At 35.7% G+C, this 71,346-nt stretch overlaps 6 protein-coding genes across 11 annotated transcripts; 4 read left to right on the top strand and 2 right to left on the bottom strand.

Moving 5' to 3' along the window:
* Window positions 1–12,663: 12,663 nt before the first annotated feature.
* On the top strand, window positions 12,664–18,850 carry LOC125186392 (stomatal closure-related actin-binding protein 1-like). Of its 3 annotated transcripts, none has more exons than XM_048082746.1 (13): window positions 12,664–12,779; window positions 13,853–14,146; window positions 14,333–14,461; window positions 14,598–14,690; window positions 14,776–14,916; window positions 15,444–15,512; window positions 15,850–15,933; window positions 16,796–16,976; window positions 17,269–17,385; window positions 17,466–17,524; window positions 17,897–18,031; window positions 18,276–18,425; window positions 18,489–18,850. In XM_048082746.1, exons 2-13 carry the CDS (start codon window positions 13,865–13,867, stop codon window positions 18,519–18,521), a joined length of 1,473 nt encoding a protein of 490 aa, XP_047938703.1. In that variant the 5' UTR covers window positions 12,664–12,779; window positions 13,853–13,864; the 3' UTR covers window positions 18,522–18,850. The 3 variants fall into 3 exon arrangements, with proteins under 3 accessions (XP_047938703.1, XP_047938702.1, XP_047938701.1); XM_048082745.1 differs by lacking the exon at window positions 12,664–12,779 and adding an exon at window positions 12,866–13,063; XM_048082744.1 differs by lacking the exon at window positions 12,664–12,779 and adding an exon at window positions 12,867–13,067.
* Window positions 18,851–22,852: 4,002 nt separating this feature from the next.
* On the top strand, window positions 22,853–24,679 carry LOC125191351 (probable serine/threonine-protein kinase PBL3). Its single transcript, XM_048088895.1, has 5 exons — window positions 22,853–23,012; window positions 23,127–23,401; window positions 23,627–23,762; window positions 23,852–23,988; window positions 24,072–24,679. Exons 1-5 carry the CDS (start codon window positions 22,949–22,951, stop codon window positions 24,570–24,572), a joined length of 1,113 nt encoding a protein of 370 aa, XP_047944852.1. The 5' UTR covers window positions 22,853–22,948; the 3' UTR covers window positions 24,573–24,679.
* A 160-nt stretch (window positions 24,680–24,839) lies between these two features.
* On the bottom strand, window positions 24,840–30,844 carry LOC125191350 (CBL-interacting serine/threonine-protein kinase 3-like). Of its 3 annotated transcripts, none has more exons than XM_048088893.1 (15): window positions 30,585–30,844; window positions 29,351–29,573; window positions 29,128–29,190; window positions 28,751–28,822; window positions 28,443–28,550; window positions 28,290–28,370; window positions 27,771–27,824; window positions 27,570–27,695; window positions 27,385–27,474; window positions 27,074–27,196; window positions 26,877–26,984; window positions 26,300–26,413; window positions 26,106–26,162; window positions 25,927–26,001; window positions 24,840–25,047 (listed from the first exon to the last, which is right to left on the bottom strand). In XM_048088893.1, exons 2-15 carry the CDS (start codon window positions 29,519–29,521, stop codon window positions 24,973–24,975), a joined length of 1,317 nt encoding a protein of 438 aa, XP_047944850.1. In that variant the 5' UTR covers window positions 29,522–29,573; window positions 30,585–30,844; the 3' UTR covers window positions 24,840–24,972. The 3 variants fall into 3 exon arrangements, with proteins under 3 accessions (XP_047944850.1, XP_047944851.1, XP_047944848.1); XM_048088894.1 differs by lacking the exon at window positions 30,585–30,844 and adding an exon at window positions 30,394–30,504; XM_048088891.1 differs by lacking the exon at window positions 30,585–30,844 and adding an exon at window positions 29,983–30,111.
* Window positions 30,845–40,550: 9,706 nt separating this feature from the next.
* On the top strand, window positions 40,551–44,598 carry LOC125186118 (L-ascorbate oxidase-like). Its single transcript, XM_048082438.1, has 5 exons — window positions 40,551–40,927; window positions 41,084–41,176; window positions 41,442–41,654; window positions 42,530–42,724; window positions 43,479–44,598. Exons 1-5 carry the CDS (start codon window positions 40,667–40,669, stop codon window positions 44,436–44,438), a joined length of 1,722 nt encoding a protein of 573 aa, XP_047938395.1. The 5' UTR covers window positions 40,551–40,666; the 3' UTR covers window positions 44,439–44,598.
* Window positions 44,599–47,331: 2,733 nt separating this feature from the next.
* LOC125189510 lies at window positions 47,332–47,970 on the bottom strand. Its single transcript, XM_048086781.1, has one exon. The coding sequence runs from the start codon at window positions 47,968–47,970 to the stop codon at window positions 47,332–47,334; it is 639 nt and encodes a 212-aa protein (XP_047942738.1).
* A 16,249-nt stretch (window positions 47,971–64,219) lies between these two features.
* On the top strand, window positions 64,220–68,882 carry LOC125186304. 2 transcript variants are annotated; one of them, XM_048082654.1, is made up of 9 exons: window positions 64,220–64,537; window positions 65,646–65,868; window positions 66,008–66,060; window positions 66,140–66,176; window positions 66,522–66,593; window positions 67,222–67,326; window positions 67,497–67,653; window positions 67,754–67,830; window positions 68,525–68,882. In XM_048082654.1, the coding sequence occupies exons 1-9, from the start codon at window positions 64,425–64,427 to the stop codon at window positions 68,588–68,590; spliced, it is 903 nt and encodes a 300-aa protein (XP_047938611.1). In that variant the 5' UTR covers window positions 64,220–64,424; the 3' UTR covers window positions 68,591–68,882. The 2 variants fall into 2 exon arrangements, with proteins under 2 accessions (XP_047938611.1, XP_047938612.1); XM_048082655.1 differs by lacking the exon at window positions 64,220–64,537 and adding an exon at window positions 65,370–65,415 and having other exon boundaries at window positions 65,804–65,868.
* The last annotated feature ends 2,464 nt before the right edge of the window (window positions 68,883–71,346 follow it).

The following is a 71,346-nucleotide window of genomic DNA, read 5'->3' as shown; positions in this document are numbered from 1 at the left end:
CATAATGATGCTGATGAGTGATGGCCATGACAGCTCTGATGTTGGGACTAATCAAGCTCACACTGAGGGTGAAGATCTGAGAAATTATAAGTTGGCCAGAGATAGGGCCAGAAGAGTACCAAAGCCTTCCTCCAAGTTTTTCTTACTATGTGATAGTCTTCTATGCACTTATGGCAACATAGGAGGTGGAGCTTGAGGAGCCATTGACCTACACAGAAGCTATGCAAAGTCATGAAAGTGATTAGTGGCTGCTAGTTATGAATGAGGAGATGAAATCCTTGGTGAAAAACAAAACATGGGTCTTGGTGGATAAGGTGGAGGGCAGGAAGCTGGTTACTTGTAAGTGGATTTTTAAGAAAAAAATTAGAGGCTGATGGCTCAATAAGATATAAGGCCAGGCTGGTTGCGATGGGTTTTAGCCAAGAATATGGGATAGACTACAATGAAGTCTTTTCCCCAGTGGTGAAGCACAACTCCATAAGAATGTTGATGTCTATTGTGGCAAAGGAGAACTGGGAGTCAGAGCAGCTTGATGTGAAACTGCCTTCTTAAATGGTGACTTAGAGGAAACCATATACATGGTAAAACCTGAGGGATTTGTTAGCCCAAGGCAGGAGATGAAAGTCTGCAAGCTAAATAAAAGTCTCTATGGGCTGAAACAGGCTAGTAGGCAGTGGCACAAAAAGTTCAACAGCCACATGATGAGTTGTGGCTTCATCAGATCTAAGTATGACTCATGTGTGTATCTTAAGAAGAGAGGTGGAGTGTCTGTTGCATACTTGTTGTTGTATGTAGATGACATGCTAATTGTTGGTTCTTGTATAAAGGAAGTTAAGCAAGTGAAAGAGGATCTCAGATCAAGGTTTGATATGAAAGATCTTGGGCCTGCAAGGAAAATACTTGGCATGAGCATAGTCAGAGATAGAAAAAATGGATGCATATGGCTCGGGCAAGCTGATTATGTTTAGAGATTCTTGAAGAAGTTTAGGATTGATGGCTTGAAAGAGGTTGGCACACCAATGGCTCAACATTTCAAGTTGTCAGTGGAGCAGAGGCCAAAGACTGAGAAGGAAAGGCAGGAGATGAAACTCATTCCATACGCTAACATCATAGGAAGTGTGATGTATGCTATGATATGCACTAGGCCGAATATTGCTCAAGCTGTTAGCTTAACAAGCAGACTTATGTCTGAACATGGAAAGGAGCATTGGTCAGCATTGAAGTGGCTACTAAGGTACCTAAAAGGGACATCAAAACTGGGTATCTGGTATGGAGGAACAAGCTCCTGGTCTGGTGATGCAATTGTGGGATTTTGTGACTCTGATTTTGCTGGTAATGTGGATAACATAAGATCTCAATCCGGGTATGTATTCACCATGTTTGGTTCAACTGTAAGCTGGAAGTCAAGCCTCCAACATGTTGTAGCTTTAATAGAGGTGGTCAAGGAGAGCTTCTGGCTTAAGGGCTTAGCTGCAGAATTTGGGCTGGAACAGAGGTCTGTATCGATTGGTTGTAATAGTAGCAGTGCATTATGTCTTGCTAAGCATCAAGAATTTCACGAGCGAAGCAAGTATATTGATGTGCGTCTACACTTCATCAGAGAGAAAGTGGAAGAAGGTGAAGTGGAAGTGTTCAAAGTGGCTACTGCAGTCAATCCAGCAGATATGTTAACAAAAGCATTGCCGAGGGAGAAGCTTGAGTTGTGCAGGGAGCTGATCCAACTTCAGCAGATTGTTGGAGCTATTTGAGCAAGGTGGAGATTTGTAGAGATATGCTCACATAGCTCATACACTTAGTGAATTTTTTGGCTAATGTTTTAAATAAGTGTTTAAATCTTAGCCATTGATCTCTTTTAGTTAGATAGATGCATTTGTAGCCCTTAGATCAACTTTTGAGTTGATGCTTTCCTTTTCTCATATATAGCCGAGAAAGGGAGAAATTTGTTTTTTAAATTTTCCCCAAATTCACTCCAGCAAGAAATAAAATCTCTCTCAAGTTTTCTCCCAAATCTTCTTCGCTGATCTTGACATTCAGTTCTAACAGTGTCCCTAAATGCAAATTAGAGACATTTTTTTTAAAAAGCGTCTCTAGAGACATTATTAAGAAGTGTACCCAAATGCAATTTAAGGAATAAAATAAGAGAATAAATCAAAATAAAATACTCAATTAAGATGATCTTCACTAATAATTAATGATCTTCAACCATAACTTCATTTATAAATGCTAATCTGCATGAGTTTCATTACAATAGAGAAAAATAATTTGCAAATGCCAAAGAAGCATTATATATTTACAAAAATCAGTGAGAAATGCAAATAGTTACAGATCTACTATTATACTCCCTCTGTCCACAAAAAATAGATCACTTTCTAAAAATAGAAAGTTTATCTCTCATACTATTCCCACTTTTTCTTCTATCTCTCATACTTTATTCACTTTTTCTCCCTATCTCTCTTACTTTACCTACTTTTTCTCCTCATCTCTCTTACTTTACCAATTCTACATTAAAACCCGTGCCGAACAATAATAGATCTATTGTTTGTGGACGGAGGGAGTATGATATTGGGAGGCTACTACCCATCTCATTGCTACTACCTTATAATATCACTTCATCTTTCTCTATAGACCTGTCTCTCTCACACACACATCCAATTGTAGGGCCAAAACTGAGAATTGAAGGAAAAATAAAGAGCATAAGATAGTAAACCAGGAAAAAAGCAAAAGATGAGAACTCATACCTTGAGCATGTCCATCATCATATCTAGGAATGCAATTTAGGAGTGAAGCATTATCTTGTTGGATAGCCTGATAAATCAAAGAATCACCATATCAGGAGCAAAATTCCAAGACAAATATTATAATAAAGACACAAACAGAAAACGGGAGTTCACAAAATCAAGAAGACAAATCACAAAGGCAATATCTCATATGAACCACCAGGGGAGTTGGGGAGTTAGAAAAGTCTTTATCATTAGTCGGGTAAAGTTACCAGGATATCCTATTAGAACATAAGGAAAATATTGGATCAAGTTAATGGATGATTAGAAGATCCACAACTACAAATATCTCAAGATTATAATGATTAGAAGATCCACGACTACAAATATCTCAAGATTACAATTATAAGCAAAAACACATACACCATTACAATACCCAAACCTAATAGCCGAGAAACAACTGAATAGGTTATAACCTCTACCATATAACTATATTTATGGCTCCAACCCTGACTAACATAATGAACTTATAATTTTCAATGCCTTTGTGATACTTTCAGATTATGAATAATGTATCATGTCTCATGTATCAAGATGGCAGAAAATTTTTAGCAAACCTCGGCTTTTGGAGCCAATCTAGGCATAAGGACAGCTGCAGTGTTGTTCTCCTTGATAAAACTGATGGTGGAGTTGATGGTGTAATGAATGAGGATTCGATGGCTTATTGTGCACGAACAAGAAGTATTATCCTATATTAATCAGTTCAGTTCAAGATTCACATAAAGGTAGAATTCTTAATTCTATAGCATAAATTTTTATTAAAACAGAATTACCAGATTAACTTCTTCTCGAATAAGGCCACACGGTGCTATGGACTTGTCCATTTTCACCAACCAGCAAGATGCTTTGCTGTAAAAATATTCGCACACATCAATCTTGCATTACTTCACACCTCACGGATATTAATAAAGCAACGTGAGAGATGCTTCATTCAATATAATAAGTATTTATAAACCAAACTAACCTCTAAAAGGGTGTTCCAATGGTTAGAGTCGTGAAATGAAACTTCAATATATCATTGTAGAGTTTCTGTTAAATCTGAGAACAAACATTAATACTTATGGATATCATCCAAATGAATAACAACATAATGGAAGATGTAGTTGAATCCTGAATAAGTGTTCTAGTGTTGGGGATGATAAAATCAATATTAACTTTCATAACTAAGCCTAAACATTAGGTTCTTATATGTAACATGGTATTGTACTACATTTTTCATTTACAATAAGTAGTAGTATTCCTAGTAAATCCAGCCAGAAACAATTAGTCTGTTATTCAGTCATATAGCATAGCAGTAGCAGTGACATTATATCTGGTCAATTAAATCATCTTCAAAATTTTCCATCATTCAACTGTTAGAGTTTGTATACTATAAATCACCTTTCGAGTGATTGAATACTGTTAAAACTCTTATTTTATTTTCCAAAGGAATAAACAAATTATTTTTATCATAATGTTGTTATGTTTTACATTTAATGGATGTTTATTACATGTTTAAATGTATAAGTAACTTAACAAAGTCTAAGTCTTTGTTTTAGTAGACCGGTTGTGGGCGTCGTTCACTTTAAGGTAACACGGTCAGTTCTGAACAAACAAAAAAAAAGAATTTCACAACCTAGATAGGCTTAGACTACCTATCGTGAAAGATTGCAATGTCAGTCCGATTATTTTTAAGCCTTACCGAAATAAGATGACGTTGGTGTGGTATAGCACCGAATGGATCTAACAAATGAGACAGTCTTTATGCTATCTACTGAAAGACGAGGTCTTGTAAATTGTTGTTTCTTAATCAATGTACATTAGCATTAAGCATACAATATTGATTATGCACTACTTTGACTTATCAAATAGTGCGGGTTTTTCGCAACCCAATAAGCCTAGTATATTGGGTAGTGGTGATTAATATCTAGCGGTGCTAGGATTGCTAATTTGCTATTATGTTGAATCATGCGCGAGGTGAGTTTCGTTTGATAACATCCTCAAGAGGAGCTTGAAATAAGGTTTTATTATTCGGAACCTAGCTAGTTGGAGTTTGACTACTCTAAGAATAATAAATCAGAATTTCTTGTGAGTCCACTCTTGGACTAAAAAAGATATTAATTAATTAAGTCCTTAGCAGACAATAATTAATTAATGGATGTTTCTATCTTAAGCGCGAGAAATAAATATCAAGCAATGGAAACCCGAAGTACTTATAATTTCGGATTTGGATGAGGAGTGCAATATTACTTCTGTAGTGGCTGCTCGTAATATTCCAATTATAAGCTTATATCAAATTGTGTTTAATTTAATTAGTAAACAGCTAATTGGAGGAGCCCATATCCAAAACCTTCCATAGATCCCTGTCTGGGCCCAATATGTGACTTAATATAAATAGGAGAATAAAGGAGACAGAAAATATACTTAATTTCTAGCAAAATTTTCGTCCCCCTCTCATATACTGTGAGGGACGATTTCTCTCCTTCGCGGGATAGGTTTTCCGTCTTCTTTATTTAAGTCCTAGTATACTGGTGAGATCAGCCCACCCTGATATCGGTTTACAGTCCGAGAACCAGAGACAGAAGATCTGTGGTTTTGTACTAAAGATCTTCACGTGGAGAAGGCGCTAGCTATCTTCGATTCTTTGGAGAATCATCAAGGTATAATAGCTAAACCGTAGAAAAGCATGTTTTAGGTTTTAATTAATTTAAAGCATAAACCCTATCCAATTACCTTACAAATGCATTTGATTTGCGGAAACTACCAGAGGCCGTGAATGGTTGCGAAAACTCTGAATTGAACGAATCTCCGTCTGCAATGGAAAATCGAAGAACAAGAAGGCGTGAAAAGTTGCGAAATTGAACTAATTTCTTTGTACAATTGAAATCGAAGAACAGAAACTCTGAATTGAACCGATTTCAACCTACAATTGAAATCGAAGAATAAGAAGACGACGTGAAGAGTTGTGAAATCGAAACAATTTTTGTCTACAATTGAAATCGAAGAACATAAACTTTAAATTGAACCAATTTTTTTTTCTGCAACGTAGAATCAAAGAGCTATAAAAAGTAGCGTGAAGAGGAGCAGATTTTATTTCTGATTTGCTTTTAAAATTAGAGACGCTTTCCGGTAGTGTCTTAGATGTGTAAACCTTTAACGACACTTTTCTATTTGCGTCTTAAATATGAAAACTTTTAACAACGGTTTTTCTTTGCGTCTTAAAATTTAGTAATTTTTCAAATACTCCAACGCAAATGACTGTGTCCTTAATAGATAGATTTCTTGTAGTGTAATTACATGGGGACAGACATGAATTGGTCATAAACATACAACAATGGAATACACTTTGTTAAGCATACATATATACACGAAATTCAAGCCAACATGCATACTTTTCTTTGTCGATAAAATGTCAGTTTTAAACATTACAATCTACAATCAATCTCAGCTGCACATGCAATCACATCATTAGAGCACAAGATGAAGAGAAATACTTCCCTCCGTCCCACTCAAATGTTCATATTTCCCTTTTAGTTTGTCTCACTCAATATGTCCACTTTCAATTTTTGGAAATAATTTCCTCTACTCTCTCTCCTTATTAAAATATTCAACTACTGAGTGTTTTTTTCTATCTACTTACTCCACCTAACTACTCCTAAAATCTCGTGCCACTCAAGAATGTTGACATCTTAAGTGGGACGGAGATAGTACCTATCACATACCTCGACTTTGATGGGAAATATGAAGTTGGAGGGAGTTTAGTTAAAACTTAAAGAACAAGAACACCACTTTCAACCTAGAGCAAGAAAAGCATGCTCCAATCAAGCTTTTATAAGAGCTATTTTCTTCAAGTGTTGTAGCTGTTTCTTTGTGATTTTTCCAAATATTCCTATCTTTTTGTAATCTCTTGGTTGCTTGTATCGTTTCAATTAAGCCCACGGATGTAGGCATTACTGCCAAACCACGTTAACAAATTGTGTTATTGATTGTTTCTTTTACAAGGGAGGTATCAAAAGTAAGGGATAGAGTTCGAGATGAATGCTCAGACGACACCCGCTATGACAGGTATACGGAAAGATGAATTTGTCTTTGGGGTAATGGTAATGAGATTTTGGCGGACACAAGATTTTGGTACTGGGGTTCCAAATTACTACTCCCTCGGTCCACAAGAAAACAGTCTTATTCTTCCATTTTCATCCGTCCAAAAAAATTTGTCTCATCTTTCCATTTTTGTTCGTTAATCAAAATGGATAGTCACTCCCAAATTATCATTCACTTTTTAAGTAATTATCATTCACATTTTAGCTATGAAAAAATCTAAAAAAACAATAGTTATGAAAATCAATAAATCCACAAAACTCGGCCCACTAAAAAATAGTCTTATTCTTCCATTTTCGTTCGTCCAAAAAAAATAGTCTCATCTTTCCATTTTCATTCGTCTAAAAACATAGTCTAATCTTTCCATTTTTGTTCGTTAACCAAAATGGATAGTCACTCCCAAATTATCATCCACAAAACCAGAGATTGTGGGTTTCAATCCCATATTTTCCTAGTTCCCATTCAACTTGTGTAACCAAGTGAGCTAGCGATTGAATTTGTAATGTATTAGTTGAAACTCAAAATGGTTGGAGTGCAAAGGATACCCCATACCTCAATGTAGCTCCGCCTCTGCGTAAGGGGATCTACGAATTGGATTACCACACACTAGCTCAGACAACGAGTTTTTTAGTTTATAACAAAGTATTGGTTGAACTGTATTCTACTTTTCATTTGTAATGTACTCTCTCCGCCCACTAAAATCGTCTCATTTTTGCCATTTTCGTCCGTCCACCAATAAATGTTTCATTTACTTTTCTACTACTTTTGGTAATGGATCCCACAATCTACTATCTTTATCTCACTCACATTTTATTATAAAACAAATATATGAAAGTATGAACCACCTTCAACTATTTCTTAAATTCTGTATCCAGTCAAACTTAGCATTATAATCATGGATGGAGGAAGTAATTGCTTTGGATTTGTTAAAGACATAGCTAAAATCACATAATATTGCAAGGTGAAATGTGATCCCATTTGTTTAAAATTTAAATTTAATACTACATTGGGAGTCGTTTGAAATTTAAAATCGGGTATTTAGCATCCGACGACTTTGTCTCTTAATATTATCACTGATTTCCAATGTTATCACCCATTTAAGTTTAAATGTGCGAAGCCGTTATTAGCTACGTGTATGTTATTTAAAATTCCATCACAATTAAAATTCAAATCCTGATCGGAGACTCAACCGGACGAATAGAGCAGCAACAATGAATAAAGAGATTTTCCGATCATAACAATGACGAAATCCAACCGTATCAAAATAGATGGAAAATTAGTGCCTTGCATTGAACCTAAACCTCCAGTTTGATTTAACCTTGAATCATCAGATAACAAGTTATACATCGAGTTATGGAGAGGAATTAAGTTACTTAATGAATTTGGTTGCTTTAATTTAAAAGTTTAGTTTGAACTTTGGAGAGAATTTAGGATATTTTACGTGAACTAAAAATTATATAAAGGTCATGTATTCGTATAACAATTGGTTTCACTTACATGAGTAACAAAGTGTCCACCTATTGTTTTGTCATATTCTTTGATGTTCCTGTGGCTCGTCTTGTTTACGATTATTTTAACTGTTATAGGTTGGGTTTACTTGGATGAAAGTAGGTTGTGTTTAACTGGATGAAACCTACCTTGATGACTATACATGACACATTAAGTCGATACAATAGAGTGAGTTTGATCGACATGTTGATGTCGATGTTAAATCTAAAGATAAAGAAGAGAGCAAATTCCGTTTAAGTGTCATTGGAAGGCTGTGTGAAGCAGTCAATGTCAACCAGTGCTATACATTATTTCCTTGCCCGACAGATAGATGGCAAATCTATACTGAAGTGGTTCTCTATTGGTGGGTAGATTGTTAAATACACTAGCATAATAATGGGTTCACACATTATTATGAAGGTATGAACCACATATTTGAAGGGATCTTAAGGATAAGGGGTTTGGAACTGAATCTAACACATATTTTCAAGGTTAAAAACTTGATTATAGTTCACACAGTATTTCTTGGGCTTGGACAAAACGCAATGAGGCCATGGCTGTGGAATTTAATTGAGGATGAAAAGGTACGAGAGAACTTCGCTTGGAGTTCGTTATCTTATTATGTTTTGAGCAAATATATTACCAACTCGAGTACAAAAATTAAGGAAAACCCGATATAACACCTGAAAGGCGCTGTGTAGGCTTTGAAGTTATGGCTCATTGAACTCGTACCAGATTTGGCCGAGTTCTGGGAATTGAAAAACTCTGAAACTGCACTTCAACGCTGTGAGAGGTGGAACGTGATATTAGATAAGAGTCATGACTATACAACTCTACGACAACATAAATGTACATTTAATTTAAATGATTTCAGTTTAACTTTATCGTAATATAGATATTACATGTTTAAAACATTATAATGCAACTAAGGATATTAGATTTAATTCCATCGGATGAAGAAGATCCAGATGATTATATGATGATTATATGAGATCATTAGAGGATTCTGATGCCGATGATAAGGTTTGAGTGATGTGTATTGGTAGTGATCGGACAGGTAAAAGTAAGAAACAAACACGAGTTTGTTGTAAACACGGAGAACCTTGTGAAAAGGGCACCAATGATCTTAACAAAGATAAAAATAGGGGCACCCGTGAGCTCGACATAGATAAATATAAGACGGATGAATGCCCGAACATGATAGTACTGCCCAACCTACGCTTGTCATTGAAAAACGTGGCAGAGTTTTGTTCTAATGAGTGGTTGCCCAATTTTATAAGATCATATTAACTACTACTATATTACTAGTGCGATGAAACATGTTTAAATTGTTATTTTTGACTACTTTCCTCTTTTGCCAATTAAACCCAACCTATAACAGTTAAAATAGGATGAGCCACAGGAACATCAAAAAATATGACAAAACAGTAGGTGGACACTTTGTTACTCATGTGAGTGAAACCAATTGTTACACGAATACATGACCTTTAGATAATTTTAAGTTCACATAAAATATCATAAATTTTCTTCCAAGTTCCAACTAAACAATCAAATTAAAGTAACCAAATTCATTCAGTAACTTAATTCATCTCCATAACTCGATGTATAACTTGTTATTTGATGATTCAAGGTTAAATCGTACCGGAGGTTCAGGTTGAATGCAAGACACTGATTCTCCCTCTGTTTTGCTATGACTGGATTTCGTTATTGTTGTGATCGTAAAATCTCTCTATTCGGGGGGTTGTTGTTGCTCTATTTGTCCAGTTGAGTCTCCGATCAAGTTTTCATGAATTTTAATTGTAATGGAATTTTAAAGAACAGATGCGCGACCAATAACGGCTTCAAATAACATGTTACAAAGCGTAAAAATATCTCTTTAGCTAATAACGGCTTCAAAAACATGTTACAAAAGCGTAAAAAAATTAAAAAATATGACAAAACAGTAGGTGGGCACTTTGTTACTCATGTGAGTGAAACCAATTGTTACACGAATACATGACCTTTAGATAATTTTAAGTTCACATAAAATATAATAAATTTTCTTCCAAGTTCCAACTAAACAATCAAATTAAAGTAACCAAATTCATTCAGTAACTTAATTCATCTCCATAACTCGATGTATAACTTGTTATTTGATGATTCAAGGTTAAATCGTACCGGAGGTTCAGGTTGAATGCAAGACACTGATTCTCCCTCTGTTTTGCTACGACTGGATTTCGTTATTGTTGTGATCGTAAAATCTCTCTATTCGGGGGGTTGTTGTTGCTCTATTTGTCCAGTTGAGTCTCCGATCAAGTTTTCATGAATTTTAATTGTAATGGAATTTTAAAGAACAGATGCGCGACCAATAACGGCTTCAAATAACATGTTACAAAGCGTAAAAATATCTCTTTAGCTAATAACGGCTTCGAAAACATGTTACAAAAGCGTAAAAAAATCTAGAGATAGGAAGTTAATGTGAGGTTAAGTGGATTAGTGTAACAATAAATTCAAGTTATTCGTTGAATAATGCGATACCTATTTGTCGAGCCTACTATTGAGTTACGAATATTAAATGCTCAACCGTGGAATTCCAAATCAACTTTATAAATCACGTTAGTTTTTGGGAAGTAATTCCTCTATTAATGTCGTATGCAACTTATATAGTATTAGTAGGGGTGACAAAATGGGTAGCGGGTAATGGGTAATTCCCATCTCGACCCGCTACCCGACGATAACGAGAAACGGGGCGGGATCGAGTAATGTGTTTTAGAGTTTTGCGGGTAGCGGGTATGCCCACTACCCGCGCGGTATACCCGTTAGTCCCGATAATACCCGTTATTATTAGTATTAGTCATATTCTATCTTTTAATACTCCATCTGTTCCATATTAATAAAGGTGTTTAAATAGTCAAAGTGGAGAAAAAAAGTAAATAGTGAAATAATACTCCTACTTACTTAATAGCCATATATGCACTCATTTTGAAAAATTAAAACTAAATAGTTAGAACGGAAAAAAAATAAAGTTAGAGAGATAATAATGTAGAGAAGAGTATTTCTATTATTATATTTCCAAAATGAGTGAAGAAATTGAAATACCTCTATTAAGGGGAAATAATGGAAGTACTTTATATAATCTAAGAGTCCTTTTAAAACATTTTTATATTCCAACGAACATACAATTGAAAACTCACCGGAATTAGCTATAAAGTGTCCCCTCACTTTTATTCTCAATCTATTCAACATCACCATCGATATTAATAAAGTAAATTAAGGAACGTTGACGGTTATTATGGTTTTCAAATTTTTTATTAGGATTTTGGGTCAGGTACGGGTACCCGCAATGTTGGGTACGGGATACCCGACACGGGTATCGGGTAATCCCGATATACCGCGGGGCGGGTATTAGGACAACAAATTTGGGTAAAATGGGTACGGGTACTCGACTTGTCGGATGCGGATACCTGCGGGTAACCCGTTTCGCCACCCCCAAGTATTACATATTTACATCACACACTTTAATGTTTCATACGTTATTTTTAAAATAATATAAGTACTTGTTTATGTGATTATGCCTGTATGGTTATTTTGTTGATTCTTTTAATACCTCGCAGTATTTGTTTAGCAATTATAGGTTAATATAGCCGCGGTATTTGATTCGCAATTATTTTTCTGATTAAGAATATTAAGCAACGTATTAGATATATTCAAAATCTAACTTAACGAAGCCAATGGCTACAAATTGATTCAGTCCCTCAATTATGATTTGGAATGTGATTATGATTCAATCCCTACATTAGTAGTAGTATTTATATTTCAAAGTCTAGCATATTTTTCATACATCTTTTATAGTATTAAATCTTTCAACGTGCAAAATAAATGAATGTACCCTCCCTAAGGCTCTATATGTCAACTAAATGATTTTATCTTTTATTTGATAAAACTACATGAAATTTTAATACTCCATGCTATCCACTCACCAATATATAATACAATCAAATACAGATATCCAACTATAGTAACAGAATACATAATAATTATAGAGCAAATCATCCCATTTTTTCATCGCTTTTAAAACCTAGTATCTTTCAATTTCAATCTATATTTTGTACACGTACTCTACAAACAAAATATTTACAATAAAATAAGATGCATATATTAAAGTAATCAAAATATTATGCTTGCACGACAAATGAGGGGATTTCAAGCAACCACAAATATCAATCACAAATTCAATAGTAATTTAAATTCTAGTAAAAAGAGAAATAAAAACTCATTTTGTCCCTATCGTATAGTTGACTAACTATAATTTTAATTTATTCTCGTTATCTTTTGGAATCTTGAAACACTCCTAACCAAGAAAAAATTTCAACTTTCCTTCATCAGCATCATCAGTATCACATATGTATACATTTTAGTAGTTGATTATTGAACAAAGATCAAATTTTTGGTTGATGGGTAAGCTTTTCCGGTGGCAGTATATATATGTCAACATATGTTTGTATAATTAGGGCGGCTTTTTCTTTGTTTCAATAGCTTTTAAAAAAGCAAACAAGAAGGCCATTTATTTCAAACTGCCTTTTTCTTTCTTCTCTCAGTTCTCTGCCCCTTCCTTCCTACATTCATACTACTCTTTTTCTATCTACATTCAAAAACTGCTGCTATTTAAACACCAAAGCTGTTGTTTATTTCTACTTTTTGGGGTCAAACATCCTCTCCAGTTTCTTCTACTGACATGATCTGTGGGTAAATTCTAGCATTGTTTTAGTCTACCTTTGCTAATTAGCATCCGTGTTCAGTCTCCTTTTTATTTGCTTATTCAGAATCAACATCATTTTCTTTCTCATGTCCTTCTAGAATTGGACAATTTTTTAATGGTTTCAACGCTCTGCAACGTGAGCTTTATTTGCTGTCTACATTGAACGATTTTGCTCTTTTTTTTTTGTATTTTTGGGGACTGATCATCACATTTGAGTTCTATATCAGCAATTGGATGTAGTTGATGTTATACAGTGAATAGGAGTAGTATATTTCGGTTGTTAGTTTTTCCTTTACCTTAATTTTTTTTTTCTTTTGGGCCTTCTTCTCTATTTTTTGTATGGTTGAATTGAAAATCGTGTCAGAATTCAGATTAATGTTTGCATTCATGTGCTGTAGCCTGTAGGTGTAAAATACTAGGAGTACATAAGATAGAATCAGCCTGGTTAAGAAAAAACACAGCAAAACAAAGAAAAGAATTAATCTTGAAAAGCCTAAATATATGTATATGTGTGTGTGTGTGTGTGTCATTTGAATTGCTTGTAAGACTCTTTGCTTTTCTCATTTTGTGCGGGTTTACATTTTGCTCTCAAGTTTTAGATTGACTGGTTATTGGTTAATGTGTTCGTGTTTGGTTAACCTGAGGTATAAAAGTTCAATATATAATTCTAAATGCATTCCCTACTATTGGGAGCAAGTATCTAGTGAAGTTCCTTTATAATTACCAAGATACTGTATTACTGCTGAAACTGTGTTCTCTTTGCTGCATTTAGGAAAATTCAATCATGACGAGGTTAACCCATGATTATAGCTATGCAACGCAAAAGGATGCAGTCTCTCCAGTTTCTACTGATGTGTTTTTTGCCACAAGTCGCTTTCCACATTATAAAATTGGTGCCAACAATCAAATCGTAGAGGTGAAAGAAGACGCTGAGATGTCCTCTATGAAAGACATGGTTGCACGAGAGACTGCCCTATTGCTGGAGCAGCAGAAACGCCTCTCAGTGCGCGACCTTGCTAGCAAATTTGAGAAGGGTTTGGCTGCTGCTGCAAAGCTATCTGATGAGGTCCCCTCTTGTTTGAACTGGTTTTACTTTGTAATCTATGTTTTGAATTGTCTGCTCTTTAAGCGGCTCTCTGTCAAAGGCATATCATATATCCGTGTTTCATTTTAGTACTTCCAAGTTCAAAACTGTGATTCTGTCTTTAAATTGATGTCAAGTATTGTAAAGTTGGTTGCTTCTGGCTTCCAGGCTAGGCTCAAAGAGGCAGTCACACTAGAGAAACATGTACTTCTAAAGAAACTCAGGGACACACTTGAAGCACTGAGAGGGCGCGTAGCTGGCTCAAACAAAGATGATGTGGAAGAAGCTATAGCTATGGTTGGTTATTCTCAATCTCCAAATGATTGCTTCTATATTGGTCCTTTACTGTCTTCTATCTACCTTACTTAGATGCAATTATATCATACGTGTCTTCCTCAATGGTCCCATTTGTTGATTTTTTTAATTTTTATAGGTTGAAGCTTTAGCAGTTCATTTAACTCAGAGAGAAGGAGAGCTCATTCAAGAGAAGGCAGAAGTAAAAAAGCTTGCAACTTTTTTGAAACAGGTGGAATTGCTGTATATGTTTGTTCTATAATGAACTTGTTTGTTTCCATTACCAAAGGAGAAAAGCTGAAAAGTATCATTTTTAGGCTTCTAACGATGCTAAGAAACTTGTTGATGAAGAGAGAGCTTTTGCACTGGCTGAAATTGAGAATGCTAGAAAAGCAGTCCAGCGAGTAGAAGAGGCTCTTCAGGAACATGAGCGAATGTCACGAGCTTCAGGGAAACAGGTTCCAATAGATATTCTTCGTCCTAGATTTAAAAAAACAGCTATATGTGTGGCTTTGTACTTCTGTTATGGTGCTTTAAATCTTCAATGAGTATTCATTCAACCGAAATGAACTTACAACAAGACTTTTCTATTAGATCTTTCCTAACAGCTAGGTGTCTTATTTATGTTCTTGAACGAATTCTCCAACTTGTGGTTTATATATGCATGTAATAAGAGGTGAAGATGGCTTTTTTCAGTGCATAAGCATAACTTGGGGTATACTGTTATTCATGAATTGTACGACTTCTGTGATAGCCTTTTGCTCACACTTCTGTAAGCATGCATAGTGATAGTGGAGTCCCACTGTTAAGCATTAGATGTTTGTTGAGACTTGAGAAGTAATTTAACGTGTTTGCATATCAAAAAATACGAAAAGCTGACCTGTAGAAGTTCATATCGTTAGCTTTTACAAGATATCATACTCTATTATAAATCCCAAAGTAGCGTCATTGATTTGTGCTGTCTATTTTCTTTTTCCATGACCAGGACTTGGATGAATTGATGAAGGAGGTTCAAGAGGCTAGACGAATAAAAATGCTACATCAACCTAGTAGGGTATTACATCTGTTTCATTTATTCTTGCTATCATGGAGTTTCAGTCAGTAGTCAATACAATACTATAGTTAGCTCAGCACCAATCAAGAAGTATAATTTAAAAAGAATCATGGTGTTATTCCTATAATCTATAGAATTCAAATATTATATCATAATCTATAAGACATTTAATATTATAGCAGTCACATGGTTTAAATACTTAAGCATTTAGCTTTTGGAGTATATTCTTGGGAAGATATACTTTAGATTATGAATCAGTACTTTTTTTTTAAACATAGATATCGTGCGTGTATGTCTGTACTCTGTATCTCACTCAGGAGACATACCTGTTTTTCAGGTCATGGATATGGAACATGAGCTTCAAGCATTGAGGATCCAACTTGCTGAAAAGTCAAAGCATTCGCTACAGCTTCAGAAGGAGGTATTTTTTATAAATCTCACCTTTTTATCTTAGTACATCCTTTTGTATAGTATGTTCTATTTCTAGTTATCAGTTAGGAATTGTTGGTTTTGCCTATTGGTGGGTTTTGTTCATTAATGCAAAAATTTGATGGCTTAAACTCATCTCAATTTGGGTAAAATATATTACTGCTAGAAGGAAGATTTAATGACTATCTGTAGTAGCTAAATTTGGTAAGTTGTGCCAATCATGGGCCTGTAAAAGAAGAAAGTAAAGTACGACTCTAGTGCATATAGGTTGTAATTTGCTTCTATTTCGTTCGTTTTCATGCTTAAGATCCTTGCGAAACAAAAAGCTTGCCTTCCGTGACAAAAAAGGAAAGTCACAGTGATAAAACACAGACAAACTGCAAGTACAATATTCAGCACGGGTAATCACCCTCAAATTGCAAAAGACTTCTTACCTTTTAGGATATAAGGTTTGCTAAGGAGTCCCTTATTAGGAAATGGAGGCATGGAGCCACACAAGCAATTCCAATTCCAAAAGTAAAACTAAGAGTCTTAAGTTTTGGGCTAAGTGAATATATGAGGTGCAATATTTAGTTTGCAGTTACCAGTGCGTATTCTGCATATTAATGAATTATGACATTCTTCTGCCAATCCTCTGTTTGTCAGTATTTTATTCTTTAATGTCTAAAATTTCTAAAGTATCCTTCAAATTTCCTTCTATTTGTTTGATTGGCACCTGAACATAAATTTTAAAGACCGTGCCATGGTGGACTTGAACCCATAACCTTTGTTCCGGGCATCAAGCACTCTACCTCTTTGCCAACCCACGCACACAAATTCCCTTCTTAAATGTTCTTTTGGTTGACTATTTGCAGCTCGCAATAACCAGGAATGGCGGTAAAAACACACCCCATTTGTATGACATAGATGGCACGGAGGCATTAGGTTCAGTTTTGTTTATATATCAATGTTCTGATAGTGCTCCAGAACTTTCGGAATGTGCAATTCAATGGTATCGTTTAATGCCTGAGAGTGGCAAGAAGGAGCTTATATCAGGTATGTGCTCTGCTTAACTGTTTGCTGTCGTCCTTGTTTGCACCTTAATAAATCATTTGTATTAGTGAATCTGCCAATAGGTAAAGATGTCATTGTTGCTGTTATAAGCAAAATTTACTATCTAAATATCTAGATGTTCACCACGGTGTCTTGCTGTTGCACTTGATTTTCTGTTAGCATTTATTCTAATGTACACTTTTCAACTACCACTCTATGCATTGGTGGCTCGAAATTATTATGCTTTGCAATTTTATGATGTTTGTTGATTATAACTGGCTTTTTACGATGATAGGAGCTACCAAATCTGTATATGCTCCCGAGCCTTGTGATGTTGGACGAATGCTTCAAGCTGAAATTTCGGCTAATGATCAAACAACTACAGTCGCAACCTCTGGACCTGTCGATCCTGGTTTGTCAGTATTACCTTTTGTGTTCTTAAAATTTGGCGATTTTCGACTATTGGAAACTTACCTTGTTTTCTGATTACAGCTGCAGGATTGGGAAGCTATGTAGAAGCACTTGTGAGAAGGCATGACACTGAGTTCAATGTATGTAATTCCTGCATTTCCATTGAAAAATTTGGTAGTCAACTGCTGTTTGTTTGTTTGATTTCTGAGGTGGCTGTAGCCTCTCTTTCGGGAACATTTCTACTCTTGAATTTTAATATTTTAGTACTTCAATATACCCGAAAGTTCCAAAAATGATACTTAGTACTCATCCAATTCATTGCTCCCTGGTAGCTCTATAGAAAAACATACTCAAATTATGTAGTCTGTGAATAGCATGTCTTATAAAAAAATATAAATATTGGGCTTTCATATTGTTGATAAGATGGATTGTTCTTTTACTTCAACAGACAACAATGCGCATGCTCTCTCTTTTCCCACAGCTGCTCACGTTTTCCATGAAAAGCCTTGCAGGTAGTCGTCATCCAGATGAATGGGGCAGATCATGACTCGCACGCCATCCATGTACTGCATGTTGGTAAGATGAGAATGAAACTTTGCCGAGCCAAGACAACACTCGTAAAAGAATACTATTCCAATTCAATGCAGGTATTCATCTCGCCCTTGTTTGATTCGTGTTTCTGGCATTTGTCTCAACTCATCGAGAACCAAATATTTTTTCTTAATACTATTTAGTAGTTTAACAAAATGTACAGTCAAAATAATCATATCCTTCAAAGACTAAATGAATCAACCAAATGACTACTGCTTCTTAGTTTGAAGTAGCAATCTGTCTAATCCTCGTTGAAGTTTGATGTAAACAATCTCGACAAAATTTTCTTGGTGTGCTCAGCTATGTGGAGTTAGAGGCGGTGGGAATGCTGCAGCACAGGCCGTATACTGGCAGGCGAAAGCAGGACATTCCTTCGTATTAGCATTTGAATCGGAGAGAGAAAGAAACGCAGCTATCATGCTTGCAAGAAGATTTGCATTTGACTGTAATGTAAGTTTCACCTTCTTGAATTTTCGTCACAAGGAACACATTGTGATGCTCTCGTTTTAACAGATTACGCTAGCTGGGCCGGATGCAGGAGCTTGATCGAGCGAGCTGACGATATTTCAGGGAATGTAACAGTAGAGAGATAGGCTGCCTTGATGGAATATTTGGTGGTGACTTGTTGTGGAATTGGCTCCTTTTTTTTTGGTTTGGTGTCAGTTGCCTTGAGATCTAATTTTCTTGCTATTTTTTTTGTTTTCTTGATTTGTAATTGTCTTTTCATTTGGAAGGAAATGGTGAATGTGTGGTCTGAATAATTTATGTAACAACTCTGCATTGTAAATAAACAGGTTTTGAGTTTTGTATTGTGGTGAAAATTGAGTTCCCAAAATAGTGATGGGAATTTTATATCAAGTGTAGTTTATTTCTCATCTCAATTGCAGCTCACAAAATCGAAAATGTGAGATTATATTCAAAGCATGGATCGTTTATATAATTAATTGAATTTATGATTTTGTATTTATTGATTTATTTAGCACATAACGCTCAAAAAAAAGTAACAAATCTAAAACTATTCACTCAAAATCGTAAAATGTCCATTTGTTGATGAATCCAAAATTGACTTTATGGTAGTATAATATTTGAGGTACTAGTTGGATCAAAATAGTTTTAACCATCAAAACTAATGTGACTGTCACTTTTAGGACCAAAATAGGCCAATTTATTATGTTTAGAATAAAAATTATTAAATATAGTATTTTAGACCAAAATAAAATATCAGTATATGCAATAGACTTCTTAACCAGCTGTAATTGACAATGTATACAATATTATATTCTCACTTATAGCAGTGAATAACTGTGTACCATTCATAGTTACGACTTACATGTACATCAGCCAAAAATTTTATTATCACCTAATCCTATTACACGTTTTAAATATATTTTGTTAAAATAGATGATAAAATATTTATAATATTAAATACCAAATTAAATTCCATTAAGAAAGAAGAAGAAAAAAAAAGAAACTTTGCTATAAAAGATGATTTTGAGAATTGAAGAAAAAAATAAAATGTTAAAAATAGCGATTTTTATGTTAACTTAATAATCATATGTTTAGGAACAATTCCTTTTCAAAAACGATGGTGGGATACACACTGTAAAATTATAAGCATAAAGAAAATGTTAGATTAATTTACTGATTGATTATTTATTAATTCTTAGATAACAGTACAGAAAAGAAGATAAACTTAATTTAGAAAATAACAAAAATACAACAAAATTACAGGTAGATCATTTCAAGCTCGATTGTATGGGCATTTTTCGCATTATAAAGCAAGTGGGACATCTTTAGCGATTATTCTATTTCTATCATTCAAAGAAGGGATGTCTCTAATGGGTCATATCCATTTTAATTCTGATTTAGATTCATCGAATTCATTGAAATGACCATCATAATTTTCTATAAATTCGTTTTCATTGACAGTGACACAATTTTTTAGATTTTCTTTCGTTAATAAAACTAAATTTATGAAATACTAGAACTAAAAAAGTCGTCGTGACTCAGTCCAAATACGGAAAACTTCGCAAATTAAACTTCATTATGATTTAATGTTGACTTATGGCTGCGGATAGCTTTCATATTAATTACTAATGATAAATTTTCATTTCCTGCTAATTGATTGATTTTATATTTTTGTGTTCTGAAAAAAAAGGAGTGGAATTTGATCGTGATACGTAATAGTTAAGGATTTGATATATGTATCGAAGAAATTATTTGAAGAGCGTAGTTTTTTTGAGAAGAAGCTGAAAGGAATCAGTTTCTTCCATGAATGAGAATGATAAAAATATTTTATTTCTTCATTCTTAATTATGATCAATGAGTCATACGGAGTACTATATATTCATAATATGTGAGATAAAAGAAATATCAAGAGAAATAAATAAAATCCAATTAAACTAAATCAAATAAAATCCTAATAACTTATAGATTCATAAAGAAAATTAGTTTAAGTGAAAAGATATTCGTCACATCGTGATAGCTCTTTTCTACAAATTTTCATTAGTTATTTCGAAAGTGCAAATCATTTTCAAATAAATTTATCTTTATGGTTTATGAGCCAAACATGTAAAGCGGAGGGTTACAAATTAATAAACAAAAAATTAAATATGCAAAGTAAAAGATAAACTAAAATTCTAAAAGTACATGTACAGTATAACAACTAATGTGCTCAAGTTAATGATATAGAACAATTTATAATATTGTGCTCATATTCTCATCAAGAATCATTCACATTACAAATAAATATCCAACATTGAGAAATTAAGAAAATTATAGCATGCTTGAACAATGTTTTGTATATCAATTTTATGATTTTAAACAAAATTATTGCACAAGAACAAATGATTACTCAATAAGCAGTTAAGCACCCAACGTAAACTAATCAAACAATTGAGGAACATAAAATATTAATTGGCTAAATATAGCCACATCAGAAAATAATTTTTTGTTTGTCTAGCTACCTATTTATATAAAGCATCCTTTTTGCCTAATTTTCTTGGACATAAATTTTCGAAAAGTATATATATGTCGCAGTGGTATATACTCTCCAAAAGGAAAATGCAACTTCCTCTTAAGCGACAAATGAGTCTATGTCAACCTATAATTAAAGAGATTTTAAGAATATTCAAATTCTTTTGTATACAGCAAACAAGAAATATATTTGAAGCTTCCTTATTCGTAACTGACAACCAAAATGGAGAAACTTCAAAGAGTTGTTATATCACATATTTGACAAATCAATTTTGATTTTGGTCAGCGACATCTATATGTATTTTTTTTAGAGAATAAATTAAGATGGTGCGAATTTAATTATTGATATGTTCTTAACATAGACAATCGTCATCGTTTTGACAATAAAATACAACTGGACTGATTAATTAATACGTTAAATATTTATTTATTTTTAATTTTTTAGTGCATTTATTTATCCTTAATTAATTAACTTTTCATTAAATTAAATTTGTTGAAGTTTGATTAAATTTTTAATTAAAATTGATACCCGTAAATCCGAATTTTTGCCATGTAAAGAGTTTGACGTCCCTCTACTTTTTTTTTTGACCTAAGACAAATTGTTCGAATAGAAAAAACTGAATTTTTATTTTAAAAAATAATTGGAAAAAGTCGTACCACCTCAAATAATTCAGATACATCAATAATTAGGTCAATATTGACGTTCTCTAAAAATAGAAATATCCATTTTACAAAAGGGAATTTAAAAACAAATATACTCTTATGATATCACCGCCTCAGCAACCAAACTGCATATAATAATCAGTATATGCACATGTTATATTTGGAAATTTACATTTATGAAGAACAGTTCAATATAATCAAAGTCGTATATACATTAAATATTTCATTAATTGGTATAGTTGACACTGCTCGAGGGTGAAAAAATTGAGATAGGTCAATTACTATTATTTCTCATGTTTATCTACGAAATAAACTATCCATTCTTTACTTATTTTTTTCTAAATCTCGTTTAAGCTGTTAAATAGTAGAATAAAATGAAATCGTAAGTCCTATAATCAGAGACAATTTAACCCTTGATACATAAAATAGACGGTGAAGAGATAGCACGAAATATATATTGTATTCTTGTATTTTCTATGAATTTTGAAAGTTCAAAGATTTGTCTCAATTTTTTTATAGTAGGTTATTCTTCAAACCCGACAGAGAAATATTGGTACGAAAAATTATAAACTTTGGGTGAATTAAAGTATTTCTCACGATTTTTGAAAGGTGGTGAAAATCACAAATTTTAAAATCTGTGTAAATTTCTCTTGACAGATCATCCTTCAAACCCGACAAATCTACGAGACATACGGTTAGACACATTATTCGCATCAAATTCAAAAATTAGGATGTCAAAATAATATCGTTTAATATAGTACTCCCTCTGTCCCTTTGTAGCTCAGTCGTATTTCTTTTTGGGTTATCCCACTGTAGTTGGGTCATTAACTTTTTTGTAAAATCTTTATCTCTTTCTCCATCTTTCTACTTTTTTCCTTTCTACTTTATTCTTCTTTTACTTAACTCATTTAAAATAATTGTTCTTGAATCCTATACTGAAAAGAAATATTAGCATGAGGATAGAGGGAGTATAATTCAGATTAAGCAACATAAATTTTTGTGCTAGCCACATGAGATCAAAATTTGATTGAAAATTTTATATTTGGATCAGATGGAGAAAATTGCAGACTTAAAAAAAACTTGTATTTTATACTAGTAGTTGATAATTGAGGATAGAGTAGATTGGTCAATGCTTAGAAAAATGAGAATTCCCAGTCAAACAATGTAAATTGCATTAATAAAAAAAAAAGTAGTCCAGGTGGGACCATAGAATGCAGAGACAATGTCACCAATTTTCAAAGTAGATTTTGTTCATCCTTTGACTAAACAACATGTGTTTGTGAATAAGGGTGGAGGATGGCCTCCCTCTCCTTTCCTCCATCTCTTCATTCACTATGGGTCTCTGCCTTGGTAAATCCTCTGCTAAACTTGCGCATGCTTCTTCTGGCCAATTCTCAGGTACTATACCACTTAACACTTAAAACTCAATCAATATTTATACACTTATATGCACTTGTTGTTGTTGTTGTGAATTGTGATTGAATGAAATGAGTCTTGAATTGATGATGACAGGCGGCGGCGCGGAGGAGAAGCAATCAGGAGTGGTATGCAGCAGCAGCATGTTGTTGGGTGAGAAAAGCAACCTCAAATCCTTCGCCTTCTGTGATCTCAAGAATGCCACTCGCAACTTCCGCTCCGACAGCCTCCTCGGCGAGGGCGGCTTCGGCTACGTCTTCAAAGGCTGGATTGACGACCAAACCTTCGCCCCCTGCCGCCCCGGCACCGGCCTCGTCGTTGCCGTCAAGAAGCTCAAGCCCGAGAGCGTTCAAGGCCACCGAGAATGGCTTGTAATATGTCTATTCCTAATCACTATTTTCTTTTTCTTTTATTTTTTTCTTGTAATATCTGGGTCACGGTTTCAGTGCAGATTTATATTCAATACTATGATAGAAATTCATAGGATGAGTGACTCATTAAACTTATACACTGCTTTAAGTTCTCTAGTGTTTTTTTTTTTAAAAAAAAAACTTGCTAACAATTGCGACATTAATAATGAGTGATGATTTTTGCAGGCAGAAGTGAACTATTTGGGGCTACTGCACCATGAGAATCTGGTGAAGTTGATTGGGTATTGCTCGGAGGCAGAGAAGAAGCTTCTAGTGTATGAATACATGCCAAAAGGGAGCTTAGAGAATCACTTGTTTAGAAGTGAGTGATGAGTTTTGTTGGTCAAGAATGCATATATATATGGCTAGTTTAATTTTAAGTACTAATAATAGTAAGTCTTCCATTGACAGAGGGAGTGCAGCTGATGCCGTGGGCTACTCGGATGAGGATCGCGGTGGACGTGGCGAGGGGGCTGGCCTTCCTGCACAGCCTCGACGCCAATGTCATCTACCGAGACCTCAAGGCGTCCAACGTGCTTCTCGACTCGGTGCATCATCTCTTCTTATCTCACTCAATGACTCACTCTTGTGCGTGTGCATTCGACCTAATACGTACTTATGATCAATGCAGGAGTTCAATGCCAAGCTGTCGGATTTCGGCCTCGCGAGGGAGGGGCCCAAGGGGGACAGGACCCACGTTTCGACCCGGGTTGTGGGCACGAGGGGGTACGCTGCGCCCGAGTACGTGGCCACAGGCCACTTGAACCCCAAGAGCGACGTGTACAGTTTTGGAGTGGTGCTGCTGGAGCTTCTATCTGGGAAACGGGCGGCAGGGGACGAGAACGCCGGGGGTGCGGAGGAGACGTTGGTGGACTGGACGAAGCCGTTCCTCACGGACACTAGGAAGGTGTTGAGGATCATGGATTCAAGGCTGGGAGGGCAGTACTCTAAGAAGGGGGCGCAGGCGGCTGCGGCCGTGGCCTTGCGTTGCACTGACACGGATCCCAGGAGCAGGCCAGTCATGACGGAGGTCTTGGCCGCCCTCCTCGAAATCCAAAAATCCACCGCTGCTCCAAGAGCCTCAGCTCGAGCTATGAATCACCAGCTCAGTCCTCATAGGAGATTGAGGTAGCTGTTTTATAAATAATAAACACACAGTAGATGTACTATTTTTTATTGGTGTATCTGGAAATATGTTGGGAGATACTGTGAATACAATGGAGAAACCTGTTACTTTTATATTCCATGTAGTTTCTGATAGTTATGAGTTGTGAATTAAATTTGGCACTAAAAGATGATGTCTCTTTTTTGGAACTTCCATTTTATCAAGAGAGTCCCTAATATACAGTTAAGAGTGGATTTTCCTAATCAAAAGCCACATCTCATCTCATAAGTCTCATAACAGCATCAAAACCACTTCCATTCAAATATCTAGCCGTGCAAAAAATGTCCGGTGAGAGAAATCAAGAATGAAGAAACAACAACACACTTATAAGAGACTTCTGCTGCAGCTTTTCATCGGAGAAACACTGCTACTTTTTGTGTGGGGCGTCATCTTCGGATTTCCATACCACATCTTCAAGGCTGGTGGAGAGGTTCTTGTAGAACTGCATGTATAAATACGACAGAAATGAGCGCATAGAGCATGATACATCTCTTAATTACATTCCATATAGTCACTGGCTCTACTTCTTTTACATGTAAAATGCACACGTATATGTAACGAAGATGACAATGCATGCAAGAATGAAGAGCAATGATGGGCACTAAATAATATTGCCCCAATTCAGGATCCGATTTCACGAGCTTTTATTTAATTTCGACAAACAAGATTTTCCACCCAGTATTGATATTCTTGTTCCAAGTTAAAGGAAAAGTCTAGATGATGTAGTTTCTGCACTACAATTATTGATATATTGCTATGGAATGGACAATCAAGTGATATTTTTGTTCACAGTTACCACATACTAATTTATACTCCCTCCGTCCCACGGTAAGTGGAGCGCCTCTTTTGGGCACATGATTTTAGGTAGTGTTATTCAGTATAGTTGAATAGAGAAAAAAGTAGGAGGGAGAAAAAAGTAAGGGAGAAAAAAGTAGGAGGGAGAAAAAAGTAAGGGAGAAAAAAGTAGTAGAGAGATACAGTGTTGTTTTTTTGGCCAATGAAGGAAATGCATCAAGTTAGTGGGGTCGACCCAAAAAGGAATACGTCTCACCCTGGGACGGAGGGAGTATCAAATAAGTAAACAACGGCCTATTTAAATTTCTCTCCTTAGATCCATGAGATCCCTAGATGGGAGAATTCCATAAAGATTGCATAAGCAGCAATGGCATCACTTAGTTTAGTTAAAATCTCCAACAATGAAAAGACAATGGATGGGGGGTGACTCATGTTAGAAATTAGGATGTGGCTGACAGCAAAAGCCCATATATTCATGTTAGAAATTAAGATGTTTAGACAAAAACATCCAAAGAAGTAGGAGTACCTTGTGGAATTCCAAAGTATCTCCCTTTGCTTTTCTAACCTCAACCATATGCAAAGAAGGGGCCACTTGAAAAACCTGATTAAAGCACCCAATAAAAATTAACTATACCTTGTATTTACAAAAAAGTCTCAAGTACTTGGTTCAAGAGTCACAATTTTTTTATCAGATACTATATATACCTCCGTGGCGATATTGAGATTGCCTTTTCTTCCAGCTTTTGAATTTTCAAGCCTCATCTGAGACAGAGAAAGAGAAGTACTATTACCAAGATGACCAACACGTGAGATCATATGGTGTAGAACAAATCTAACTTTATTACATCATGGGTCCGGACATACAGCAGAAGTGTAATTGCATTGAGGGCTCAATATACCTTGTAATTCTTCTTCTGGACATCAAAACCAAGAGGTTTTGCAGCTTCTTCAATTTTACTAATTATATCCTTTGCCGATGATTTAGATGTAAACCTCGTTTCTCTCTTGAATCCCTGCAATCAGAGTGCCAGGGAAAGCAAAAGTGCATGAGGTAAGAAAATAGTTCCACCATGTAATAAGAGCTTGAACACCCACAATAACTTTTACCACTACTTTCCTAAACAATAATGAGGTCATTAACAGTCATTTTCCAGGGGTTAGCATTTGACATTAGCCACTCCCTTGTGAATTTTAGTTTGTTTTTAATACAGATAAGCTAATAGGATTATTCTATACAGCAATGAAATAACTAAATATGGTTAAACAGTGATTTTTGTAACAAATACAACTAGCTCTCATCGACTATAGGATTTCTGAAGTTATAGCACCTAAGTACATCTAGTTCTCCACTTAGGCCTTCTTAGACCTCTGCTATTTGATAAATTGGCTGGTAAGTTTCCACTCTAATTCTTTTCTCTACTTCTGTAATCAATAACTATAATTCTTGGAAAACGAAGAAGATAAAGGGACTCGTACCTGTTCATCAAATAGATTACCAAGATCCAGACCTTTTGACATTGAAATCAACTCAAAGGCATTCATGGCAGCTGGCTTCACCTCCCTTTTCTCAGTTACATGATATTCCTGTATGCAAAGGAATATGAGACATTTCCAGAACTATATATTTTGGCCTATGGGTTTAAAGAATAATTCCATGTGCTTGCAAGAAATACCTCAGAATCCTTAAATACAGCTTCCACGTCATCCAAATTTGCGTCTTCCTTTTCATCAAAAGATGGTGACTTGTAATCCTTTTTAAACCATTCATCCTCCAAAATATCGGGAATCGTAATGCGCTGCATAAATGTAAAAGTTATAGACCTTACATTTCTACACATACAAAAGTGTACCATTTATTTCAAATTAAGCACACAAATGCAGGATTTCATTGAGAAAAATGTCACAGCACAATAGGTAGTACAATTAAGAAAACAATAATGACAATTCTAACAATTAGTATTCCATCAATTGATAATAGTCTTACTTTCTCCGGATTTGGCTCCAGGATCCGAGTTATCAATTTCATGGCACCAAAGGAAATCCAAGGGGGACAGGTGAATTCAGCTGAACATATCTGGAAGTAATACGATAGAGGTTGAGAACATTAAAAGATTTAATATAAATGAGATATCTGATTAACACTGCACTGGGGAAATCTCAAGTGCTCACTTTTTTATATAGGTTGATAAGATTAGAATCATCAAAAGGCAAGTAACCTGCGAGCAACACAAACAGTATGACTCCACACGACCACAAGTCTGCAGTTGCTCCATTGTAACCTCGATCATTAAGGACCTAAGAAGATCATAATCTCGTCAATCAAATCCTAGAAGAAGAATAAGAAAATGAAGTACATATTCAGTAACCAACCTCAGGAGCAACATAGTTTGGCGTCCCACAAGTAGTATGCAGCAAACCATCATCCTGCCAAAATAATGTTTACAGTTTTTATTTTATCCCAAACTGATTCTGTTTCAACTTAAATATGTAAACTGACAGGTAGCCCATGAACAGAGTTTTAGGAATAGTACTTATTTAAGAGTTCACATACATGTGTATACTTTTTTATTGTGACTTATGTAAACTGTGAGAACTCTTGCACAATATCTTCAAAGTAACTGAAAAAAACAACCAATAAAGTAACTGCACTGGACTCTACCTTCAGCAAATATCGCGAATTACTTACAGGTCCAGCTCAGTTATTCTATAGGTTCGGTGCAAGAGTTCTCACAATAAGAAGTTTTTTTAGTGAACCACTCCATATATCTAGGCAAACAGTTTGAGAAATTTCATTTAAAAATTTATAAATAAATTCAGTCAAACAAGTGAACAAAATAAAGCAAGCCAATTTGGACTAGTGCAAGTTTTTTAAACTAGACCGAGATATACCCTGACTTGTTGAGACAAAGCACTTAATCCAAAATCAGAAACTTTAAGGTTCCCCGCAGCATCCAGCAGTAGGTTTTCTGGCTGCAGCAGTTGCAATGCAAGATAAGCATAATAAAGTAACATCAATAGAAAAGTTTAAAGCAAGTCAAATACCTTGAGATCTCTGTGAAAGACCCCCCTACTATGGCAATAATCAACAGCATTAACAAGCTGCTGAAAATACCTTCTGGCTTCTTCTTCTCGCATCCTTCCATGATTTACCTTCACAGTCACATATCTCAAATTCAAACCACACAATCGACAAACAGTAACTGCCAGTATTCCAACTAAAACATGAGAGTTATGTCATGAGATCTTTGCAAGAAAATGACAGAATCAAAGTTCTAGGAACTGAAGGTTTGATCTCCACTTGGTGCATGTGCATGTGAAGTTCTAGGAGCTGAAGGAAGTTCACATCTTACAATTTTGTCAAAGAGCTCTCCGCCAGTGACAAACTCCAAAACGATAAATATCTTGGTCTTGCTGGCCATCACCTGAAGAAAAAAGGTTGTAAAATATAAGAATATTCAGTAATTGAAAGCTAGTCGCAATCAAGAAACTGAGATGATGTAAGCACAGCTAGAACTAAATCGACAGGTTTCCAGCAAATACTACATTTTGGCAGAATAAGATTAAAAATCTTTTCCGATTGAACAAATGACTGACATGTGTGGATATTTATGGATAGAAATACAATTTTTCTCAAACACAGAACAGAGTCTCCCTGGAAACTTTTTGCAGCTAAACAAGCACTAAACAGAAACCAAATTTTGGAGGAGAGAGAGAGAGAGAGAGAGACCTCATATATGCTAACCACATTGGGATGTTTAATCAATTTCATCGTTGCTATCTCACGCTTAATCTGCCAAATATTTTTAGAAGATATGTTAGAGCAATCCATAGCCAGATGGATGAGGCCATTTCACTGTAAGGAATTACAGTAACAGAGGCATAACTACAAGGTGAATCAGATATACTAGGTAGAAGAACATGACTAATAATGTTATGAAATAAGAAGTAACCTGTTCAGCCATTTTGTGCTTTAGGACGGCATCCTTGTCAAGAATCTTGAGAGCCACAGCATCTCCAGTCTCGGAATTTCTGGCAAATTTAACTTTAGCAAATGTTCCCTCACCAATTGTTCTTCCGACCTCATACTTCCCAATTCTACGCTTAATTTTGGGTTGATTCATTTGCAACCGAGTATCTGGTGGGTTGATATTGCGAGCAGTCCTAGTCAATCTCCTGCATAGAAGCAGTACTGCAATCTTCAGGGATCCCAAATACTAAAATAACTACACCTGTCAACCTTTCAAAAGAATGCTTAAAATATCCAAAGCCTTCATTTTTCTCGATTTTTAGGCTTCAGAAATTAAACTTTGTCTTAATTAGAGACCATAACTTTTATGATAGCTGGATGACACACTCATATGAAAAAGACATACACCTACAGTTAGGAATTGAAAAGATCTATCATTGATGTTATCTTTGAAACATCCAACATCATAAGATGAGACCGCACTTCATTACAACCAAACATTAAGAATTAATAGGATAACAGCAGCTCCAAATCAAATTGAGAATGTACAAGAAGATACAATTCCTTGCATCAGGATTCAGGGTTGGGGGAGGGAGGTTGAGTGGCTTCTCTTACCCCATAATTAGCAGCAACAGAAACAGATCAAATTCAAATACATCAAAATTCTGGTAAGAGATTTGGGAGGAATGTCTCAGTTAGCATATTGTTGAAACAATGATCGCTAATTATAGCAGCAGATTAAGATTAATTATTATCCAAAACGTACTTACTAGACAACTTCTCTTATTTTATTTAATTATTATCGGCTGAACTTGACAGCGTGGCCAAAGAAGAGTAAAATAAGCATCACCTGGATATACTAATCACGACCGCAATCATCCATAATTAAAAAAATTAAGAATAATGGCAATCATGAGAGAGAGAGTTAGATCACAAGCACAAAACCAGCATCTACTGTAAAATATCTTAATCTGAATTTAACGGTCACCTAAAAATCAAAATTAGGGGAAAAGCAGTGGACTTTACCAACCAAATCCCAACAATAATGAAAAAAATCTCCTGCCTACTTGGAGGAAAACTCAATCACGACTCGCAAAATCAACCAAATCGATAAATTCTTCGAACAAGACAAGAGTTGAGCGAAGATAGCAAGTAAGTAGAGCAAAATTGGATCACGTAAAATAAAGTAGGTATATGAGATTGAAACGGAGATATACTTGAAATTGAAATCGGCGTGATGATCAGGTGAAAGAGTCGAACACCACAAACGATATGAAATGGACAAAAGAGGAAGTGAAGGTAATTAAGAGGAGAGTGGGGATTCACCACCCGCTGCTTCAATTGGAGTAACACAGCTTTTAACCGTAGCGAAGACAACAATTTATGGGAAACTTCGGAGAAATGATGGAGTTTTTAACATGAAAGGGACGAAAATTTTGCATTTGAGTTAAGTGACTGTGTTCTTCATTTTTAATAAAATTCTTTTTTAAAACATGTGTCGAATTCAAACGTCTCCAAAAAAATTATGTTTGATTCTTTTTCTAAACATACAAGTTACAAGAGAGACTCTGTGATTTAGTTATTTTATTCGAATATTAAAATAGTAGAATAGTTAAGTTGTTTGAAACAATTTAGTTGGAAGGAAATAAATGAGTAATAGCAATAATTGAATAAATTAATGGAGTAGAATAGTTGTGTGACGGCAGTCTGATACACGTGTTTTACGCGGTGGGATGGGGCGAGGGGCCCTTGACCAACCGATTGAATGCCACCTCATCAACCATTCTCTCCCACTATATTCTTTTTTTCTCTATTACTTCTCTCATGCAGCTTTTGCATTTACGATTTTTCACAACCCGATTGATTTTTTAAAATATTTTTCTATTATATAAACTTCTTACAGAAGAAAGAAACTAGGTGGAGGAGAGAGATTGTGTTGAGAATAATTTTTTTTTTTCAAATAGGATCCATTTGTCCATGTGTACATTTCTAGCAAATGGTATGGATAATCTCTTCCATAAAGAAGCAATGTCATCACATAAATGCCTCATTACATTATAAATATTAAATTAATGAGCTATATAGACAAGACTATTATTATACTCCTAAGTCCTAAATTAATAGTAGTTATATTTTGAACTTTTAATTCGTTTACGATCATCATAATATTATGCGCAAAGACAAATATATCAAGCAATACAACTAAATCATAGAAAGTTCTAAGGTTTATCTTTAGTCACACACGAGGACATTTTTTTATGTAGAATTTTTTTCAATTATATTGTAAATCCAAATCTATTTGTTCGTCTTTCTTTGGAATAGCACCAAATAAGTGTGTGTACAGTAGCTACACAAAAATTTTGTGAGACATATATTAAAAAGTTATGTAAAATTTAAATTTGATACAAATAATTAGAGTAAATTTTTTAATATATATGATATATACTTAAAGTTGAACTTGAATTTAGTGTAAATGGTTAAAGATGACATAATCCATGGGGGGATTCATTTTCATTTTAACAGAATTCCTAATTTTACTGAATAATAATAGAGGGTTAAAGAAGTTGTGCTCGTTCGCAACTTCTTGTCGCCCCAATGGCATGTGATTTTAATATTCTTTTTAGTTATATTTCGTATTTTATTATTAGTGGTGTATGTAAGTATTAACTTACATTATTGGATTATATAATGAAACATAAACAATATTCATGTAATACAAAAATACCTATGAATGAATAGAGGCTTTTTGCATATTTATGAATAAATATTAAAATCATGAATAAAGGTTTTTTCGCATATTGTTTCGTTTGATACTTGAGAACACAAGAAAGACACATTTTTTGTTTTGTTTGATTTTAATGTTGTACGTGTTTAACTGAATTTTGTACTTAATCTCAAGAGGTTACGTACTGTATATAGTTAATTTTTAAAACATATTGTCACTTTTGTTAATTAATTATAAAATGATAACTAGAGTTTATCAATTCAAAAGTACGTATATAATTTTTAAATTCAATTTTTTCAAATAAAAGTAGTATTAAAATAAATATTAGTACTGGTATTAAAATAACCAATTTAAGATTCAGCATAAATAAATTGAACACAAAACCTGAGATGCTAGATCACATCAGAGAAATTGCATGAATTTTATTTCTGTCTTTCTTCTAAACATTTTTTATAAAATTAAGGAACAAATTAAAGGCCATAATACTCCTTTTTCTTCTAAACAATGATCAACACTAATTTAAACAATGTAAGAAGATGTAACGCAATAAATACTATTCTAATCACCATTTTCAATTATTTACACTAAGCTCAAATATATTTTTTGAGTATATATATGTCATTCTAAAATATAATTTTGCTCTAACCTTTTATATTAAACTGTCTACACTATTTTTAAGTATATGTCACAAAAATTTTGCAATAGCTATACTCATATTTGATGTTGTTTCCAAGAAAATGCAAAAAAGAGTTTGAATTTACAGTATAATTAGAGAAGAAAAGTGATGAGATTTGATGTATAATTAGATAAAGTGTCATGTAAATTTAAAGTTGTAATAGTAACTAGCCTAATACTCCTAGCTAGTAATGATCATAGTGACCACCATCATCCATCGAATAGAATATTCTTTCGAATATACAATATTTATATCTTTTCTAATTTATAACGAGTTATATATATAGATCAAGTAATTACCAATAACCGATTGGATGTGGGTCCTGCTTAAGATATATCGTCACATTATTCTAATGAATATTGTGTAAAAAGGTAATCAAATGACCAAAATATAGCTTCACGAAATAATTTTTCATATTAGTCATAGTTTTGTTTGTGTTAGGGATGGACGACCCACACCTTGACTCTACACTAATATGATATTGTCCGTTTTAGATAAATTTCTTAAGTTTTGCTCTTGTAATACTCTTCAAAACATACTAAAGTGGAGGATTACATTTATATATTGCTTGCACCTTCTTAATCTTCCAATGTAAAATGGTTTGAAGCTTGAACTCAACAGTTTCTATATTCCTTTCTCAGAAACTCATACGCCATGTCGCCATCTTTAATTTTCAATTTTTTAATTTAATATTTATAATATATTGCTCATACCAAAATTAATTTCTCCACCTTTGATTTTACATGACCATTTCTGATTGATCGAAGACATATGTAAGAGGATTTAAATTCTCCAAATGTAAATAAAGATATAAATACATGTGTACGTTGTCATTTGAGTGGGCATAAAATTTGATCGTCTCAGAAATATCTTTGCTAAAACTCATTTAAACTCTGTTATAAGTAGGACAAGCTTAAACATATTTTTGATGACTCATTTAATTAGACTCGAAACATAATATATTCAATTAAATCAATTTCTGCCTTTTTTGTTTGCAAAATTAATTAAATAAGGGACTATAGTAAAACACACATTTGATAGCAAGTATACAACATCAAACTAGTTAAAAACTTCAAAGCGTATATATTGCCTATACTTGTAGGGGGTGTTCGGTTGGCAAGACTAAATCTCATGATTAAATATGTATCATGTTTGGTTCATAAGATTAACTCCCTCAACTTAATCCTAGATGGATAGTCTCATGATAATTAGTCATAGCCTCCCCCTCCAACTAAAATAATCCCACAACTTAATCCTAGATGGATAGTCTCATGATTATTAGTCATGACAACCGAACGCCACCGTAAAGTATACGTAATGTGACCGACATCAGCATTTGAATATGATTTTAGAATATGGATTACAATATTTGATTTGTGGTGGTTGCAAATTAGGTTGACGCTGTGAAATGCCAAATATTAAAATAGACGTATTGAATAGTCCTAATTCAGGTTAATTTAGGCAATAATTTGTGTCAATTATTCATATTTATTAATTAGTATGTCTCTGTCGACAGATACTATAGTTTGATTGAGATTAATGATCAATAATAACACTTGTCGCGTCCATGATTTTATTTTTTTATGGAATATTATTTTTGAGTTAAAAATAATAGTAGTAACTATTTTATTTGATTGAAATTATAATACAACATTTTGAGTTAAAAATTTGTTTGATTGAATTATAATAGTACAAAAGAAGTTGTCTTGTTGCATTATAGGTTTGACTAGTTACGGTATTATAGTATCTCCAACATTTTTTAATATACAATAAAGTACTATAACACATGTGAATTTATCACGGTGAATTCGTGTGAGATGATGGATTATATATTCTCGAAAATAATAACTTCATAAGTACTACTCTAATTATATTTACAGCGAGTGTCTAGCTCCAATAATTAGAACATTTTATGTCATAAAATAAGTTGACGAAAATGACAAAAGCTTCTACTCGCGTAAATTATTTTATTGTTTATATGGTGATCTATAATTTAGTTCAAACTTCATTCAAATTATGTATGCGCTTATATATCTTTGGACTGATTTCAACTTATTTATTTGAAGCCCATTGGCGTTAGACATCCGTACATATTTATGATTGGGGCGGTGATGGTGGATTAAATTACAATGTTTTATTAATATATTTATATTCCCCTTTGATATTTTATATTCATAATTAATATTCATCGATTTTGTTCTCTTTACACGGGTACAAATAAAATACATCATGGAACAAGTTCTTTCAAGTTCAAGAATAAGTGAATAGATATACTATATAGTAAAATAAAAATATCAATAAATGAAGTACATAGTAACCCAATGAAATGGAATATATAAAACCATATAGATATAAATATGCTTCGTTCATAGTATTTATACTTTGTTGGAAAATATAAGTAGTATTAAATAAATATTTAGTTTTCATTATATGTCAAAATTATGATAATTGTCCCACTGCATAGATGTAATACTGTTCGTACATATTTAGGTAATATTTTTTATAAGATAGGTTCAACGGATAAGTTCAGTTACGCACACAACCAACAACATATGAAAGAGAAGTTTTGAAGCTTGAAATTATTGAACAAACACAAAAGTGTTTAAAACATGGTGAAAGATGATCAACCTTAATTCGGACATGTTGAATAAACACGGGTCAACCTACACGTCGAGTGCTTAACCTCGTACGTCATAGAAGATTTGGAAAAATCTGTAGTTCAAGGAAAAAGTACGAGAAAGAATAAGCTAGATTGACGTGAGTAGGGACGGATCCAAAAAATGATCATTGCAAGGGCAAAAATACACATGGGGATATTTGAAGTATTTGAGGAGGGGCATTTAAAGAAGAAACTAATATTAATTTTTTTCTATAATAGATTTTATACATAGATATGAAATTTTGAGGGAAGGCATTTGCCCCTCCTGCTTGCACATTAGATCCGTGCCTGCGTTGGAGGGATTTAAAACGATATTGCATATTTTAAACATCATATTTTCTTATGGATAAATGGTTCAAATTACGCCTAGCTACCTAACACACTCTAACCCTATAAGGTTATATATTAAACTTTTTTCTACGAGGCAAGTTGTAACCATCACATTAGCTTTTAATTTAGTGATAAGATGCAACATATTTTCAGTAAGATTCGTAATTGTCTTCATTCTCTAAGATAATATTGGCATTGACTTACTTTTGTTTTGTATAAAATATTTAGGTAATTTCAATTATTTGTAGATTTCAGGTCAATTTTATATGTCAAAGGAACCATGATAAATGATGAATTTATGTATAAGTTGTAATTTGTAAAAGCAAGTAACTGAGTATTTTTAGGATTTTATTCATATTTCAAATGAGCCCATTACCCTTAATATAAAGGGCTTTCTTGTTTAAATTTTATTGGATTGAGGCGCGAATACTATTGGGGACAGACACATCACTATGTGAAAATAATAATACTCTTATTAATTTTAGAGATTGGGCACAAGTGTACCATTGTTAGATACTAATACTCCTACTACTCCTCCGTTTCACAGTAATAGAGTCATTTTTTCATTTTGGACGTTTCATAGTAGTGGAGTCATTTCATTTTTTAGTAAATAGGAGTAGTAGTAAAATATTTTCTCACTCTAGCTACTTTTCATTCTCTCTTACTCTATTATCTTTTTTATTTAATATATTACACGTTTTTTCTTAATCTTTGTGCCGGAAAGAAATGTCTCTTTTATTATGAAACAGAAGAAATAGTATACTAGTAGGTGTTCTAACGTGCGCCTTCCGTTGCAGACAAGATTTCTACCTTCACAGAGAAATTAGTAGAAAATAAATACTACTCTCTTCGTCCCATTAAATATGCAACATTTGAGAATCAACACGTGTTTTTATGTGGTGTTGTTTTGTGAGTTAATAAAGAGAGAGTAAAGTAAGAGAGATGAAAAAGTAGAGATAGAGATGTTTCCTTCTATTTTAGGTAACGTTTCATTTTTAATAGAATAAACTAAAAAGAAAAATATTTTATTTATAATGGACTGAGGAAATACTATATTGATTGAAACAACATATTTTTTTCATAGGAGAAAGATCAGATCTTGCAGCCCATGATGGAAAGAAAAGCAAAGTGGGAAAGAAAAACAAAAGTAGGAAAAAAAGCTATAAACCAATAAGAAAAAGGTGCCATTTCACATTATTTTTGTGGAAATTACTCAAATTTATATAATTAATTAAAGTATGGTGTACAATTTTTTATCTGAAAAAAAATTACATTTACTAATAAATGAAAAAATATAAAATAGTCCATGAACAATACCGTGTAAATTTTATCAGAACGAACCAAATATTTAACGACCAAACATATGTTGCGCCAAACAATTGGAGCTGAAACAATACATAAAATTTCAGGCATTAGATAAATAAGTTTGCAGAAGAAAGTGAAGCATATTCAAATGTCTAAACTTCTCTAACGGCTTGATTATAGCAAACGACAAAATCGAGCCAGCTTTTCATACTATTTTTATTTCTCATTCTAACAAAAATTGGTTCCAGTCAAGTACGAATATACATGATTTATATGCTACACAATTCACAAAATATCTTATTATAAATTTAATTCCATAATATTAATATAAGCCGAACCACCCCTAGCACTGAGAAGTTGTCACATTAAAATGATGTAATAAAGCAGTGGAAACTGATCTTAAAGTTTCATGACTGTGAATACCGCGTTTTGACCGATCAAAGTGTGTGATCAAATAGGTTGATTTAGCTAATTTCGGAAAAATGTCACATATAATTATTTACTTGGCCTTCCTTTTACCATGACACACTCAATATCAGATAATTTTGAACAAATTCAATTTTATACAATATCGAGATAGGTTTGTGTTAAAATGACAACCCCTTTTAAAGTGACACCGTGACACCACTTATACAACAATATTATAAACGCTACACAACAATATTACAAACACTACACAGCAATCTATAGATTGCTGTATAGTATATCGGATATTGCTGGACAAGAAAAATTGTTGGATAAAGAGCAACAAATTGCTGGCCGTCTTTTTCAGATTTTCTTTTTCTTTTTTTTGGCCATGTCGTTATTCGTCCACGTGTACAAATGATTGGTTAGAAATGATGGTATGGTGTTATTTTAAAGGGTGGTGATACCCTAACATGCCTTATCGAGATAAGTTAATTTATACTCCCTTAAAAGTAATTTACTGACAGAATACTATTTTATTTATCTACAGTAGTAGTAGTACTAGACTACTAGGCTAGCAATATCTCTGTGTAGTTAATTGACTTTTTATTCTAATTGTTTTTTCTTTGGAAAATCTGTAAATCATTTTATATCATATAATGAAAGAACAGGTAATTTCGGATTTATGACATGTTAATTAAAGATGAGAAGGAAACTCCAAAAAGTGCATAAGTGAGTCATTTTTATTTAAGAAAAAAAATCATTTCTTACTTTATTTTACACCTACTTTATTACTTTTACTCCTTTATTTTTTTTTTCTCTCTCTCTTTCATACTTTCCTTTCTTCACTTTAACTCTTTAAATACCAATTTCTTAATTCTTGTGCCAAAAGAAGTGATTCGCTTATGGCAGAACGGAGAGAGTACATTTTTACTCGAAAGATTATGCTCGCAGGCAAGGTACAAGAACATTTCAAGAAGTAAATGATGAGATTAATTAAGGTTGAATATGGTACCATTGGAGATTCGCTTGACACGGGTGTTGAAGTGTTGGTTGATACAATGAGTGACTTGTTGGCTCGACCAAAAAGATGGAATAATGAAGAAAAAATCATCAGATAATATTATACTATATGATTGTATGCAATGAATTTCTATTGAATTTAGTGACCATTCTATGGTAGAAAGGAAAAAAATTTGACTTGTTCTAGCAGTAAAAAACTTATTCTGGCAGAGAGAATATTTTATAAGAGATTTTAGTAAAGTTGAAGATAGTCAATGTAGCTAGATGACATGCAAACATGAGACTCTGGATTTAATGATGCATTATCACATATTGTTTGATACGCTTGTGTGAATATCAACATAATTAAAACACAAAACTTAAAGTGCAATTTGACAAATGAAGTTGGTTTTGGTGCACAGTCGTCACATGTCATATTTGGTCAAGTAAATAAGTAACGAGGGATAGCTTTTAAATGTATAAAGTGATGTTGGGAAATTTTTATCATGATCTTTTACCACCTTAGCCAAATGCAGATACTATTTTAGTATATATATATCTCATTAATAGTAAACTGTCACTTTTATTTAAACCTGGTCTGAATTTTTATATGTCATATTTGGTCAAGTAAATAATACTTGTAAGGTGGTAAATGTATAAAGTGATGTTGGGAATTTTTTATCATGATCTTTTACCTGTTACCACTATAGCCAAATGCAGAGACTATATGTATATATCTCATTAATAGTAACATGTGTATTATTTGATTATTAACATTCACATAGTATAAATTTACGCATTGTTAATAATGTGAAAAATAATGTGATATTTCAAGTTTTAGTTTTGGCATAATTTAAAGAATTGCACCACTGGTGATAGAGAGCCACTAAAGAGATTTTCCAATATAATTTTGTTTTGAAATTCTAAAATATACATATAATAAGTAATTAATACAAATAATGATACTCATCAAGTCAAAGTCAATGCGGAATCATAATTACTCCCTCCGTCCCAGATAATTCGTCCCAGTTTTCCATTTCGGTCCGTCCTACATAATTTGTCCCATTTCACTTTTACCATTTTTGGTAGTGGACCCCATATTTCACTAACTCATTTCTACTCATATTTTATTATAAAACTAATATATAAAGGTAGGACCCGCATTCCACTAACTTTTTCAACCCACTTTTCATTATAATTCTTAAAACCCGTGTCCGGTCAAAGTGATCCGAATTATCCGGGATGGAGGGAGTAATTTTTTAAATTATTAAACAACATGATTTGACATTGTAATAGTATTACCAAACTAGATTTGTGATAGAACTGCAATACAATTACTCCAATTTAATTCGGCATAATTCCAATCCCGTATAAACAAATGGGAGCTTTAATCTATTTATTCCAATTAATTTTTAACAAAATAATTGTATATGCGTCTAGAGAAATGATGGTAAAAAATCTGTCAATAGATATCTCATAATTAACTGACTCAGATTTTAAGAAATTGTTTGATTAAGTAAAATTATAGAAAAAGTTATAAGAATATGAATCATATTTTTATATTATATTATTTTTATAATAAAATGAAATAGAGATGAGTTAGAGAAAAGTGATGTCCATTTATAAAAAATACTAGTAAAGTGAAATATGTCATTTATTAGGAAATGGAAAAAAGCGAAAAGTTAAAGACATGTAATAATGAACTGTGAAAGTAATTATTTAGAAAGAAATGATTAGTTTTATATGTCCTCAAGTAGTCCTGTTAATTACTTGCGAAGCATAATTATTGTAAGTAGTACATATATTAGCAACATTATAGATAAGATACATAGATCCTCTACATGTTTTCTACAATACATTAACTCTTCATATTTCCCAAGAAAAATATATATAAAAAAATAAAAAACAGAAATAAAATATCTTAGCCATGATGAAGAAATTTCATGATATTTCAAACTTTTATAAAGGTGTGTAAACACACTCAGAAGAATATTATGACCCAGCTAGCTATACCCACGTACTATTACTGAATATATACTTGTCTAATTTCTAAAAAAAAATATACTACTTGTCTAATTTCTACTCCCCCTCCCCTTTCTCTCTCTCTCTCTCTTCAATATATATGTGACTGACTTAACACCACTATTGCAAGTGGTGCACTATACTATCTTCCCAAACTCACCCACTCTTATAGAAGATGGGTGTGTTTGTTGCTTCATTGTTGGTTTTCATTTTGTTGATAATAAACTCTGCAACGGCTGCTAAAGTCCGGCATTTGAAATGGGAGGTGGAATACATGCACTGGTCTCCAGATGGCCAAGAAGGTGTGGTCATCGCCATCAACGGCCAGTTCCCCGGCCCCACTATACGTGCCCAGGCCGGAGACACCATTCATCTCCACCTCACCAACAAGCTTCACACCGAGGGCGTTGTCATCCATTGGCACGGAATCAGACAGGTTACATGTTCAAACTACTCATTTCAATTCGCATTTATTTACATTTAGAAATATATTAGTCTTTTGAGATGAGTTTTTCTGTTTCCATTTCCATGACACTAATTAATTACATTTGAAAATATATTAGTCTTTTGAGGTGAGTTGTTCTGTCCGCAGATTGGGACGCCGTGGGCCGATGGGACGGCCTCGATCTCGCAGTGTGCCATTAGTCCGGGAGAGGCATTTGTCTATAGGTTTAAAGTCGACCGGGTACGTATAGTAATTAGTATAGCAATTTGATAACATGGATCAAATTAAATTAAAGAGAAGTAGTAGTAATTAATTAGTGGGAAAAATTAACGAGATTTTAAAATTTGACACATACTCCTACTACTAAACAACACTCAATGAGACAGAATGAGTGGTTGGTAGTGGTCCACAACATGAATACCACTTTTTGCAGGAGTAGAAACTTTTTTTTTTCCTTTGTTTTCCATTTATAGAATTAAAAAAAATGTAAGATGATCGGGTGCAGGCGGGGACATACTTTTACCATGGGCACTACGGTATGCAACGGTCAGCCGGGCTGTACGGGTCGTTGATCGTGGACGTGGCGGACGGGGAGAAGGAGAAGTTTGAGTATGATGGAGAGTTCAGTATTCTGCTGAGTGATTGGTGGCATAAGGGCTCTCGTGAACAAGAGGTTGATCTCTCTTCCAAACCCATGCGTTGGATTGGTGAGCCACAGGTAACTTTCTTCACTTTATTATGAGATAATTGGTTAATTAATTTCCAAAATTTACTTCTTTTAACAAAATTGATAAAATAGGATAATTCGTGAAATGGGAATATAAAGGAGGTGAATTCTAATCTTAGCCGCAGACTTCAAAATATTATTGCCTTTTAGAATCACTTTTTTTTTCCCTTCAGAGTCTCCAAATAATGTATAGACTTTAAGAAAGTGCATTGCATTTGCATGGCTTTATGGAGCAATTTTTCTTTGACATATGCCTTTATTTATACTGTGTGCGACTGTATTTCCATCTTTTATTTTTCAGAAAGTGAATATAAATTTAAAGACTATGACTTGATAGAATCAAGCATTAGCCACTAAATCACTATGTTAACACACTCATGTATACACCTTTTTTCAAGTAAATTAATATCATATCATATCATTCATTCAACAAATGTACTCATTTTTACAGCTTAGAGAACTTTTATTTCATTTTTCGGTGCTCCACTTACCATTTTTGTATTTTTTTCATTTAAAGCTTTAATTTAGTAATTTATATTTATTAAATTGGTTGATAATGCTCAATTATTAATGTCTCTCGGTGCCTAAAAAATGTTGACAACCGACAAATTGATAAATAAACTACGTAAAATGCCAAGTTCAAGGTATGAGTATTTTACAGATTTTGGCAGAAAAAGTGGAATATGTTTGTGCCGATATGTATGGCTACTTGTTAATATAATTTCAAATTATTAGTTATTAATTCGAAATATCTTATCTCATTCTTGAAAAATGTTTCACATCTTGGTAAAGGGTAATTGTAATACTTAAATCATTTCATATATTTTTCAATGTTATTTTTTAATTAATCATGGTGCCGTTTGCAGACCTTGTTAATCAATGGGAGAGGGCAGTTCAATTGCTCACTAGCGGCGCATTTTAGCAACTCCACCGCAGCCCCGTGCAAGTTAAGAGGCAATGAACAGTACGCGCCTTATATCCTTAAAGTCCACCCCAACAAGACCTACCGGCTCAGGATAGCCAGCTCCACTGCACTGGCTGCACTCAACTTGGCTATTGGGGTAACGTTACTAACATACGCTTCTACTTTTTTTTATTTTCTTAAAATTAATTCTCGATCCAATCCGATTTGAAGTATGGGAAAAAGGAAAAGTTATCAATATGGGAAATAAATACTAAAATATTGCTTTCAACTAAAAAATGATTCATCTCTCTGCATCTGAAATATTGCAAAAATGTGTTATGCATAACATTCTTGGTAAAACAAAAGGATAGACTTGAGTTCAGTTTACTATTTTAGCATGTCTTTCCACTTTCGATCAGATATTACAACAGTGGTAGACTGGTAGCAAAATGGGGGGTTTGTAAATATAGATTTGAAGATGTTTTCATATCTTAGAATAATATTTTCTGAGTGTGACATGGCTCTAAATAAAACCAAGTGGGCCTAACCAAAGTGCTGGTCAATTCCGCTTCCAAATCTTTTAAATTTCAACCCATATGTTTGGACACAGATTAACACGTGTCATTTCGTTTCAATGCATACCTCTCAACATCACTTTTTTCTTTATACCACGCCTAACTATAACGTTCTCATATAAGTATAACATCATCATGACACAATGTTTAACTCAAATTTTCATTTACAATATGTGGCTTTTAAATTTTCCCATAAGAAGTATTACTCCCTCCCCTAGTGTCAGGGTGTCAGGTTACTCGCACTTTTCCCTTTAAGGTATAAATTTGAGATTATTTTTTTAATTTAATTAAATTAGTATTTTAAATATAACGAAAGATCATTTAATAAACGTACAGAATCACAAGATGAAGGTGGTGGAAGCGGATGGCAACTATGTGAAGCCATTCACCGTAAACAACATCGACGTCTACTCCGGCGACAGCTACTCCGTCCTCTTCCGAACCGACCAATCCCCCACCCACAACTACTGGCTCTCGGCCACCGTCCGCGGCCGCGAGCCCCACACTCCCCCGGCCCTCGCCATCCTCAACTACCTCCCCACCTCCCCCTCCCACCCCCCCACCTCCCCACCTCCCCCCTCCCCCCCCTGGGACGACTACCCCTCCAGCAAAGCCTTCTCCCACAAAATCCTCTCCCTCCCCGGCTCCCCACAACCCCCAAAAACCCCCCACCGCCGCATCATCCTTCTAAACACCCAAAACTACATCAACGGCTACACCAAATGGTCCATCAACAACATCTCCTTAACCCTCCCCACCACCCCCTACCTAGGCTCCATCAAATACAACATCACCAACGCCTTCGACGCCAAAAGCCCACCCGACCGGGCCCCACCGGGGTACAACGTGATGCGGCCGCCCCCAAACCCTAACTCCACGTACGGGAGCGGGGTGTACGTGCTTGAGCTTAACTCGACGGTGGATGTGGTGCTGCAGAATGCGAATGCGCTCAAGGACAACGTGAGCGAGATTCACCCGTGGCATCTGCACGGGCATGATTTCTGGGTGGTGGGGTACGGGGAGGGTGAGTTTAAGGAGGGGGACGAGGCGGGGTTCAATCTGAGGGACCCACCGTATAGGAACACGGCGGTGATTTTTCCTTACGGGTGGACGGCGTTGAGGTTCGTGGCGGATAATCCTGGGGTTTGGGCGTTTCATTGCCATATTGAGCCGCATCTGCATTTGGGGATGGGGGTGGTGTTCGCGGAAGGGGTGGAGCGTGTGAGAGGGATTCCGAACGAGGCGATCGCGTGTGGTTTGACGGGGAAAATGCTCATGAGAAATGGGACGAGTTGAGATGGATGAGTTTTAACTTATGTTTTGATTTGAGAGGAGATGTTATTAATGGATAAATCAACCTTGTCAACTTCTATGTGCACATTTCTTTTTAGATATTTGGAGTCCATGATGTATTAGCAAAGATGATGGGGAAATATATCATTTTATTGTGCATGAATGTCATTTTATTTCAGTTTTTAATACATTGCATGGATGATTGATGCATTAGTAACAATATATCATATTCTTCGGACTAGTGGATGATTGATGCATTAGTAACAATATATCATATTCTTCGGACTAGTGGTAAGTGTATGAAAAATCGAAAATCAAAGCATAAAATTAAGATTTTTTTCCAATTTCAAGAGTCCATTCATTTTCCCGCCTAGACGGAAACGTGTTAGAATCGGGCAAGGATCCCCGATCCCCTGCTATTGCATAAAACACAATAGATGGTATTGTGCACCCATACGGGCCTACGGCGTCATTTGGCTAAAATTCATCACCGGATTTTCTATTTTCTTTTTTACCCTTGGAGGGGTGACTACTTCCTTATTTATTGTAGTTTCTAGCACAAATTTTAATTATTAGAGTACATAGTTTCATCACCCATAGGCATCGTTTGCCTCAAATTTATCACCAAGTTATGTTTAAAATTCATCACTGGAGAGTTGTAATTATTGATAGAAAAAAATTCACCCAACTGCATTTCAATATTTAGGCAGGTGATTCATCTGCATTGTTATCAATCTAGCTCTGGCCATAAGTACAATATGATCCAAAGTCTGGGATTTCAAACAAATAAACATAAGTTGAAGATATACATACATATCGTACATAATAAAATAAACAAGCAATGTTCGAAATAACAAGAGATTATACTTAATTAATTAGCATACGTAATGTAATTAGTTAGTACATTTTTTATTTTTATGTAACAAACTTTCACACAATTAGCATTTCGTGGGAGAAGGCTTTTGAGAAGCAACTCCTACCTAAAATTTAATCTAATATATATACATGCATGCTTTTCATTGTCATATCAAACTCAAATACCATACAAAAATACATCAAGAATCAAGAAAAATTAAGAGATGGCACGAGCAGTGATGAGCATGCTGGTGCTGGTGCTGATGCTGGTGGCGACGGCAGTGGTGGAAGGAGCAGAGGACGGGAACGATATGGGGAAGTGCCTGCTGGAATGCAGCGAGAAAGTGGTGATGTGTGCGGCCAAATGTAGTGTTAGCGGTGGCAAAACTACATGCTTTGAGGAATGTGGGAATGTCGACGTTAAATGTGTTAATACATGCATCACCAATAAGGATCTTCCTGCTTGATTATCATTTCCTCCATTTATAACACATGTAATTAAATAAACTTTCCATTGTGTATCAATAAAACTATAATGTCCTCTTAATTATTATTCCGTGAATGAATTGTGCCACAGTTCTTAATTATTTTGAATATAATTTACCATGGAATCACCACTTTATTGGTATTGGGTTTGAATTGCATGGGAGGCCAAAATTTATCTCAGTCACACATAGAATAGAGTTATCTATGTTAGAATTGGGTTACTCGCTTAAAAGGTTTTTGAAAAATGTGAGTACTTTATTTCTAATATGGTGTCGGAACATGTCAATGATGGATTTATTTGTTACAAGTGTGGAAGTTCGTGATCTATTCGGCCCATATATTGAGATTCGGCCCATATATTGAGGGAGCGTATTGAAACTTCTTTTTGTCCCACATCGACAAAATGATGATTCTGATTCCTTTATAAATGAGTAGATAACTCTCATCCTTATAAAGTTTTTATAAGGGTGTGAGTGGCCAATTCTAACAAATTGCATTCAAAACTCATAGATCTTTTTTTAATTATATTAACATATATTGTTACTCTAATTTATTTTGTTTGGTATTATATATATTTAATTAGGATGGCATAGGAGACGTGACGATCATGCTACATAGGTTCGAAACATGAACTATATACATAGCACTCCCTCCGTCCCTCCCGGATAATTCGGGTCACTTTGACCGGACACGGGTTTTAAGAATTATAATAAAAAGTGGGTTGAAAAAGTTAGTGGAATGTGAGTCCTACCTTTATATATTAGTTTTATAATAAAATGTGGGTAGGAATAAGTTAGTGGAATATGAGGTCCACTACCAAAAATGATAAAAGTGAAGTGAGACAAATTATGTGGGACGGGCCGAAATGGAAAACTGGGACGAATTATCCGGGACGGAGGGAGTATATAATAGAAGGAAAAAAATATGATAGTAGTAGTTATCAATAATATAAGAGCATCCACAATGGATGCCCTAGTGCATGCCCTAGTGAGAGCCCTAGTGGTTGCCACGTCAGCATGCCCTATCTTTCTGTAATTGTGGAGCCCTAGTGCATCCCCTATCTATTATCCATTTCTCATTTCAATTTTAATTTTAATTTTTTTATGTTTACCAATTATAAATAGCAAAATTAGACTTCTAAATTAAAGAACTAGAAAAAACCATACTCCCTCCGTCCCACATTTGTAGTAATATTTAGTTATGGCACGAGTTTTAAGGAATTGATGGAGTGTGTAATTAATTAAATAAGATGGTGGAGTGAGATGATGGAGTGTGTAATAAATGAAGTGAGATGATGGAGTGTATAATAAATGAAGTGAGTTGGTTGAAGGTGGGTCCCTCTTTGACTTTTTGGTTTTTTTATTTTTGTTTTGATTTATTTTAATATAGATAATGGCATTTGAGCGTAATTTTAGTGAATAATGAGGTAAAATTTTATGTGCAAATATGGTAAATTCTAAATATTACTCCAAATGTGGGACGGACTTTTATGGCAAAATGTTACTACAAATCTGGGACGGAGGGAGTACATTACTTAATTTTTTTCTAAAAAAATTTACAATAAAGAGGTACAATTACAACGACCACTACGTGTCCAAACTTCTTCAATCATGTCGTTCATGAGATCAAGATGAGCTTGTTGGTTGCGCATGCTCTCCTGAGCTTGTAAACTCTCGCTGAGTCCATAGGGTAAACCTCGAACGACCGGCGGGGCTGCATGACCTGCGCTCGGAGCGGCTTCATCGTCGGACCACTGGCTAGCTGCACGACCTTCATCGTGAATAATCATGTTGTGCAAGATGATGCACGCGTACATGACATTGGCGATATGATGCATGTACCAGGAACGAGTCGGGCCTTTCACTATTCCCCAACGCGCTTGAAGCACACCGAATCCTCGCTCCACGTCCTTCCGTGCAGCCTCCTGCTTTGCCGCAAAAAACTCTCTCCTCGCACCCGTTGGGCAGGAGATCGTCTTCAAGAAAACTGGCCATCTCGGGTAAATGCCGTCGGCTAAGTAGTACCCCATATGATGTTGTCTTCCGTTGGCAGTGAAGCTGATAACCGGACCGTTGCCATTGCATTGCTCGGTGAAGAGACTGGACGAGTTCAGCACATTGATGATGTTGTTGGACCCCGCCACGCCAAAGTGAGCATGCCAAATCCAATGGTCAACGATTGCTTCAAGGATCATCGTTGGGTGGGTACCCTTATACCCACTGGTGAATTGGCCTCTCCACGCTGCAGGACAATTCTTTCACTCCCAGTGCATACAATCAATACTCCCTAACATTCCAGGAAAGCCGTGCACCGTATCGTGCATCCGCAGCAGGTCCTGACAGTCTTGGGCATTCGGCTTGCGCAAATATGTGGCGCCAAAGGCGTCAATAACGCCTGCACAAAAAATTACCAGACACTCCCGGCCAGTTGTATCCCCGACGTGAAGATACTCGTCGAACATGTCCGCCGTAGTGCCGTATGCCAACTGACGAAGCGCAACCGTGCACTTCGTCAGCGGGGATGGACCCTTTCTGTGGGCCGCATCTTCCCGCCACTGGAAGTACTCGTCGCGCGCCTCCAATGCGTGAACAATCTGGAGAAACAGCTCTCACCGCATCCTAAACCGTCGGCGAAAAACCGTCACGCCCCACCGGGGATATTCGGCGAAGTAGTCCTCGAACAGGCGTTGATGAGCTAGGACATGCTCTCGACGGGGACCTGCTCTTGGGCTTGCTGTTCGGCTTGCTCTTGCTCTTGTATTGCACGAATACCGGCGAGAATCTGGTTCCCGAAAGTAAACATTGCGCGTTCCATAGACCGACCAATATCTTCCCCGGGAAACATTTTGGAAAAGTGAGTGAAAGAGATATTGCAATGGAGAGAGAGTTGAGAGAGATGTGTGAGAGTTGTGTGAAAAATGAGTGAAATTAAGGTATATTTATAGAATTGGAAAAGAAAAAAAAAATCCGCGTTGATCGGGCCAACGCGTGATCGGGCGCGACCCTGCAATAGGCGCCCGATCGCACGCCCGATGGATCGGGCGCGACCGAACTCTCGGTCGCGCTCGGGCGTGCCCGACGCCTGCAATGGATGCCCGATCACGCCCGAGCCCGATCTCGGCCGATCGGGCGTGAGATCGGGCATCCATTGTGGATGCTCTAAGTTGTGACCCCGAGTTTAAAGAGCATTAATTGCGTGTTATTATTAACCAAAAGCAATAATCCAAGTGGTTGACAAGAGAAGGCAAATAAGACACTCATGAAAAAAGAACAACTACCTTAACAACCCTTCACACCATTCTCATGCACTAAAAGTCTTAAACAAGGAAAGTATAAGTTTCTACAAATTCAAATTATGATCAAGATGGCTCCTCTCCTCCCCACTATAAATATCAAGTGACAGGCTCCTCAATCGAAAATATTATATCAATAACAATAAGATGAAGGTCACGAGTTCAAATCCTTTGGTTGCAGGATTGCTCGTTATGGTGCTCGTATGCATGGTAGTAGTGTTGCAGCCTGCGGAGGGCCAATCCCAAGTAGGGCAATGCCTAATAGGATGTGGCGGGAGCACGATGTCGTGTGGAGTGGACTGTGGAGCAAGGAGAGGAGGAATAGGGAGCCTTGCTTGCTACCAAGGTTGTGCCACTCAGGATATAACATGCCTAATATCTTGTTTTGGCAGGCAAATTCTTCCGAAATCCAAGTGTGACTAGTTCTCATATTATCATTCTTTGCTATATTTTATATGTGTTGTTATTCACTGGAGTACTAGATTTTGGACACTTGGATTTACTAATAAATTCTGTCTACCTAGCTTGATTAATTTTGGCGTTGCGATTTCGAATGATTGGAAAATTATTAAGCAAGCTCTAAAACATTAATATTTGGGCATTATAACATTATTAAGACCTATATATGTTCATAAATACACATGAGAACTTGATAAGGATAAAAAAAAAAGCAGCATTAAATGTGATTCATTTGTTTATGATCACAACTTTAATTTATTAAAGTTATAGTACGACTTTTTTTTGTTGTCTTGAAACATGATCGGGCTGGCCCACTCTCAATCGATTGTAGCTACATAGACAGTTCCCAAATTCAAGTGTCCCGTCTATGCCTGTAAATTCAGGTATCCGTGGATACCAAATCCAAAAATTTGAGTACGCGAACCCGAAATTTCATAAATATCATATCTAATTCCTGACCAGTATGTGAATTCACACTAAAAAAAAAATACTGGTTACCTAGCACACAATTCCAAGCATCAATATGTGCTCGGACCTTTCCGAGCACAAAGACAAGTAGACGGAGGGATGAAAAGTTGTGTACTTACAGAGCACATTCCGAGCACGTTGACCGTGCTCGGAATAAGTATTTGCAATTCCGAGCAATTTCAGAGCATCCTATGAATGTGCTAGTAAATTCTCGAGCTCCTAGTACGTGCTCACAATAAATTATCTTTTCCACCAATGTTTCCGAGCACCCACTTATTTGTGCTTGGAACTTTTCGAGCACATATAAACAGTGCTAGGAATATGTAGATATTATTGTGTTAGTCAATAAAAATCTTCACAAATCTTATTTTCCAATTTCATCTAATTAGAGCATCTCCAATAGCGGCTAGCCCACCGGCTAGCCGATTCGCGTCGCTAGCCGGTTGGGTAGCCGAACCATTGGAACCGGCCAGCGGCATTTCGGCTAGCCGATTGGCGAGCTATAGCCGATTTGCGGGCGCTAGCCGACGGCTGGCCGATCCCGCTAGCCGCCATTGTAGGCTCAATTTCGGCTAGCCGGTTGCATTTTTTTATGCATTTTTTAATTGCATTTTTTAATGTATTTTTTATGCATTTTTTAATTGCATTTTTAATGGATTTATTTATGATTTTTTTTTAATTATGTAATTTTTTTTAGGATGAACCTTTTTTTAATTTATATAAAATTATTGCATTTTTTAATGTATTTTTTTAATAAATTAGTGAGGAGTAGAGTGGGGCGGTGGCTCGTGTGTGAAAGCCCGGATTTTTTTTTATTATGTAAATTTTTTTATTTTTAGTTAACATACTTTTTTTTATTTAAATAAAATTAACGAACTTTTCCCGTATATGTGTCATAAATTTAATTCCGTATTTTGTGTTTAATTCCGTAAATGTAGTTGTTTTTGAATTATTTTTATTGCGGCTAGCCTGTGGCTAGCCTATTTGATTAAAATGATGATGTGACAGGTGGAGTTTTAGTGCTGATGACATGGCAGGGAAAAAGAGTGGCTAGCCTGTGGCTGGCCTAAAGCCATTGGAAATGCTCTTATGACGCTAAAAACCTTCACCCTTCTTCTCTCTCCGCTAAAACTTCCACCACCGCTCTCTCTCCGATTCGCCGCCGCCTCTGCCACCAAACCATTCCGGGATGAATTTAGGGATTGTGGCGGTTGGGATGTTGGGTGAACTGGTTGCCAATATGACCTCCAGCTTCAAGTTTATCACGCGAAGGTCCCAAATCGTAGGCGTATTTTTCCCCAGACATAAATAACGAAAAATTGAAACAAATTATCATTAAATTTTGATTTTGCAATAAAAGAAATTATGTCTCCAAAATTCAAATTCTACATTTCTTTTTATTGACTTTGTCTCATCTAATATAATTTTTTTTTATAAATAAATGAACATAGATTTAAAGACTAGGTCATAGAGGACTTGAATCCGAGAAAAATATGGTCCGAGAAAAATATGGAGCATAAACCTCAACTAATACATTAATTCATCGTATAATTGATCTCTCTATTTAAAAATTTAGAATAACTAAAAATACGAGTGGTAAGGTTGCTTAAATGGTTAATCAATATTTTATTTGATAACTAAGCAATTGAGGTTGATTTTAAGTTAATCATTAGCCGTCTATGTTGGTTATATGTTAGGTTCTGATGATCACATTACAACAAACACAATTCTTGGTTAGATTCGAGAACCACTTGATTTAATCGAATGAATCGAACTATATATATCATGAGATTTCAATTTTAACATATCTTGAGATTTCAATTTTATCATACATTAGAAATTACTCCCTCCGCCCCATTAAAGATGACCCACTTTCCTTTTTAGTTTGTCCCAACCAAGATGACTCATTACTTAAAATGGAAATCCCTTTATCTCTACTCTATACCCTCTCTCTTATTTTACTCTCTCCATTTAACACACAAAATAAAATTGCATAAAACCCCGTGCCGCCCAAGAAATGGGTCATCTTCCTTGGGACGGAGGGAGTACAACATAGTACTACAAGTTTAACAATAAAAATATAATTATATTCAATAGATTATTACCACCGCATAGAGCAACAAAGTAAAACAACTTTCATGAATCGTCTTCAGTATAACAACTACCATGTTTATAAGAGTAACCACAATAGACCGCCGCGACGGTCTATAGTACGACGAGGAGGCACCGCAGCGGTCGGGGACAGCCGAGTCCTCGAGTACGACGACGAGGAGGCGCGTGGTGGGCGAGATGGTGGCGCTGCGGTCTATTGTGCGCCGCGACGCTAATTTCCGAATTTTTTTCTTAATTTATTTCTATAAATATAACCTCTTCCTCATTTTTTACTTCACACGTCCACACTACAAATCCACAACCATATTTTCATCTCTCTAGAGTTTGCACAATGCAAGGTCACAACTGTGATTCCCACGACACAGGAGAATCACAATAAGCGAGCAACGAGAGCCAGTATTCAAGCAACGGGACTCAAGTACCGAGTACCGGCAGCAGCACCGGCACAGCCGCCGCGCCAGATATGGGGCTTGGGTACGGTGCCCCTCCACCCCAGATGTGGTGTCCACCCTCCATCCCATCATGGTTCCATCAGAGTGCCCCTCCACCCCAGATGTAGGGTCCTCCCTCCAACCAGAAGACTTTGGATCGACCCCAATCGGCATTTGGGGACTACCGGCCCAACATTGACGCGGTGAACAATCCAGTGATTGATACCACTACTCCCTTTGCCCCATCCCCAGTCCTTCGCTGATTTTAATTCGATGACATTCGAGCAGATGGGTATCAGTCCAACGCAGTGGGAGAATCTTGTATCGCCCTCGTCATCGGCACCCATACATGGACGCATGGAGATGTCGGCGTCGAACTGGAGAGGGGGTGGGAGTCAATGGAAGAGTTCGTTGTTGTGGCAAAGGCGTGGTTTGCAATCTCGGAGGATCCAGAAAGCGGTTTCTGGGCCTACAACATCACCACCTACAATGTGTTGAAGCCGGAATGAGGACCAGTTCCACAAAAAATGGAAAAGGATTCAAGTCATCGTCAGCAGGTTCTCGGGCATCCACACGAACAATCTCCGCCTAGCCGAGAGCGGCCACAACGAGGCCGACATAAAGAAACTATCGTACAAGATGCATAAAAAGAATGGGAAATGTTTCGAATTCACCTACTGGGATGAATATCTCGTTCTCATGAATTGACTGAAATTCAATGTCGTCTGTGAGGAAGAGGGTCAGGCGCCGCCGAAGTGGACGAGACTCGGAGCATCCGGGCAATACAGCAGCAATAGTGGCTTACATTCTATCGACTTCAACGTAGAGGTCGAGGAGGAACCTCCGGCCACACTTTCCCGCCGCCGACGTCCACCAAGTCAGCAATCCACTATTCGGGACGCAAGAGCCGGTTCTTCTACTTCTAGATCTCGCCTGGGAATGTCTGCGCAGGCGGAGGTGATGTCCGATAACTTGATGCTTTAGCGGCAGAAGGAGCTGGTCGAGGTCTATGGACGTTTGACCAGCGAAACCAACCCGAGGATCATGCGGACGTACAAGGCTCTCATAAAACAGTTGTTGGTGTTAGAAGGATCGATCAATCTGACGATGGCGTAAATGAGCTGCAATGCCAAACGTGCAACATGGCATGTATTAAATCTGATTTGGACCAAAGGAGCGATTCACCTCAGCTGAAAGAAGATAATATTTGCCGTTGAGATTTATCTGCTTAAATGTCTACTGTTGAGATTTATGTGCTTAAATATCTGAGTTTGTTAGTGTTCTGAATTGTTCTCATTCTTTGTATATAAATATGATGCTCATGTACTCTGAACCCATTGTGCAATAAGAAAGAAAAAGGCACTGCAGTTCAATATCTATCTCTCGATCTTATTTTCTCTTTCAACTATGGTTTTTCATATACTTCTTCAGTTGGGCCAGCTGGGGTTCCGACTATTAGGCGGAGGCTGCTGGGGATGTCATGCAGTTGTTGCGGCGGCTTGAGGGGATGAATTATGTTTTTTTTAATGAATTGTGTTCTTTTTTCTATTTATTTTTGTACAATTGATTTTGTTATAGTCTATTAAAATATACCAACAACTAAAAAAGTATGAGGCGTGGCTGAACAAGTTTTATGACTAGGCGAACAAGTTTTTTTATGACTGAAGCGTGGCTATTTCACTATTGTGGACACTCTAACATGTCATATTGATTTGGCACCTTTCGTATTGGTAGTAATGTGTCAAATGTACTCTACATCAGCTATGATTTGGCCAGAATTATTTGTTGGGCAGAAAAATCATAAAAGCCCAAAGTTCATATATTTACATTCAAAATAAAAAATTCAAGGAAAAAAAATCAGAAAATTTTTAAAATTCATTTACGGGCAAATAACCCCTATTATTAATTTCAATTTGTACAATGGGGGGTCCAAATTTTTACTTCATCCGTCCACAAAAAAGTAGGCTCACCTTTTCATTTGTGTCCATCCACCAAAATTAGTCTCTTACTGAAAAATGGATAGTCACTCCTAATTTATTATTCACATTTTATCTTTCTCTTTTCTACTTTATTCACATTTTCTCTTTCTTTCTCCTATTTTACCCATTTTATGATTATAGAACAACAATATTTACACAAATAAAAAAATAAACAAAAATTACACAAATTCTAATGTGAGAAAATAAAAATTACTCCAGCAAGTTACAAAATAAATAAGTCAATTAATAATAAATGATAAACAAAATAGACACCAACACCAAAAAGTTCTCCAAATGATCGTCACTGTAGCCATGAGTGCAATCCTCTTAGCCATCTGGACAATCTGTGAACCTCGAATCTGTCGTCCTGCCCATTTGATGACACTCCTAATCGTTGTTGTTCTTCTCGCAATGTCAAGCCAAAGCATGATCTTTCCCCAAACTGCCCAAGTATTCGAGCACTTGAAGAAAAAGTGATCCACTGATTCCTCCTTCTGGTGGCAAATCTAACAAGTGGCGTCCAAATTCTCCAAAAAGTGGAGGCGATCCCGTGTGGAAAGGCGTCCTCGAAGTGCGAGCCAAGTAGTGAACGATTACTTAGTGACTCATGCTAAATTTGCAACCAATATGTCACCCACAAGTGTATGGGGTATGTAGCACATGGCAAGTTAAAATTATCGATCCTCGAAGACTAAATGCCGGCTTGAGTACTATGATCCAACTTTGAACACTATCTAGACTAATAAAAGGGGTTTTGGGTTTTTCTTAAACTACGAGCTGAGAACAAAGAACAAGTAAGCAAATAAAAGGTAGTTTTCACTCAAATTTGGGAAGGTAGGGATATGGATCCGTTGGTATGGATCACGGGTGTTCACCTAGAGATCATGCTCATCTATTGGGTCTCACGGGTGGCTAGGAAGGCCGGGTTAGTTGGTTAGACCCTCTCTCGGGTGCATCTAACGCGTTGATCGGCCTCTAATGTCGGAGTCTCATCCTTAAACTTCAAGACCGACTCCTAAAACCTACGGACCCAAGCCCTCTCTCTAGCTATGCATCTCTCGATAACATTAAACGCACGAAGTTGTTGATTATTTAACAATCTAATTAAGCATCTCTCAATGACAATAATTAGAAAAAAGACATATCCAATTGGTAGCTAAGCAATTAGACAATGAAAAAGCACAATAACCAACAAACCCACCACAAAGAGATAGATAAGCATAAATCAAGGTTTAACCCATGAATTCCATACAAACTTCACCAATATCCCTAATAAAGACTTAGCTACTCATAATGGAAGCTAAAACAAAAGTAAATACAAGATCATCAAAGGAAAACATAGTAGAAATGGAAAATAGAACTCCCTAAGGTGGACTTGATATTGAGAGAATCTTTCTTCTTCAATCTCTTGAAGATGTGATAAGTCGTATTCTAAGCCTTGGTTACTGGTCAGTATGTCGTGAAATACATGTATTATCTGCAAAACAGTTGCTTAAGTGTGCAGGATTGAAGGATCCAAGCCAGTAGGTGGCGATTCGTGTGACGCAAGTGAAAAAGGGCACTAGAAGGGTGCGATACTGACCAGAATGCATGCCAGAGAAAAGGCTCGAGATGGAGAAGGAGGATAGCTGGGATGATTTTTTTACAAGGGCAAAAAGGTCAAAGTGCGGGAGAAGTCTACCCTAAAAGCAAGGGCAAGCCTCCCTATAAAAGAAGCCATTTGGAGAGAGAGAAGGAGTTCGGTTGGGAGTTTGAAAAAACACACTTAGTAGAATTCTCTCTAGAAGATCCATCCTTCAGCATTATCTTACCTCTCGTTCCTCGCCACAGCCATGGTCACTTGACGTCCAAGAGTCTGCCGGAGAAGTCATCAGTTCGCTTTCCAGCCAGTTATCGCAGTAGTATAGTAGTATCATCGCCCGGAGTGGCACAAACAATCTTAATCGCTTTCTTAGTTTAAAGTTTACTTTTGTTCATTGCTAGTTATTTTGCAAACACTCATCGTTGTTGCTCTTTTGAAGTACTTTGTTAATTTCCAGCCTTTACATTATGAAGTTTCTATTTCGCATGTCACTTTGGTTTGAGTTTGCTTCATTCTGCCTAGGGAAGTTAGATTTAGTCATTGCTTTCAATTTCTAAGTTTTATTTCTTGTCGAGAGCTGTTGATTTGAAGTTGTAGCTAAGTTAGTCAAGTTTTCGTGCATGAGTTTCTTTTCTGAGCCGTGATTACCACCTTGCATGTCAGTCAGTAGAAGTAAAAGTTGCAGTTTACCGTTTAAATTAAGTTTAAGCATTTTAATCGATGGGTCTTGAGTTTGAATTCATGAATCTGAAGTTTAGTTATGGTGTCTGTGTTCATATGATTTTTGTTAATACTTGGTGAAGAATAAAACGTCAAAATCAACTTTAGTTTGAACCACTTTTACTTTTAAGTTACTTTTTACTTTTGTTCCCTACTTTTCAGAGGTACTATCCAGACTTGTCAGAAAGCCCCCAGCCATCAGATACACTTTGTTTTCTAACTTTCCTCTTTTAGTAACTGTCTACTTTCCGTATGTCTCTGATACACCTTGTCCCCTACTTTCACGAACACTCTCATATGTCTGTTATTATTCCGCCTAGTAGTCAGTAGAGTACCACCTTTATTTCCCGTCTAGGTAAAATCTCAACCCAAGCGTGGTAGCTAACCAAAACACCCAGGAAAGTCACCACAGTTATCAAAACGTGTCCATCCTCGTGGGATTCGATCCTTACCTCCATTATACTAGCCAGTAGAAATGGGTTGAGGAAATTTGTTTGAAGTCAGGTCTCGGTCGTCGTATCAACGACTCAGCTGGGTCGGGAATCTCTTCCTGATCAGTTGGATACACTTCAATTCCACATGCGAAACCATCGAGGACAGAGAACCTAGGCAGCACTTCAAAATCCTCCTTGCCTTCAATCTTCTTGAATCTCTCGATTTCTCTCTCTATTTTGTAGTGGGGGAAGTTAGGATTCGAAAATGAGTGAGAACCCTTTCATACTCGGAGTGAAAATCAGGATTAAGTGAACACGCATACAAAACACCCGGTCGGGTGATTTGTAAGTGGCGAAACACCCGACCGGGTTTTCTTCCCGAAGCTCGATTTCTTCAAAACACCCGACCGGGTTTTCCGAGAAATGGGAAACACCCGGTCGGGTTTTTCTTCTGGAGAACTCCTCAAAATTCAGCTTCGGCTCGTTTCAACATGTTTTCATCACAAAACTACGACAAACCCATTAACTCACCTAATTAGTGTATATGTGGTGAAAAACCTATATTAAACATCTTAAACCATCAAAAGCACTCTCTAATCACCCATAAAACAAGCCTAAACTATGAGTTTGTCAACTCCCCCAAACTTAAACACTTGTTTGTCCCTAAACAAGAAGAAGAAAATAAGAAGACAAACTCATGTAAGGATGTTGGAGTGTCATCATTGCCTCAGTCGAAATAAAGTAATCAACAAGTATCAATGGCCTCGTACACAAGTATAACATTATAAAGTATTGCTTCAAGCTACTATCATGTACTCAACCTTGCCAATTTGCCCTCACAAGGAGAAAATGCAATGTGCATTTTAGAAATTTCACTCACTCTCAAAGTGTATAGGCTCTTGACATAACTCTCAAATCATCAAATCATGCATAGTTTACCATATGCTTGCTCGAAATCTACACTCTCCTCTACTACAGTGTGATTAAATATCTAAGGTCCGAAGGTCTTTTCTATAGGTTGTAATGTAGGCTCTTTGAATAGGTGAGGTAATTTTTGGCTAAAATGACTTTAATCCCCAAGTTATGACATTCAACTTTACCAACTTTCTTCCCCAATCTTAACTAGTACTAGGCTTTGCCTAGACTCTTCTCATCTACCAATATTCCACTTTTGTTCAATACTTCTTTTTCAACCTTCAAGGCACCCTTTTTCACCAAATGTCAATTGCTCACCATTTTTCGCTTTCATTTTTCTTTTCTTTTCTTTTCCTCCTTTTTTTTCTTTTTCTCCATGCTTTGCATGGTATCATCACTATTTTTTTATTTTTTCTTTTTTCTTTTTCTTTTCTAACTCAACAAACTTGTTTTTCATTTGCCAACACCACTTCCACATTTCTCTTTGATTTTTCAAAAGTCCCACATGAAAATTCCAACCCCTCGGTTTGTCAAAGAAAAGGTTTATAGGCTCAAAGTGGGCTAACAAGGATTATTAACATAACGGGTAAAAATAGGATTTGGCTAATAAAAATGGCCTAACATCCTCCCTTATCTCTATAGCCACTATGTAGACTCAAGGAGATCACGAGCAAGTTCTAGAAACATATGACATGCTTGAGATAAAACACACATTTATGGGTAATATAGGCTTAATTCTCACAAGGTCATTTTGGCAAAAGACAAGGCACCATGCAATTCACTTTAGGCAATTTGAAATGAAAATTACATGTTACTTAGCCATATCAACAAAATTTTCAAAAATTTTTGCACAAAATTATCATTAGCAACTCCTCCAACAAATCCTCACACTCGTTCAAACATCACTTTCTCTCACCCTACTATCATTCTACCCGAGGGAGATTATTAAACACACTAAGAAAACAAGAAAAACATACCTAAAAAAGAAACATAAACACAAAAACAATTGGAACACAGAAACAAGGACGGGAGCCTCAGGAAACGCCGCATGTTCAAATTCTTCATACTCATCCGGATCAACTTCTTCAAATCTTCTATTCGGGTATCGGGAAGCGATGGCTTGGTGGATTGGGGAATTCATCTTCCAATTTCTCTTCTCCACGGGCCCATTGATGTACGTGTTGATGGGGTCCGGAAGAGAGAAGTGATCCTTTAACCTTTGCAAGAAAAAGGCCTGGCCTCCATCTACTCCAAGATCATGTGATCTCCGGAGTGCTTCAATGTCCATAACCTTAGACCCTATATCCTGCTCAAGTCCCCTCGTATTCACACCCAAGTGTCGCGCAATTGCGCCCACCACAGCACCGCAACATACAGTCCCCGTACTCCTCTTTGACGCTCGCTCTATGTTCTTCACAATATAGTGAACCATATTCATTGGCATTTTGTGTACAAGGCACCATAGCAAAAATAGCTCATCTTTTTGTACACTCCCTGTTTCGGCACGTGCAAAGGGATGATTGTTGCAAGCCTTTTGGACTAATCGGAGAATTGGGTTCCGGATCATGGAACCATTGGCATAAATTTGAGAAGATAGGCATATGGATCCGTTGGTATGTATCACGGGTGTTCACCTAGAGATCATGCTCATCTATTGGGTCTCACGGGTGGCTAGGAAGGTCGAGTTAATTGGTTAGACCCCCTCTCGGGTGCATCTAACGCGTTGATCGGCCTCTAATGTCGGAGTCTCCTCCTTACACTTCAAGACCGACTCCTAAAACCTACGGACCCAAGCCCTCTCTCTAGCTATGCATCTCTCGATAACATTAAACGCACGGAGTTGTTGATTATTTAACAATCTAATTAAGCATCTCTCAATGACAATAATTAGAACAAGACATATCCAATTGGTAGCTAAGCAATTAGACAATGAAAAAGCACAATAACCAACAAAACCACCACAAAGAGATAGATAAGCATAAATCAAGGTTTAACCCGTGAATTCCATACAAACTTCACCAATATCCCTAATAAAGACTTGGCTACTCATAATGGAAGCTAAAACAAAAGTAAATACAAGAACATCAAAGGAAAACATAGTAGAAATGGAAAATAGAACTCCCTAAGGTGGACTTGATGTTGGGGAGAATCTTTCTTCTTAAATCTCTTGAAGATGGAAGCCTCCTTGCCTTCAATCCTCTTGAATCTCTCGATTTCTCTCTCTATTTTGTAGTGGGGGAAGTAGGGTTCGAAAATGAGTGAGAACCCTTTCATACTCGGAGTGAAAATCAGGAGTAAGTGAGCACGCATACAAAACAACCGGTCAGGTGATTTGTAAGTGGCGAAACACCCGACCGGGTTTTCTTCCCGAAGCTCAATTTCTTCAAAACACCCGACCGGTTTTTCCGAGAAATGGGAAACACCCGGTCGGGTTTTTCTTCTAGAGCCCGCACAGCTTCTGCAAAACACCCAACCGGGTTTTCCGAGAAAAGGGAAACACCCGGTCTGGTTTTTCTTCTGGAGAACTCCTCAAAATTCAGCTTCGGCTCGTTTCAACCTGTTTTCATCACAAAACTACGACAAACCCATTAACTCACCTAATTAGTGTATATGTGGTGAAAAACCTATAATAAACATCTTAAACCATCAAAAGCACTCTCTAATCACCCATAAAACAAGCCTAAACTATGAGTTTGTCACTTAGGAGGGACAAAGTCCTTCCAAACATACTTAGCCAAGAAACGTCTCTCACCTCTCGATCTAAACCAGTCATAAGCCTCATGAACCCTTTTTCCCACAAACCATGTGCTCCAGAGGGCTGTGATCTCGTCTCTAGTGCTCTTGCCCAACATCTCATCCCGGGTGGATAAGAGCTTCTTGATGAACATGGAGTCCCTCTTCTTGTGCGCCGTTCACTCCCAGATCATTCCGTTGCCAATATATTTTGCATGAATCCAACAAATCTAGAGAGAGTCCTTCTTCGAGAGAATGTTCCATAGGATCTTGGCATGAAGCGCCGAGTTCCAAGCCTTGAGGTTTCTGATTCTCAAAACTCCTTCCTTCTTCAGCTTGCAAACATCATTTCATGCAACTTTACCATAATTCTTTCCCCAAAGAAAAGTGCGAGCAATCCCAATGAGTTTCTCGATGACTGTCCCAGGTATCGGAAAGGCTTGAAGCCAATAAGCTTCCACGCTCTGCAAGACCGATGTAATCGGTTCCATGCGCCCAGGAAAAGAAAGAGTCTTACTTGGCCATTTTTTTATTTTATCCGTCAGCTTGTCGATCAATTATCCATAGTCTAACTAAGCAAGTCTCTTCGATGCAATAGGAATGCCCAGATACTTGCCAACCCTATTGATAAATGATTAGGTAGTGAAACCATATATACATAATGGTGAATGTGTTATAAGAAACAAAATCATGTTCAAAATACAATTTATAAATGACAATTATGGTTTTAGAAATTTCAAAATATTTGCGTTGTTCCATCTAATTATAGTAGACAAATATAGGAAAAGCAGAAGATTTTAACAATTTCTTACCATTTCTAACTTGGTGAAATACCCTTCCCCTGTCTTACATCGTTTGTCAACCATATATAAAGACAAACACACAAAATCACACACTGTGTGAATAGCACGTGCCAGTAAATCATAACTTGACTCTTTTACTACAAAGACAAGATTAATTTTTTAAAAATAAGTTGGTGGAAATTTTACGTTAATATTAATAGTCAAGATTCAATTTTTATAAAAAACAAATTAGGTATAAACTGTAACATCCGATGTACCATACACCAAGTATCACATAATCTCTCATCTTTTATTATTCATGTATTACTCAAATATATTAGAAAAATCATGCAAAATGGTAGAGCCCATGTAGGGCAGGGTCACAGCAAGTAAATCACTTACGTGGATTGAATATTAACATATCATCTTCATTCATATTCATATATGTTTGACTTCTGAACCTTTCATTTTAGCGCATATCTTTCACGTTTCATATGAAGGAACTTAGCAACACTCGAACAATGGCTCAAGGGACACTAGCACAAGGCTCGGTGGCTATCGAGCCATCGTGTGCAAGGCCGTCGAGCTATCGTTTAAGGCCGTCGAGCCATAGTACAAGGCCATCGAGCCATCGCGTGCAAGGCCGTTGAGCCATCGTGCAAGGCCGTCGAGCCATAGTGCAAGGCCATCGAGCCATCGTGTGCAAGGCTATCGAGCTATCATGTACAGGGCCGCCGAGCTAGTGTGCAAGTCACCGTGCCATAGTGCAAGGCCACCGAGCCATAGTGCAAGGCCACATGCCATATGAAAGGCCATCGTGCCATTGTGCCATATGAAAGGCCATCGTGTCATCGTGTAAGACCATCGTGCCATTGTGTCATAAGTCATCGTGTCATCGTGTCAGGCCATAGTGCCATCGTGCCAACAACACACCAATAGACTTGCATATTCTACACCTATCAAAAGCACAAATTTTGGGATTAATTTATCAACCTAATCGCTTACACTAAACATGTTTGCAACGTATAGTTCACAGTCAGTTGAACACATGTTCCATGGACTAATTTTCAAAGATATTAAATTCCTACGGAAGCGCGAGGATAAAAGATCAACTATATAAACTTACCTAATCTGTTGTCAGATTATCCTCTGAACAATTCAAATTCAACAACACATCAATTGATTATTCAATCCAAGTCTATGTTAAAGAGACGATAAACAAAGATTAAACATTTATAACGATAGAGGTCTCTAAAGTGATAGAATCTAACATTAAACACATCAACAATGTCAAACGTGAATTCAAAGGTGTAGAAACATTCAAACAAGCCTAAATCACAACTTGGAGCAACATTGAGAGTTTAGCCTAAACACATGGTAAAAATCACAATGAAAACCATAGGAAGCATGCTCTCGTTGAGTGGAATTGAGATTTGGAGACGGATCGTCGGAATGTTGGCCGGAATTTCTTCCTTCTCTTCTTCCTCTTCTCTTTATCTCTTTTCCTCTCTCTTTTTCCGTCCAAAATCTGTCTGAACAATCCTCCCAAAACTGCCTCCAAACTATTTGAAAACTGAATTCGGCAGTTACTGCGTGTTCGTACCCAGTTTACCAAATTGGTTATTTTGCCCTACTTTTTCGAATGACTTTGTTCTCAATCCAAGCTTCATTCTAAGTCCCGTGTTTACTATCCATTCTGTTTCCTTTACCATAAAACATACTTTTGCAAGCATCAAATCATATAAATCATGTAAAGCTATGGGAATAAATATGCAATTTGATTCACATCAATAATTCATGTTCAAGTTTGTAGCATTTCCAGTTTAGTCGAAGTTTTAAACATATTTCTAAACTTTGCTTGATGGAGTATACAACAGCAGAGAAATGATATGCTACATACCTTATGTGAGCACCACTCTCGTTTGACACATGTTTAACGTTGTTCGTTTCGATTTATATATTTAGTTTGATTCTAATACATGAAAAAATGTTATTGAAGTTTTTAATTTTACAAAGTTCATAAAAAGCAAAGCTCGATTTAGTCGTTTATTAATTTATTTGAAATTATAGAGAAAACGAGCAAATCGAGCTTTGATTTTTTTGAATTTTGAGAAATTAAAAACTTCAATAATATTTATAAATGTATTAGAATCAAACTAAATATATAAATCGAAACGAACAACGTTAAATGTGCATCAAATGAGAGTAGTGCTCATATAATGAGCTCATATAATGAGCTCACATAAGATATGTAGCATTTCATTCCTCTACAACAGCATAGATTATTTATGAAAAATGAATTATGTAAACTCTATTTACAAATAAAAACCTAGTAGTAGGAGTATATAATAATAATAATAATAATAATAATAATAATAATAATAATAATAATAATAATAATAATAATAATAATAATAACTTGCGTAGAGTCGCATAGGCTATAGTAATGCGACTTTAGCACAGAAACGGCGGCCATTTTGTTGGTTGCTTTGACGCAAAGTCGTTGAATTTTATCTGTGGACCCATTTTGGGTACAGCAAATCCGGCTGCCCAGCCTTCAATTCTTACCATTTCTGGGATTCTTTCTCTACACTACTTCCAAATTTTGCTCTGATTCAAATCCTCCTCCAAATTCCCATTTCATTTATCTAATTGTTGCAATTGAATATTTGATGGATATGATGCGTTTCAGATAACCCAAAAGAAAAAAAAAAGTCTTCTTTTTTCCTTTATCTCACAACATGATGGAGCTGAACGGAAATTTCCTGCCGCAATTCAGAGTCCGTCCCACCCGTTTCGGATTGCTTCCCTCAATCAAACACCAGCCTCTGCTTGTTGTCGCAATATTTACTGGGTAATTTTTTTCAATTTTCTATGTGGAGGGAAAATCCACTCATTCCTCATTCTTGTTGAATTTGTTGTGATTGGTTTTAGACTTCTATGTGATTGTTGAACCATACATATATTTTTGTTTTGATTAGTTTGGGAGAATTGTTAAGTGCAAAACTTCTTTATGATAATAAGGAAAAGAAACTGATATTGGAAGAGTTAAGTGAAAAACTGATTTTGGAAAAGTTAAGTGAAAAAACTGATATTGGAAACTAGTGTTTTTTTTCTTAAATTGTTTCATGAATCTTTAATGCTTTTCATTTGGACATAAGCACCTGTCTTTTGCTGGACATTTGCTGACTCAGGCTTAGTTGGTGGTTTGCATAATGTATCATTATTGGAATTAAGTGCATATTTCTACTGCTTTGAATCATTTGGATAAAAAATATTCGGGAGCCACGCCTGAGTGAAAGAATGATGGGTTTTAACCGTTTTGTTATGGTAGCATTTAGAAGAAAGGCAGGGGATCTTTGAATAACCTTAAACATTTGAGGAATTTAATAATTGTTGATTGTTAAGTTCATGTACTTACGGGATCCTAACTATAGTTATGATTTGAAGTCCATCAATGAAATGTTCATGGTAAAGCCGCCTGGAAAATCTGAGGATTGGCCCCTTAGTTGGGTTGAGATGTGAAGGAATAATGCTTCTTTCTAGTTGCATCAATAAATGAAATGTTTGTCCTAGCATATTTTACAAGAAATGACATGTGAATCCTTTTTTCTGTCTGTGTGTTGGTTGTTAGTAATAATGGCACTGTTGTTTCCCAGTTCTTCAAAAGCAATCCCCTCACTGCTGCTGAAGATAAACAAATGGCTGCTACCATTTGCAAGTGGAAACTAAGTTCGTGTTGAATGCGTTACTCATATGAATGTTGTGTTTCTTCGGAAGCCAATTTAGATTACTCATGGTTGAACTGTTGAAGTTAACTGATCTTTGATTGCAAACAGTCGAAATGAAAATTTGAATATAAAATTTAGTTGGTTTAAAATTGTTTGGTAAATACATTTACTTGTGCCTTTTGGGTCATCGTTAATCTGGCTCTTTTCCCTGAGTACATAAAAACATTTCAGGGAACCTCTTCCTGCTCGGCACTATCGGTGGAAGAATCTCGAAGTTCACTGTAATAAAGAAAAAAGCACACAGAATTTGGCTCTTCCTAAGAATGAGATATCAAAGCTACATGAGCTCTCCTTTGATCGACCACAGCTTACTGACCACGAATGTACAGGGGCCCGAAGGCGAGAATTTGGCCATTTTGTTGCTCGTGATGCTATACTGGATGAAGAATATTGGGTTGGTTTTGCTCTCTCTTTTTCATTCTAATAAATACATATAAATACAATTCATAATGCATTATATGTCCCATGTGGTTCATTTCTTTTTCTAAAAGCACTTCAGAATTCTTGTCTCCATGTCTGACTAATAATCGCAGACAGCAGCATGGCTCCGAGCAGAAGCCCATTGGGAATCCTTTTCTTATATGAGGTCAATAATCTCTAGTTTAAGCTATGTTGGAGGCTTCACTGTGCTAATAACTGATGTAGATAATTATGTGATGTTTCAGGCATGTTGATAGTTACAAAAGAAAGTATGCTGAGGAGGTGAGTCCAGTGAATTCACTTGAGTGTTTATCATACCAGCGTCTACTTTTCACTTTTCAGAATGGCTAGCTGTCCCTATAGCCGTTATATTGATAACCGACTAAGTAAAGTAGTATTCCTGAGTTTGTTTATAAGAACTTATTGAATATCAATGGACGCCGTGCAATAAGTCTGCTTAGACATCAACCTTCCCCTATAAACCGTTAATATTCTCTTTATGGTGATTTGTACTGGATAAACTCGATAGCTTCTAATCGCAATTTAACTTTATGACGTCTTCATGAGCCTTGTTCTACTACTTCCTTTTTTGTGAGGAATTTATACTATATTTTCTAAACTTGGCAGGAATTTTATGCTTTGAAGCGAAGATGTCATGGACAAGAGGGGAAGTCATTGAACTGCTTCTGTTTTGTTGCAGTAAGTCATCTGAATCATTGCATGAGTTTTTTTAATAATTGTGCTAGTTTATTTCTTTTTAGTTCACAGTGTTGCAAAGGGAAATATACTCCCTTAATTAGGTAGGGATGGCACCGGAAAAAACCCAGGAAGCGGCAAAGGACACCCTAGTGTCTTGGAAGTGCCTATGTAGAATTAGGCAGAGATTTTTAACAACACTATTAGATCTTGTGATGCACTTGTGTCAGTTTTAGATAATTTTTTGGATATATTTTTCCCAGAATCTCATTCATTCTCTTTATGTTTTAATATTTAGAAAAAGAATAAAATCATTACCTTCTGTTAGTTTTGATTAGGCTCAGCAATCATTCATTCTATGACCTATTTGATGATATTTATTCCAAAGTTCTGCATTATGTGTAAATAATTATTGAAAAAGAAGTACTTGAATATGTTTGCAAAAGATTGTCGGTGCAACAAAAAATCTCATAGAATTATGGATACTATAACCATGTTTAATGAAGTGTAATCTATAATTGTGTATATGCATGCTCCAAATATTATCAGAGTTGGAGTATTTCTTGACTGCAGTTACCTTGGAAATTCTTAAATTCTTTATTTTTTTCCTTTTTTTTCTTGACATTTGTAGATTAAGAAAGAAGATAAAAATGTCAGAAGAACAGTCCTGAACAGTATCGTGGGAACATTGGATCTAAGCATCAAGCAATTCAGGCAAGGGGAAACACATCTCGGGGTACAATCTTTCATCTGTCAAACTGATGCACTTTTTTATACTCAACAGAGCAATTTTGATCTGTGTAATTTAGTTTTCGAAAGTGGAAATGAATGATAAATATTTCAGTATTTGCAAGATTGCTTTATAAGAAGGCCATTCCTCAGACACGATTTATTTTTTCTCTGCAGAAAACAAAGAAACTTTCTGCTGTTCTGGCTGGCCAAGAGGCTTTAGAAACCTGTAAATATGCTTACATCGCTAATGTTTGTGTGGCAAAGTTTGCTCGCCGCCGGGGCATTGCTTCGAACATGTTATACTTGGCTGCCGATGTAGCCACAACGGCAGGTTTTGTATTGTCAATTTGAATAATCATTGTTCTCTATTGTTTACTTTTACACAGCATATCCCATTTGCCCGTCTAACTTTGTCCTGGTTTATGAAACAGGGATGAAGCAGCTTTTTGTTCACGTGAATGCAGATAACAATTCTGCCCAGGATCTGTACAAAAAGATTGGTTTTGAAGTGAGTTCCTACTCTCCCAATGCACTAAATTTGTACTCCCTCTGTCCCAAAAAGATTGTCCCAATTCATTTTTTGCACTTGTTTTGCAAAAATAATAATAAATAGGTAAAATTGAAAGAGAGTAAAATAAGAGAAAGAATAATGTAGGTAAGACTATTCTCTACATTATTCTCTCTTTTACTTTACTCTATCTCTAATTTAACTATTTATTATTATTTTTGCAAAACGGGTGTGAACGAAAATGGGACAATCTTTCTGGGACGGAGGGAGTAATTTTTTAAAAATTATTATTTTGTTAGCTATGAAATGAATACTTTCTTTTTAGTTATACCTTCCCTTGCCCACAAGAATTTTAAAGTTTAACACCACTGCTAATCTTTTATCGCCTTTCCTAACCCTAGACATAATGCTGTCTCGACCTTTCTCATTGATAAACTTGTCTTCTCTTCACTGGCCTACTAGTATTAAACAAGACTTTGTAGAGGTCCACATCTCTGTAAAGTGATGTTTAAGAACAATCGTTGGTTTTTTCGCTACTATTGAAGTAATTTATTCCAATGGTTGTAATTTAGGTAATTTTTTGTCGCCTCATCAAGCGCCTTTGCATTTGTGGTGCAATAGTGTTATATCATTCAATCGGCGTAGTTGGAGAATTATAATTTGCACCTTAGTTTTGAATATCTCTGCCCCGCAGGTGGTTGAGGAGGCTTCTTCTTCAACTTCGGACGATGATAAGATACTGATGTCCATGGAACTGTGATCTGGTGATGTGCTGATGCTGATGCTGCCTCATATTGTACAGTGCCTCTATATTCATTAAGTCAAGTACTTGTTGGTTTTCTGTGTGTCTACTTTTTAATACTACTCCATGATTAGGTATATATATACATAGAAGGTTTAGCACAAGTTAGCAAACTGTAATTACAATTGTATCTGTACATGAATTAGATAGTTCAATTAGGCTACATGCATGTTTCTTTGCATTCCTGTGTAATAACAATCGATTGGTCTCACCCATGTAAAATATGTAAACTTTATTTAGTCTGATTTCAGTTCTGTGTGTCTATTGACAGAAGGGGCAAATGCCCTCACTCAAATTTCTCATATACATACATAAAATTTGTTATACAGCAAAATTATTTCAATTTACTCATTAATTGCTCCTTCGAAAATACTTATAAATTGCAAAATATGAATTCCTGGCTGCGTCCATGCTTGCAGAAGTAAAAACTTTGATTGTCAATCGTGAAAGGTTCCATTTGTTAGTCTGAAAATTTCTTTGCCTTGCGAGATTAACAATATTGGTGTAATATAGCACTTGACGAATCTAATAGGGCAACAAATTCTTTATTGTTACTTACTAAAAGAAGAGATCTCAATGATAGTTGTTTAATATTGAGTTTACAGTATTAAATACGCACTATTTTGACTTATCGATCGGTGTGATTTTTTTGCAATCCGATAAACTTAATATCATGGGTGGTTTTACAATATTAATTACGCACTATTTTGACTTATCGATCGGTGTGATTGTTTTGCAATCCGATAAACTTAATATCATGGGTGGTAGTAGTTAATGTCTTGTACTACTAAATTGTGCCCTAGACAAGTTTGGGTTGATAATATGCACTAAAGGTGTTCATATCTGTGGGAATTTATTTCATTAAATAATGTTTGAACTAAACCACTCTTGGTATTGACGTTATATAATCATAGTCGGTAACTGACTTCAAACATGAGAAATAATTTAACTAAAAGAGGATGCCCAAATTACTCATCATATCAATATGGGATTGGAAGGACTTCCAATATTATTTTTAATAGTGATCCAAAATACTGGAGTAATATTTTGTGATCTTGAATTAAATGTGAGCTCAATTTAATAAGTTAAGAGTCCAGCACAGGTCAGACCCAATCCAACCTCTATGTATTCATGTGGAAATCCATCACAATTCTATATAAAGGAGATTTGACATGAGACAAAAGATTTGAGAATTAAACCTTAGCCTCCAAGATGCAATTTTCGAAAATACACTCTGGGGATTATGAAATTTCCATCTCTATCGTAAAGAGAATTATGTCTCTTTTCTAGATCTAGTTTTATAAGTTTTTTCCACACAATAGTTAAACTTTGATATCTGGAACAAATTAGAAGAACTACGTTAGAGTATGAAGAATCTGTCATGTGGAGAAGTCACAAGTCACCTTTTATTCTTTGTCTCGTTAACTAACGGTAATTAATTCTAAAACGTAGAATTCATGCAATCTGTAAATTCAAGCGCGGATTATGGTTAATCCAATAACCACCCAAATAGATTCAATCATGCGAATTTATTACTTTCACAAATCTTCTACTGCAAACCAATCACGGTGTCGAGTGGCTTGTTGCTCGGTGTACATATTTTTATATCTAGCATTCGAGAAGGAGTTTCTTGATATCTTTTATCATTTAAATAATCTTCTAAATATTCCAAGAAACCAAATACTTGGAAAGATATACTACATCCGTCCCTCTATAGCTGAGTCGTATTCTTTTTTGGGTGTCCTACTGTAGCTGAGTCATTTTCTTTTTCAGGCAAAAGGTACTTTACTCTCTCTTCATCTCTTTACATTTTTCCATTCTACTTTTATTCTCATTTTACTTAACTTATTTAAAACAATTTTTTTCTTAAATCACGTGCCGAAAATAAATGTCTCTACTATAAAGGGACGGAGAGAGTATAAAAATAAGTACAGACTCCTATTAATCAAGCATTCAAACACACTGAACAGATGCCACTTGACACTATTTATTTATCATAAAATTAATCATCCAATCCACTAGAGATGTGTACTTGATAATATTACTATTATAGATCTTATGGTCTAAATTCTTTTGTAGTTTTAAGTTGATGGAAGCTACTTTTACTGCAATAAGGGTATAATCATCACCAAATTTGCTATAAGATTTAAAAACAATCATATTGTTAAAGCACACAATTATTAAACACAAATATGTACACAAATATGCTTAAGGAATGGATCATGTATTATCTAAAAATTATTGCTCCAGAATTCTCCTTTCAGTTTCAAATATTTTTTGCTTATGTTGGATTGTTTCAATTGTCGGTATCATTTATTTCTCTATTATTTTATTTGATTGAATGTGAGGATTTGATGTAAGGTTAATTTGTTTAATTTGAACTGAAATTTTAATGTATAGTATAATTATTAAAGTAAGGGAGAGAAATAAATGGTGTTGTATGTTGTTTAACTATTCCAAAATTGAAAAGTTCATAATATTTTTCAAGAATTGACTAATAAAAAAGTAGTTTATACTTTTCAAGTAAAATTCCAAATACTATATGTATGTTATCTTGAACATTCTAAAGACAATTCGATGAGGGGATTATAGCCCCGACAATTTAGTTACTATTTACTTTGTTTTATATATTTATTTTATTTAAATTTATTAAAAATTGGTGTACATGTAAGCTTTTAATTACATTTTTTATTAAAAAACAAAGTTTAATTTAT

This window comes from Salvia hispanica, chromosome 5 (genome assembly GCF_023119035.1).
Source record: "Salvia hispanica cultivar TCC Black 2014 chromosome 5, UniMelb_Shisp_WGS_1.0, whole genome shotgun sequence".
Lineage (NCBI taxonomy): Eukaryota > Viridiplantae > Streptophyta > Magnoliopsida > Lamiales > Lamiaceae > Salvia > Salvia hispanica.
This window is presented reverse-complemented; position numbering and strand designations above follow the sequence as displayed.

Excerpts from the sequence above, each read along its gene's own strand:
- LOC125186304 (XM_048082654.1), top strand. The coding sequence starts at position 64,425 with ATGATGGAGCTGAACGGAAATTTCCTGCCGCAATTCAGAGTCCGTCCC. Across the intron at positions 66,061-66,139 it reads GAATCCTTTTCTTATATGAG|GCATGTTGATAGTTACAAAA; the intron begins GTCAATAATCTC and ends GTGATGTTTCAG. Across the intron at positions 66,594-67,221 it reads ACTGCTTCTGTTTTGTTGCA|ATTAAGAAAGAAGATAAAAA; the intron begins GTAAGTCATCTG and ends TGACATTTGTAG.
- LOC125191350 (XM_048088891.1), bottom strand. Across the intron at positions 28,371-28,442 it reads TCTTTCACAGAGATCTCAAG|CCAGAAAACCTACTGCTGGA; the intron begins GTATTTGACTTG and ends CAACTGCTGCAG. Across the intron at positions 26,414-26,876 it reads GTAATCTATTTGATGAACAG|GGATTCAAGAGAGAAACGAG; the intron begins GTACGAGTCCCT and ends CTCTGATTGCAG.
- LOC125186118 (XM_048082438.1), top strand. The coding sequence starts at position 40,667 with ATGGGTGTGTTTGTTGCTTCATTGTTGGTTTTCATTTTGTTGATAATA. Across the intron at positions 40,928-41,083 it reads ATTGGCACGGAATCAGACAG|ATTGGGACGCCGTGGGCCGA; the intron begins GTTACATGTTCA and ends TTCTGTCCGCAG. Across the intron at positions 42,725-43,478 it reads CACTCAACTTGGCTATTGGG|AATCACAAGATGAAGGTGGT; the intron begins GTAACGTTACTA and ends ATAAACGTACAG.
- LOC125191351 (XM_048088895.1), top strand. The coding sequence starts at position 22,949 with ATGGGTCTCTGCCTTGGTAAATCCTCTGCTAAACTTGCGCATGCTTCT. Across the intron at positions 23,013-23,126 it reads TTCTTCTGGCCAATTCTCAG|GCGGCGGCGCGGAGGAGAAG; the intron begins GTACTATACCAC and ends TGATGATGACAG. Across the intron at positions 23,989-24,071 it reads CCAACGTGCTTCTCGACTCG|GAGTTCAATGCCAAGCTGTC; the intron begins GTGCATCATCTC and ends TGATCAATGCAG.
- LOC125189510 (XM_048086781.1), bottom strand. The coding sequence starts at position 47,970 with ATGATCCTTGAAGCAATCGTTGACCATTGGATTTGGCATGCTCACTTT.
- LOC125186392 (XM_048082746.1), top strand. The coding sequence starts at position 13,865 with ATGACGAGGTTAACCCATGATTATAGCTATGCAACGCAAAAGGATGCA. Across the intron at positions 14,147-14,332 it reads CTGCAAAGCTATCTGATGAG|GCTAGGCTCAAAGAGGCAGT; the intron begins GTCCCCTCTTGT and ends TCTGGCTTCCAG. Across the intron at positions 18,426-18,488 it reads GATTTGCATTTGACTGTAAT|ATTACGCTAGCTGGGCCGGA; the intron begins GTAAGTTTCACC and ends TCGTTTTAACAG.